Consider the following 72,089-nt stretch of genomic DNA (forward strand, 5'->3'; position numbering starts at 1 on the left):
TGTACTCTTCCGAGTACCTACTCAGCCTGGGATTCCATCATTAAGACAGCTGCAAATCTGTCAACATGTTGTAGTTGCACAGCTAAAAATGACAAAGATAAACATGTTGGCTTACCCTGTTGTTGCGCCTAAGCTCTGGATGTTGCATTATTAAGCTTCACAGTCCACGCTCCCACTTTGTTCTCGGTCTCCTTGGATTTGCATCTGATGAATAGAGTTCATTTTCTAGTTTGTCATTGTTTTCTGCATTATCGTGAAATTACATTACACGTGAAATGATTTGTCCTGTTTCCAGAACTGCAGAGAGCTCTTCAACGTAAACCAAAAAAGACATGCATCGTTAAAATGGCCAGGACGAGGAACCTATGGAAGAATATTGTCGTGCTTTGCGTCAACTCGTAAGTTCTATTTCTTCATTGTACACAGTTTGGCCTTGCGTGTCTGGAGGAGTCTCCAGGAGTATGTGAAACAGGTCTAATGCTACTGTTAACCTGCAAATTCAATACATATTGATCCATGCTTCTCACTGCTTTTTATCCCATCCATTCGACCTTTCAATAAGTGTGCCTCCCGGCCATTTTTATTCACATCTTTCTCTCCTTTGCTCTCCAGCACCGACCTCGTCTTTAGCACATACAGACGCTCTCAACAGCGTATCTTGTCCCTGACTCCTGAAGTCGCCGTAAATTTTACATGAGCGGTCCTTATGAAACTTTAGACGCACACAACAGAGAGCGGGGGGAAGGGAGAGTCGCCTTGGCCTTTGACTGTAGAACGGAGTGCGTGTGCTTGTTTGTCTACTTTGTGTGTGTGTGTGTGTTGACAACCTTCAATTTGTTCATGTTTTAAAACAAACTATCCCATAAGAAATCATATAAATGGAAATAATCTGTTCTGGGGTCACACTGACTGCATCATACAACCTCTATTAACTTTGGCAGCGGTGTTTTATGTGACATTGTTAACTGCCATGCAATTGTACAAATAAATGTGTTCGTGTCAATTTTTTTGATGTTGTATACAACCAGAAAACTACTGATTATCAAATTTGCCATATCATGCTGACCAGCCAGGACAGAGACGCGTGTCTGCTTTCATGGCTAATCTGGCTTTGACGCATTTCCAGTTGTGAAATTCAGGGGCATCCAGATTTTGAAGTTCTGCTGTGGTCTAACACAATGGTAACCAATTTTTTCACACCACCAAGTACCACCCCGAGCATATTTTTAATACCTATTTATTATTTATTTATGTCATTTTTGTGACCTACGCTTGTCATCACAGTCTAGCTTCAAGCTGGTTGTGGACTATGAGGTGAGTTAAACATTTCAGAAAAGGAAATTTAATATAATTTGAATTACATTTCAGCAAATCTCAAGTGAAATATGATTTAATTTTTATGTGTTTCTAATGTATTCAATTTTTTTTATTTTTTTAAAAAATCTGGTGTTCCTGAGTATCACAAGATGTTTCCCACATAGTGGTACTGCTACCGCAGTTATCAAATGATGCACTCACAAGTATTTGTATGTCCATATTTTGTGCAGGCTAACAGGTTATGGGATTCACCATTGCTTCGCTCGCAGCATGATGGACCCAGAAGCCCAGGAAACCACCATGTTCCACAACTTCTATGCAGACTATTACACCATGGCGGGCATCGCGGTGGCATCCTGCCTGGCACTGTGCCCAGCGGTGGGCCTGATGGGCCGGCGAGGTGGCCTCCTCTTGTTCATGATCATCACTGCGTTGGCATCATTGCTCCAGTTGGGCCTGCTCAACTGTGAGTTATCGTTTGACACATAGTGGTAATGTTTTACTTACTGGAGAGGACTAGACAGGTGTACCTAATGAAGTGGCCAGCGGATAGATGACCTTGCAAATTGAGGTGTGTCACTTTACTCATGTCGACCGTTCATAATGGTTGTTGTGGTCAATGTGTAGCAAAAACGAGAGTTCCGGCTGATCAAAAGGCGACATGCATCAGTTTATTCAGTTACAAATGAGCCTGAATTAATGTTTAACCCGTGTTAACACAAGAAGGTTACGCTCTGTAGCCATTTGACAAGCTTTATCGTGTTTGATTTTGCATTTGATTTATGGCAATGTGACATTCCTACATACTGTATGTCTCGCACTAACTCACACCCTGTCTCTTAATTTCTCTTCCAGTGCTGGGAAAGTACAGCAACCATCTCAATATAGGTAAGAACCTTTCTTGTTGTCACTTTGGACACGGTACCTGAATGTGAGAATCATGTGCTTGCAAATCCTTGGGTGACTGTGTCAGTTGCAAGGGCCCCCAGAGGCTCTATCTCAGCATGTCACATTAAACAACAATGGAAGGCATTATTATTACTATCATTTAGAGCTACAGCAATTAATAGACGAGTTCATGATTAATTGATTAGCCCAGTAATCGACAACTATTTTGGTGTTTTATTTTCATTAAAAATGTAGATATTCTCTGATTTCAGCCACTCAAATGTGAGTATTTTTTAAATTCCTTAGTCATCCATGAAAGCAGACCTATTATCTTTGTGTTTTCGGCAAAACAAGATGTTCACACACATTAGTGAATGACATTTTTGCCTCTTTTCTGATATGTTGCGGACCAAAGCACTAAATGTTTGTGGTTGGTTCATATTGATTTTGTGCGTCTAGGGCCTAACCGACGGATTACTCGATTAATCGAAACAATAAGCTTCAGATTCATTGACTAAGAAAATTATCGTTAGTTGCAGCCCTACTATCATTGTTTGTCTCCTGCTCTGTGTGCAGATAGCTCAGGCACCCTGAATAAAAACTTCTCTATTGCCTTCTCCATCATCGGGATGTTTTCCTCCCATGCCGTCAGCAACCTGAGCATCTTCTTCTGTGCTGAGATCACACCCACCGTCATCAGGTGAGTTCCTAGAAGCTCACTGACACTCGACCACCTGCTCATTTTAAACACGCTTTGACTGCTGTACTGACGATGTACGGTATATACACAATACACATATACACATGCAGTGATGTGGAAAATGTGTTTGCATGTTTGTCACACTTAAATGTGACAAACATGGCCCTGTGTGGAAAAAGTGATCCCCCCCCCCCCTCCAAGAGGTCACAAAAGACCCCACAACATCCAAAGAACTGCAGGCTTCACTTGCCTCAGTTAAGGTCAGTGTTCATGACTCCACCATAAGAAAGACACTGGACAAAAATGGCCTGCATGACAGAGTTCCACAAAAACCACTGCTGAACAAAAACAACATTAAGGCTTGTCTCAGTTTTGCTAGAAAACATCTTGATGATCCCCAAGACCTTTGGGAAAATACTCTGTGGTCTGATGAGACAAAAATTAAAATTTTTGGAAGGTGTGTGTCATACCAACAGTAAAATATGGTGGTGGTAGTGTGATGGTCTGGGGATGTTTTACTGCTTCAGGATCTGGAAGACTTGCAGTGAATGGAACCACGAATTCTGCTGTCTACCTAAAAATCCTGGAGGAGAATGTCTAACCATCTATTTGTGACGTCAAGCTGAAACCAACTTGGGTTCTTCCGCAGGACAGTGATACAAAACACCAGCAAGTGCACCTCTGAATGGCTGAAGAAAAACTAAATGAAGACTTTGGAGTGGCCTAGTCAAAGGCCTGACATGAATCCTATTGAAATGTTGTGGCATCACCTTAAAAAAGTGGTTCATGCTCATGCTGACGTTCATACAACAATTCTGCAAAGATGAGTGGGCCAAAATTCCTCCACAGCGCTGTAAGAGACTCATTGCAAGTTATCACAAACGCTTGATTGCAGTTGTTGCTGCTAAAGGTGGCCTAACCAGTTATTAGGTTTACGGGGAAATCACTTTTCACACAGGGTCATGTGGGTTTGGATTTTTTTCCCGATTAATAATAAAAAGTTTCATTTAAATACTGCATTTTGCTTTCAGTTGTGTTGTCATTGACTAATATTAACATTTTGTTTGATGATCTGAAACATTTCAGTGACAAACATGCAAAAAAAAAAAAACCCCAAAACACTGTAGATACAATAATCCCTCATTTATTGTGGTTAACTGGTTCCAGAAACAACCGTAATAAGTGAATTTCCGTGAAGTAGGACTCCTTATTTCTAAATGGAATATTTTTTTTAGTTGGAACATAGCAAACTTGTAAAATAGTTCTCATTTTTTTTGGGAAAACAATATATTGTTAATGTTACATGCATAAAAGGACTTCATTTTCAAAATATTTCAACTTCTTCTTTTGATATTACGCCATCATATTGATTAATAAGTAATAAATAAATAAACAAAGGCACAAAGAATTAAATGCACGCCGCAAAGTCACATGTATTTATTGTTAATGTGGTTTACTTCATTTCCCCTTGACACAGTTAAGAATGTAAAAATGTTACTACAAACATTTCCTGCACATTTAATAAAGGTTGTGCAATGGTTTGACCCTGGAACAGATGATTGCTATCTCCATCAGCTGAGCTATCAGCTGAGAAATATTGTGTTGCATTCCCAACAATCTGTTTCAAGAAGACTGCAATGCAATTTTAGCAAAAGCTCATCTTTTGACAATTGTTAAGTAACATTTTCCAATGCATAAAAGATGCTTTGCCAGTTTTATTGCTTAAATGTTGGTTTATGACTTAATGTTGTAACCTTAGGGCATTTGTCATTTATTTATAAGTGGCTAATCACTTCCTGAGCATCCACTTGTAGATGCACCTTGATTGGATTAGCTGCTCCACCGCCTCCACACCATTTGAAATGAGGCTTTATGAAATCATTGAACATCTGCATGAGGCTGCTTTTGTCACCAGTTAGTGTCACATGGAGTACACAGCTTGTGCAAACGCGTCAGCCAGCACCCCCCACCGCCCCCTCTGAGGCCACGGCACTTGCATGAGGCTTACAGTATCTAGGTTTACGTAAGGAGTGATGCTGTGGCGCTTGTTTGGATGGCGCCCTCTGGTGGATGGCTGGTGGTGTGTGATGTTGGAGTGGAATGTAGCGGTGCTGCAGCGCTCTCCGCTGTTTACAATGATGCATGTCATTTCTAAAGGAGAATATGCTTTTAAGAAAGCTGAGATTGAGATTGAGGTGATTTTTGTCTGCAGGGGTGGAGGTCTGGGTCTGGTCCTGGCGAGCGCTGGCTTCGGTATGCTGACTGCACCCATCATGGAGCTCCACAATCAGAAGGGCTACTTCCTGCACCACATTATCTTCGCCTGCTGCACCCTTATCTGCATCATCTGCATTCTTTTACTTCCTGAGACGCGCTACCACCCCCTGCCCGAGACGCTGGCCGACGACAGCTACACCCGCCAGTCTCTGCTGCCCCCGCGCAAGCCCGGCGAGCAGCGCCTCCTGCTGGCCCCCTCGGAGAGCGCCAGGGACTACACGCGGGTGCACGACACGCCTCTGCACGAGGCCGCCGCCACTGCCGTGTCCACCATGGACTCCACCGCCTCGTCGGCTGTGGATTTGACTGCTCTCCCCGCCCACCCTGACCTTGTGGAAGACTCTTCTTCACCTGTGGCCCCCACTGAAGACGACATCATACACGCCAGTAAAGAGCACCTGCTGTCTTCCACACCTGTGCACAAGGCCTGTGTCACAGACCCACTTTTAGAGAAACCTACAGAAATCGTCCTGGCTTCAGTGGAGCCGCTCACAGAATCTGTTATTGACGAAATAAGCGACACATGTCCGTCTCCTACACAGGGAGCACCCCCTGAAACTCCAGCAACGCAGCCCGCCTCTCTATTGATGGACCCCCCTTTAGAGTCCTCTCTGGATGACGACGTGGACCATATGTCCGAAACATCTGACCCACCTTTGCGAGAGGACACCTTAGAAGAACCTCCATCACCCGCACCCCCTCCTCCTGTTCCCATGACAGAAGAGGACACCGCCCCTGACCCCCCGCCTTCTCTTTGTGAAGAAATCAAGTTAGAAATAGTTGATGAATTCACATTAAGCCCCACCTCTGTGAATGACCTTTCATCTCCTCCCTCCCCACTTCCAGTCCCCTTTCCCACTCCTTTCCCGGACCCCGTCCCCTTGCCGCACACCACTCTCCCCATCACAGACCTGGTGCACACCCCCGCCCCAGAGACTTTGACTCTTGAACCCTTGGGGGATTCAAACGACTCCCTTGACTCCTTAGACTCTTCTTGTCCCATTCAGGATTCCGGCCCTCTAGAACCCCCTCCCTCCCTAATTGAGTGTACAGTTTCTTCTCCCATAGACTCTGGCAACCTCTCAATCAGGGACAGCGCTAGCACCGAAAACAGTGCCCTCAACGGAGTGGCGTCATCATGATGATGCCGGCTTTGCGGCTCTTTTGCAGCACTTAAAAGATGGCTGCCCCCGCTCGGAGTTGGGTGGTCTTACAGATGCCCAGCCCCCTCCCACCTCCACTCCTCCATCTCTCCCTGCACAAAAGGCTGCTTTGTGACAATGTGACAGCTTTTTGTTGTTGTTTTTTGAATGTCAGTTAAAATCACCAGCCTTGAAAGTGCATTGGATGGACAAAAACACCACTGTCTGTCATTTGAAGCAAATAATGTTGGGGGGGGGGGGAGAAAAGTCAATACAGAAGTGAACAATCAACAATTGTAAGGATTTTTCTATTGAAGCAGCACAAGAAAGTACTCCCAAAAACCAAAACGTTCAAAAAATTGTGCCAAAAATGAGTATTGTTGCATGTTTGGGGACTTGTTTTTGTAGTCCTCTGCCATAGACTGAATGATGATGGAGTGAATCAGCGTGTTAGCATTTCTCCCATACAAGGAGGCGGCTCAATGGTATCAGAATGTATGCGATGGCAGCCACTAATGTATTTTTACAAACTGACTGTGGTATGCAATGGGCGGGGGGGTGGGGGGGATATTGATATTGTCAGCAAGTGCATAATTATTTGTTAAGCTTGATTCATTTGCAAGCAAGGTTTAATATATGATTCGTTTTTTTGGCCTGCCCAAATGAAGTCATGTAAACAGCTTCAGTATTTGTCACAGCGCAGACAAAACAACTTCAAAAAAAAAAAAGAAGAATGTATGCATGACAAAGAAGTGTCACTGCTTCATTTCAATGTGTTTTTCTGATTGCATCCATGACTCGACCTTTCCATCTGTTTCCTGCAGAAATGTTTACAACAATTCTCATGAAGATGGAGCAGTCATTACTGTAAAACTTTAAAGAGCCAGCCAGACTGGGGGCTGTTTTCCTTTCCAAATGTGACTCTTTCGTATTCTGTGCAATTTGTCCAGGGTGCAACAGACTAGCACATCAACAGAAGATTCAATCTAGTGGTGCGTCCATGACAACAACATCAGGCGGGTGCTTTCCTGCACAATAACGTTCTTCCTCCGTGTCATTCAGTACGTGCATTGACGGGAATACTTTTTTTCCTTCCTGTGAATGATAGTCAGTTTGAATCAAAGTATGACAGTGTTTTTTTTTAACTCTTAATAGATGGTCAGGTTAGGAAATATTCATGCTGCTGCACACGTCAAAGCACAAATTCCCTGCAAGCATGTGATGTCGAATTTGGACGAAAGAGTAGGAACGAAGCACTGGAAAGAGCAAAAATAAGGCAAACTTTGAGAAGAATAATTTGATGACAATAAAAGTTGGAACAATGGAAAGAAAAACATGAAAGTTTTACAACAAGGAGAATAAGTCGTAATATTACAAGAAAAAAATCTCTAACTAGGAAAATGTGGGAATTTTATGACACAATAGGATTTTTTTTTTGCATTTTCTAAATAATACCTATTATGAGATTAACATAATATTGTACAAAAAAAAGCCTGAGAATAAATACAGATTTACATTTATTTCTTGTGATATTACAACTTTTTTTTTTTTGCCGCATAACTTTTTTCCTTCTATTACAGCTTTTCTCTCGCAAAAATACCACTTTCATCTCACAAGATTCACATGACCACGTACTGTCTTCACATTGGACGTTAATCTCGTCTGATTAGATTTTGTAATATTAAGATTAAGATTGTCTCAACAGTACAACATAAGATCCTTTTTCTTGTCATATCCGACTTATTGACATTATAGTCCAACATTTTTTTTCTTAACATTTCACCATTTTCTGGATAAAGATCTAAATCTCAACATTGCAGTTTTGCGACCGCCCCCCCCCCCCCCCCCCCCAAGAATCTGACTTTATTCTTGAAACATGACAGCTTTCTTTCCTCATATATTACTTTGAACTCAAAAGATTCAGTTTTTCCTCATCATATTCCAACTTTTTAATTTTTTTTTTTTTTTTTTTTTTTTTTTTTTACATGAACTTTTTTCCCCTGGAAAAAAATCCACCTAGAATCTTGTAAAATCACCAATTTGACTTGTAACATATTTTATGTTTTTTCTTCCTCTAAAAATTAGACTTAATTTCTTTTTTTTTCCCAGGTCGAGGGTGTACCCCTCTTCTCGCTGAAAAGTCAGCTGGGATAGGCTCCAGCATGTCCCTGTGACCCTAGTGAGGATTAAGCTGCATAGAAAATCAATGAACTTGTTTTTTTTTTGTTCTCATAACATCACCTTTTTTGGCAGAATGTTTGATTTTAATGTTGAAATACATTTTTTTTTTGTAATTTTTCGTTTAAAAAATTCTTTTTTTATATATATATATGTATTTTTTTCATGAAAAAAACCCAAACTAACCTCATAATCTTTATCTTAATATTTCAATTTAAATCTCGTTTTTTACCCTCAAATTAAATAAAATGACTCTTAAACGTATTGTTTCCCTTTTTAGCGTGACCCCTATGACTCTTTGGTCCGCTAGGTGGAGCGTGTCTCAAATGGAAAAATCACAAAAGGGAAGAAGGAGCAGTACTCAAAGTGGACTTTGTCTCAGTATGTTTTCAGTCTTCACATCTGCTGCAGAGACTTGCGTCCCCATGCCGCCTGTTTGCTTACCGCTTCCTCTGATTGTTCTGTCGTCCGTGTGCTTGTCGCCAAAGTCTCCCAAGCAGTGGGCCGGCGCTATAAAACCCAAGATGCTTGCAGGTACCTTTCTAAAATCTCATGCAACTTGAGCGCAGTGCTGACTGGGGCCATTGCATCATGAATACAAAATACAACATCAGTGAATATTTTAGCACCAGCCGAAACCCTGACTGGATATTGTGTGTGTGTGTGTGTGTAGACGGGTCGTGTTGACTATTAGTACTATTAGTCATGAAGTATTCCAGGTGGCTAAGTGGTCCGGCGTGTTCAGGTTTTGCTTCCTTCCTCTCTTGAAGGGAGGTTTGAATGAATGTAAAAAAAAAACAAAAAAACAACCCAAAATGAAATAAGAAAGAAAAAACATGAATTGTACCATTTCTGATTTCTGAATGTTCACTTTCATTTTGTTAGAACGTACATGAATGATGCACTTGTACATAAGCCATATCTGTTGTTAAAATAAACCACTATTTATTGATCAGCTTTTGTCTTTATTTGATATTTTTTAGTAAAAATATTAAATAACACCTGTGCAATGGAATGGAACCCAATACGAGGAGGAGGAGGAGCCGCATAGACCCCTGTTTATTGATGAGACTGAGGTGGAGAGGGTGAAAACCTTCAAGTTCCTTGGCACACACATCAGCGAGGACCTCACCTGGTCTCACAACACCCAACAAATTATGAAGAAGTCCCAAAGGAGACTGTACTTCCTGAGAAGACTGAGGAAATTTGGCATGTCCACCAAAATCCTGAGTTGCTTCTACAGATGCACCATCGAAAGTGTCCTTACCACCTCCATCACTGTTTGGTACGGTAACTGTACAACACGTGATAGGAAGGCACTCCAGCGGGTGATCAAGACCTCACAGAACATTGTTGGGGCAGCCCTCCCCTCACTGCAAGACATTTATAAATCTAGAGTCCTACGCAGAACACACAACCTCATCAAGGACAGCACACATCCACAACACTCATTATTCACACTCCTACCGTCAGGCAGACGCTACAGGAGTTTGAAGTCCAGGACCACAAGGCTGGCAAACAGCTTTTACCCACAGGCCATCAGGCTCCTCAACGAAGCACTCGCACACGCCGCACGCAACACACGCACACACTCATAGCACTTTATTTATTTATTTATTTATTTGTATTATTTACTTGTATTAATGTCTCGTCTGTTGTTGTTGCTTAATTTATTGGTATATATGTTTATGTGTTTATGTTTCTTATGTTCTTATTCTTTCATTTGTTTTCTTTCTTTTCTTGGGAGAATGAACAGAATAAGATTTTCATTGCATGGTATAACTGCTGTTTTACCATGCACATGACAATAAAACTCTCTTGAATCTTGAATCTTGAATAAAGAGGAGAAATTAATAATGGTCTTTTCTTTTTGTACTAATTGATATTTACTTTATTATTGCGGCTGGGATCATATTGACAGCTGTTTTGAATATTTTGCCCCTCTCGTGTAACTAAATAAGGTAAACTAAATATAAATGAAGAAAATACATGATATTTTCTTAATATTACATTATAAACTGATAAACATTTGTGCTCTTCCCTTTTATTAGTATATTAAGTACATGCCCCCCATCCTTCTCCAGGAAATTGTTACCGTGTTGGGAAAGTCCGGTCACCGTCTTGACAGTCACTTTCATTGTGCATTCAGTAGAGCATAAACATAATGATATTGCTTTTTGGCACTACTGTTGTGTATTTCAAAAAAGTTAAATAGGTGACGTGGACCGCTGCAGTGCGTCCACGTATGACATTTCTCTGTACGGTCGTCCCCTGCGATATCGCTGTTCGAACATTGCTCACTCGCTATATCGCAATTTTTCAGAAATTCGTTGCTTCAATGATGATGGCTGTTTCGTGGTAGACTGTAGTCTATCACTAGTCAAAACATCCTGAAATACAAGCGACATGTATGACACAAAACATCGAGACATTCCCTCAACACCGTATGAAGTCATGAAGCCAGCCATGGCATGTCTGACATGACAGAGTGAAAAAAAAGTTCTCCTCCGATTCTGTGCGGAAGTGGTAATTTTTTGGCTTCTTAAGTTTAGAAGAAATAACTTTAGGGCTAAATGGTTAGCTTGCTAGCTAGTGGCCGTCTCGAGTCCCTGCAGCATATGAGCTGCGTAATGCGGTGTAAACAATGAATAACAGGAGTGTAAAGGTGACGATAGCCATGTTATTTCATTTGGCAGGGCTGTACTAATGTTAAAAGCGTTTGTTAGCGTAATGTTATTACACCAGCTGTAGAAAGTCATAGTCTTAATTCATGTCTACTGCAACTCCTATGATTATTACTATTATTGGCACAAACTGTTTGTTTTTTCTTATTTGAATTGTACTTCAATAAGTAGAATACTATCATTGTGGTAGTATTTTGTCGTCTTTTACTTTTTATTAAAATGGAAAGAATATTTGCTTCATTTGTGGTATTTTACTGTCTTTATTTTGTGAATATATTTACATGAAAGATGATTTACAATAACTTCATATAATAAAAAATTCATTCAAGGCATAGATAGTTCTTGAATTACTATTCTGTGCAGGTGTCCCTAATATTTTGCCATGTCTGTTCCCTCGCTCCCCACGGGCGGAGCACAAAGAATGAGTGTAACAAAATCCACCAACAAGCTCTAAATCCCACGTGAACGATTTCCTTGCCTTGGACACAATGAGGTTGCCTGGCAACCACGCAACCGTCCAGGAAAGAATGCCCTCACTGTTAACGTCTTCGGCCTTTCTGCTCCGAACTATAGCAGCAGCAGCAGCACTATAACATCCTGCCTGCAGCTTTATACGTCCCATCAGCAGTCCTACTGTACAGCTGATGCTTAAAGGCACCAAAGTACAACCCAGACTTTTAAGAAGAGGAGGATTTGGACTGTGCTTGCCTTTCAGAGGACAAAGGGCAGTTTAATGAATAGCTCAGTGTAACAGTGAACTCTGTGTGGAAAACTGGACATGGAGGCCTGCTTTGAAGGACTGAGAATTCGAGAGAAGGACGCTCCCTGAAAATACTTGTTAAAAGCAATCCTTCCAAAAGTAGCATTTTCTTTCCTTTTCGGGGGTGGGGACCCAAAAAGTCCATACAACAGCACTTCTCCAGGGTGCTGATCTTGCAAAAATATTTGTAAAAATAGTCATTTTAATGTTTCCACAGCACCTCTCTGGCCCGGGAGGTCAGGGAAACCTTCCTGCTCGTCATCAGGGGTCTTGGCAGGGGCCATCATGTCCAGAAAGCAACACATTTCCAAGGTTATGATTTTTAAAATTTTTTTAAAATGCAAAATCAGTTTTTTCCTTCCTTTTTCACTGCACTTTTCCAGGGGTTCATTGAAGGTTCCGAAATGGCATATAATAACATTCATGCCACATGTGCATTGATTTTACTCAAAATGTTGTAAGGGGGATCCTGATGTCCATCCATCCATTTTCTATGCCGCTTATCCTCATTAGGGTCGCGGGGGCATGCTGGAGCCTATCCCAGCTGACTTTGGGCGAGCGGTGGGGTACACCCTGGACTGGTCGCCAGCCAATGGCAGGGCACATATAGACAAACAACCATTCACACTCACATTCATACCTATGGACAATTTAGAGTCTCCAGTTAACCTAACTTGCATGTTTTTGGATGTGGGAGGAAAGTGGAACCCACGCACACACGGGGAGAACATGCAAACGCCACACAGAGATGCCCAAACGGCGATTCGAACCCAGATCTTCCTGATCTCCTGACCAACATGTGAACCACTAGGCCACCATGCGGCGCGGATCCTGACGTCATTTAACTTAGAAAGTATAAGACATCGCTTTGTCGTAAGCCTCCCTGGCCAGAAAGGTTCCCTGTGAGCAACGTGCTGAACCAACGCCCATGGAGAAAAGCAATTTCGGGTCCAGAGAGGTTTCCCTGACCTCCTGGGCTGGAAAGCTGCCATGGAAGCAAATTGAAAAAAATAGTTTTGTGAAATTTTATGATTCTATGTCCGTAAAAGTGCAGTTTTCTGGCCTTTTTGTGTATAAATGAGTACATTTTCAACTTATTTATTTATGCATTAATTTACCTTTAAATTTCTCCACTATTGGATGGAAAACATATTTACATATGAATTCATTTATTTGCTTGTTTTTGCTCTGTGTGTTTGTGTTTATTATCATTTTATTGATTTATTCACGTTTTTGTTCATAAAGGTCTCCACTGTCACAATTTATTTGAATAATTGTTCATTTAAAAATGTACACTATGAGACGAGTAAAACATTGTCTTATTTATTCATTCATTCATGTATCAATGTGTTTTATTGATGACTCCACGGCTAGATTGATACCGTTTTTTTTATTTTGATTGTTTGTTGTATTTCAGTTAGCATCCTGCTAACCTATCAGTTAGAAATCACTTCTTTCAGTGTGTAGAATATTTATTTCAAGGCTTTATTCTGTTATCTATTTTCATTCACCCATACTGCAAAGTGCAGTGTGTATGAGTCCACGTGTATGAGCATCATTATGTTAAAGTGCCATTTATTATATTTTTAGCCAGCATCATTTTGCTGGTGAGAATGGAGAGATGATGGTGCTGCTGCTGCTGCTGATGATACAGCAATTTTTGCTCCACTGCATCACAGAGGAGCCCTCTGATTGGCTGCAGGGGATGCTGGGGATGCAGCAGCGGTGGCTGACGTCATCCTCCCGGCAGCGCATTTATCCGCGTGGCCAGCCTAGGCTCCGTCGTCGCCTGCTGGAGATGAGATGAGATGAAAGTGCTGAGTTCGAGTCACACTGCAGCGGAACTACACTGAGGACGACACGGCCATTGTTACTACAGCATCATGAGGGAGATCGTGCACATCCAGGCTGGACAATGTGGCAATCAGATTGGGGCCAAGGTATCGCTTATTTCTAAGAGCCATTTAGAATTCAATCATAGAAAAAGATCCGTAAGTTTACTAAAGTAGTTGTAAGAGTGTAAGGATGGGAAAACTATGGGTTTTGCGGCTGAAGTCAATAAACGAAGGCCTCACAAAGGGGTGTGGCTTCACCTTTTTGTCTTTTATTAACGTAAATATTCTCTCGGGTGGATTACTGCATGCTCTTCCTTTCCAAAAACACGTATGGTAATGAAGACTTTAAATTGCATGTAGCTTTGTGATTGACGGGCGATCAGTCCACCCGAGTTCGGCTAACGAGGCGGGGCTGGTCTCTCCTGCACGGTGGCATAAGAAAATGAATGCATGCTGTGTCCGTGTTCGCCCCCGCGTTACAGTTCTGGGAAGTAATCAGCGACGAGCACGGCATCGACCCATCGGGCAGTTACCAAGGCGACAGCGACCTGCAGCTGGAGAGGATCAGCGTGTACTACAACGAGGCCTCAGGTAAACGTCCATCCCACCCATTAACATGCACAAGTAGGCCAGTGAGCTAAAACGTCTCTCCGTCTCCATGTCCAACCCCCTCCCCTTGTGTCCATAGGGAGCACAGGTATCTGCAGTCTCATTGACCTCATCTCACTGCCTCCTTTGATAGAAATGTTACTCCAGTTCATACTGCATCTCAACCCCAAGATGGTGCCAGTGTAAACCATCCTCAATCATTGACGCAAACCTTCTCATTTATTATTTAAAATTCATTTACAGCCAGAAATATTGACCTCTGTTTGCATCTTCTACGTTGTTATCATCTCAGCTGACCGTTATTCGGTAAACCAGGAAAGCCAAGGTACTCTCTCCACGAACTGCATTCGTTTGGAATTGAATCAAAACGAGAATCAAGAAAAAAGAAGCAAAAATATGTTCTACTGAAGTAGCATTGTGAGAAGAAAATGTTCGCAAAAAAAGTTGTCCTTGGCCACTTTGCGCTTCAAATTTCACTGTTTCACTGCATCATGATTTTTCAGATACAGAATATATTCATTTTTTTTCCAGATATATATTTCTTACTAAATCATGCTTTTTTGTGTTTGAATACAGCCCATCATTCGTAAAAACCTATGCCTATTTAAGCTAGTGTTATGTATTTTTTGCCTAAATTAAGCATTTTCGAGCATAAAAATGACTAAATGAACTAAAATACAAATATGAGGCATTCAAAAGACACATTCAAAGTCGATAAAATGTAGCATTCTACACTGCTCGCTAGGTGTCAGTAGTGCTACTGTAATGAGACACACGAGGATCAGACTTGAACAACAGGCTGTTATTGCATATTTGAATTATCTCACAAAATTGTCTCACGGGCTCCTGGTGCGGCCATTACCCACATAAAATTGCAACTCAACTCTGAACTCCTGATGTCACTTCCTGTCCACTTCTTTCAGGTCCCCTAGGGAACACATTTATAGTAAGACATACGAGCATGAGTCTTATTTATGTCTTAAATGGCTTATTTACTCTTATTATGTTTACTATATTGGGTACCACGAGTGTAAAGGTGATGACGGGGTGTTATTTCATGTCTAGAGGGGTTTAATAACGTTAACAAACGTATTTAGAAAGTCGTAAACAGGTTTTCTATGTTCTAACTATGACAATATTACAATTAAGCCAATTAATTAATCGCGGTAAACAGGTTATTACTGTATTATGAGATTTTTTATAATAATATGAGGAAAAAGGTTGGACTGCGACTCTAACCCAAACCCAAACCTAACTCAAACCCCAACCCCCAAACCTAGCCCTTACCCAAACCATAACAATGCCCTAAAACCCAAACCCTAACCCCCCAAGTCCCTAACCCAAGCCCTAACTCGGCCCTGTAACATTAACTGTCATACAAGTGTAAAAACAAGTTAACCACTGATAATGGTAATACACAAAGAACAATAAATGAACTATGATGTGGAATTACATTTTTGCTCGGGTGTTGAGTCTTTTCACATGAAGACTAAACACAACTATGTTCCTTTTCTAGAAATTATAGGCTTACAGTATTGTTGACTTAGCCGTATTGTACTGAGCAGCCAGGACTGAGATGTGTATACCATGTTCTGATGTCACCACGTTTTCACGCAGGTCGTCTAAAACTGTTCTATGTTGGGTTTTTGTGTGCCTTCAGAGGTGCAGATTTGTCAAAAATGACGGTGGATGCATAAATTGTTCACCTTTCGAGGCTCCACTGTTGTAGAATTAAGAGAGAAGCCATAAAAAACCCAGGGGGAAGGTCATTGTGCAGAGATAAGAGTCGAAAGCAACATGCAGTTTTTGGGAGGGTCCTTGCTTGAATGGACTGTGCAGACCTCAGCACTTTAAAAGGCCCATTGGTCTAGAATAAGGACTGCATTATGCTGGAGGAGTTGGCTCCCAAGTGGAGTGCAGAGTGCAGAAAATAAAAAAACAACTGCAAGAACAAGCTTCAAAAAACAGCAGTGCATTTCATATGTAAGAGTCAGAGAGAGACTCGGACATGTATTCATTCATTGTGGAATGACACAATCTCCCTTGTCATCCCAAAGACAGCAAATTTGTCCCCCGTGCCATTCTGGTGGACCTGGAACCGGGGACCATGGATTCAGTTCGCTCCGGCCCATTTGGACAGCTCTTCAGGCCTGACAACTTTGTCTTTGGTGAGGAGAATTGTGACGTGTCCTACTGTGTCCTGAGTGCACCCAGCAGATTCCAGTACAGCCTCTCAGCATTGTGTCAGTGGACTGATGCATTCTCAGCATGGTGATATGTGACATGTTGTCAGCGCTTCTGGTGGTCTCACTAAAATAAAAACCCCACAAGCTAAGGGAAGGGCTGCTACCGCACCCATCGACAAGGCCAAAGACATGTATTATTCATCAACAGGACGCAGGCAAAAAGCTTTATACGCCGTATTCCCTGGAGCGCAATAATTAGCTCTATTAGGTGGTGAGCCATTGGTAGTGTGTTGGTTCTCATAGCTGACTTTTGTGGAGCTGCTTCTACTCAATGGCGGAATATTATGAGGAAAAAGTCATATTTCCAAGGAAAACAAGTCGTAATATTGAGAAAACTCGTCTGTTTGAGGGGAAAAAAGTTGTGATTTTGTGTTTAGGCGGGGCTATAATTTTTTAATATTACAAAAAATAAGAAAGTAATTATGTTATAAAGATATAATATAACAAGAGCAACGTTAGAATTTTTGAAAGAAAAAAATATTTTCAAAAGTCACATTTTAACAGTACAAAGAAAAAAAGTCGTTTTTATTTTTTTTCTGCGATAATAATAGGGTCGTGCAAACATTTGATAAATATTTTTGTGAGCAAAACAGAAAAAAGTGGCAATGTGAGGTCAATAAAGTTGTTACGGTCAGAGGAAAAAGCGTTTATTAGCTTTTTTTGAAGAAAAAAGGGGATTTATTTTCTGAGCTAGCTAAGCTAATGGTGTAGCTTGTGTTTAGTTTTAGTGAGGACTACAGAGCTGAGCTGAGTAGGTAGCAAGCAGAGGAAAGGGAGCATTGGTGTCGACGTTCTGAAACTACTACTATTAACTACTTTGGATGCGTCACACAGGCCAGAGTGGAGCAGGGAACAACTGGGCCAAAGGTCACTACACGGAAGGAGCAGAGCTTGTGGACGCCGTTCTGGACGTGGTGAGGAAGGAGTCTGAGAACTGCGACTGCCTCCAAGGCTTCCAGCTCACTCACTCCCTGGGCGGAGGCACCGGTTCCGGCATGGGCACCTTGCTGATCAGCAAGATCCGCGAGGAGTACCCGGACCGCATCATGAACACTTTCAGCGTCATGCCCTCGCCCAAAGTGTCCGACACGGTGGTGGAGCCCTACAACGCCACCCTGTCTGTGCACCAGTTGGTGGAGAACACCGACGAGTCCTTCAGCATTGACAACGAGGCTCTGTATGACATCTGCTTTCGCACCTTGAAGCTGACCACGCCCACCTACGGAGACCTCAACCACCTGGTGTCGGCCACCATGAGCGGCGTCACTACCTGTCTCCGCTTCCCAGGACAACTCAACGCCGACCTCCGTAAGCTGGCCGTCAACATGGTACCCTTCCCTCGCTTGCACTTCTTCATGCCGGGCTTTGCCCCACTCACCAGCAGGGGGAGCCAGCAATACCGCGCCCTCTCCGTCCCCGAGCTCACCCAGCAAATGTTTGATGCCAAGAACATGATGGCGGCCTGCGACCCGCGACACGGCCGCTACCTCACCGTGGCGGCCATCTTCCGCGGGCGCATGTCCATGAAGGAGGTGGATGAGCAGATGCTGAGCGTGCAGAACAAGAACAGCAGCTACTTCGTGGAGTGGATCCCCAACAATGTCAAGACGGCTGTTTGCGACATCCCGCCACGAGGCCTCAAGATGTCGGCCACCTTCATCGGCAACAGCACGGCCATCCAGGAGATCTTCAGAAGGATCTCGGAGCAGTTCACCGCCATGTTCCGCCGGAAGGCCTTCCTCCACTGGTACACAGGTGAAGGTATGGACGAGATGGAGTTCACCGAAGCCGAGAGCAACATGAACGACCTGGTGTCAGAGTACCAGCAGTACCAGGACGCAACCGCTGATGAGATGGGCGAGTACGAAGAGGATGAAATGGATGATGAGGAGGACGTCCGCCATTAAGGAAACACTGCCTCTCGAACTAGAAGCCAATCAGTGCAGCATAGATAAATGACGACAAGAAGACGTCACCTTAATGTCTCATCCAAACAATAAATCATTATCTAATGTTCAGCAGCAAGAAATCTCCAATAAAGTTTCAATCAAGCAGCATATGAACTTTGTAGTATTTTTTTGTATATAAACATGTAACAAACATTATACCCAAAAGGGCAATAAAAATAAAATAAAGTAAAACTAAAAAATGACATTGTCACAAGGGGGCTTAAATCAAAAGTGCTGGCTATAAAATAAACAAAATAAACAAAACATACAATAAAATGCAATGTAAATAATCAAATACAAATCAAATCAAATATAAATTGACAGAAATTGGGTTTCATATCAAAAGTGCTGCATAAGTATATATAAAGTATAATAAAATATTTTAATAAACACTGACAGACGGCCTTTAAATCAGAACAGGTGCATACTAAACAAAATAATGCACTGAAATAAATAAAGCAAAAAAAAAAAAATAAATAAAAATACATATCAAATGAAATGAAATACAACATTTCAAAAAGGATACTGCCTATAATAATAATACATTTTAAAAAATTAATTAAAAAAATAATTAAAAAAAATAAAATAAATAAAAATACATATCAAATGAAATAAAATACAACATTTCAAAAAGGATACTGCCTATAATAATAATAAATTTTAAAAAATTAATTAAAAAAATAATTTAAAAAATTAAATAAATAAAAATACATATCAAATGAAATAAAATACAACATTTCAAAAAGGATACTGCCTATAATAATAATACATTTAAAAAAATAAATTAAAAAAATAAATTAAAAAAACTAAATAAATAAAAATACATATAAAATGAAATAAAATACAACATTTCAAAAAGGATACTGTCAGAGGGCCTATAATAAAAACAATACATTTTATTTGTTGGCGCCTTTCAAAACACCCGAGGTCACCTTACACGCAATAAAATAATCACAACAGAGCATCCAATAAAAATAATAATACAAAGGAGGAATAGCCAGCGATTCAATACTAAAAATCCAAGGCCAAGAGGGATAAGCAGTTTTGAACAAGTGTGTTTCAAGTTGTTATTTCAAAATGTTGAGTCCAGATGGATGAGCAGCTGAAAGCCTGAACACCGAATGTAGTCATCTTGAAACGAGTAGTCGTGAGCAGGGCAGTGGATGATGAGCGGAGTGAGCGGGGCGGGATGCGGGGGGAGATCAAGCCATGCAAGTACGGGGGCGCCTGGCTACCGAGTGCTTTGAAGGTTATGAGGAGGAGTTTATATTGAATGCGTTGTTGGACAGGACGCCACTGGAGCTTAGAGAGTGGTGTGATGTGATCAGCGTATTTAGTGTTGGTAATTCGTCTGGTTTTGAATAAGCTGAAGTTGATGGGTGAGGGAGTTGCGAAGATGGGAAAACGCTGTGCATGAAATCTTATTAATGTGGGATTTGATGATGGTGTGCTGTCAAGGATGACTCCAGGCTCTTAACTTGAGAAACAGTTGGAAATAAACAGCGATCGATTTCAATATTGAGGGAACGGGCCTTGGAGAGCGTTGACTTAGAGCCTACGAGAAGAACTTCACTTTTATTGCTGTTGAGTTTTAGGATATTGGTGGACATCCAGATAGTGATGGCCTGGAGGCAGTCTGGTCTGTAAGGACAGTAGGTGGTGATGTTGAGGAGGACTTGGTTTCAAGATACTGTAGATTTGAGTGTCATCAGCGCAACAATAAAAAGGGGAAGAAGATATTGTAAAAAGTAGGAGACCGAGGACTGAACCTTGGGGTACACCGTGAATGATTGGTGACCATGAAGATTGGATATGTAAGAAGTGAACCACTGTAGAGCTGTGCCAGAGACCCCAATGCATAATGCATAAGAGGTGACTAATAACAAATAATATGGTAAAACAGAATAAAAATCGAATAAGATAAATAATAAAAAAAATACATAAATAATAATCATTACAATTAAATAAATACAGTAAATAATAAAATAATACAATAATAAATAATACAAGTAAATACACATAGACACTCTCAGGGGGGTTTAAAAGTGACATACATGAAATAAAATATAATACAAATAAAGTAAAAAATATATAACCTCAAAATTAATACTAGAGGCCCTTTAAATCAAAAGTAGTGAAGTAAAATAGAACAAAATTGAATATAATAAAAAATAAAATAAAAATTAAGCACTGCATATACAGTAAAATTGAATTGAATGTAATACAAATATTCTATAAATACATTATATAATAAATACAGTTATGCTATAATAAAACAATCAAATCAAATACAATACAAAATTATAAAATCAGCGGGGTTTTAGGTAAAAAAATCCCACATATACCTAAATACGATAGTGAAACATATTGATACTCTCAGAAAGTTTTGTTGCACTCAGAGTGTCTCATTGTAAATTATATTTCATTTTTAAGCTTGCAAATTTACTTAAGTTTGAAATAAAAAAAACAAAAAACCGAAACCAACTGATATTATACTATACTGTTTGTAGATTTTGAAAATAAATGTAATTCACAATGAGCGTTGAATCATTTGTATCGATTCATATTGCGAGTAACAAGGACGTTTAGTGAGGTGCAACAGTAGACAATCCAGCTGAAAAAAGCATCATGAAGTCATGAATCACTGTTCTCTGGGAGTATCTGCTGCCATGATGACACAGACCTGATCCGTCTAACAATGACTGCAGACTGTTTAAGTGTATGAGGCCACACCTCAGGTCTGGCAGGAATACCTCATTATGGAAACATCTGCATGGACGTGACATGACAGATAACCTCACACAAACACACACACACACACACACACACATACAACATTACAATTAGCGGTGAAGCTGGAGGGGGAAGGACTCATGTAACAAGCTTTTTTAGGTAATGAGGCTAAAGATAAAATGATCTTGTTAGTGGTTGTTTCCACCATCCATCTTCTATGCCGCTTATCCTCACTAGGGTTGCAGGGGTATGCTGGTATTTACTGGGAATCGGTTGCTTAGATTACACAGCACTAATAAAAAAAACGAGTAACAAAAGGAGACAGAAGAGGCTTACATCAGCATGTAAGTAACTGACGTGCGCATATTTGTATATTTGAGCAACAGTTTGGCAAGAATGATATTTGAATTTCAGTGGAAGCTGGAAAGCGGAATTGTTTTCGACAGTTTTATGAGTCACGGCGACGGGTCAATGAATACGTCAGTGTAAGTGAGACAACAGCAGTGCGGAGGGGGTTGTGTGTTTCTCAGCAATGATAAGAAAACAGAAACACGACGTCAGTCAGGAGGTCAAGCTTGCAGCGAGGTTGGACAATTTGGGAATTTGACTTATGTTCTTCTAAAGTTGCTCAGAACTTCAGTAAGGAGTGCCATCATCAGCGTACCTCATGTGCAATACTTATTTACTAATACTCTCCGAAAGGAGAAGGCGCAGTCTCAACACTTGCTATTATATATAGCATATATAGCGGTTAGCATGTTTTAAAGGAAATGCTTAAAGGAAAACTGCATTTTTGGGGAATTTTGTCTCACATAATCCTTATGTGAGACATGAACACATGTCTTCCTCTTTTCTGTGCATTCTAAAGGTATAAAAACAGCTAAAAAGAAGAAGGAAATAATGTATGTAATGGAATACACCTATGCCGCCTACAATGCTCACTATTAAAACACCTCCAAAAACCTCCAACCAGGTTTTATGGTTTTATGTACATGCTGTGAGAATGTCGTAACAGGTACATTCATGATAACATGTAGTACTTACAGTATTTTGGTGTATTTTTGTCCTTAAGCACTTCCTTCCCGGGCGCTTTGATTTCACATAGCAGCATAGAAATGAACGCCTACACCTAGCATTAACTTTTAGAAACTCAAAAACAAAAACACAGCAACAGTAGCGGCAGCTCCAATATGTAGCGTTACCTTTTGGTAGTGGCCTGAGGCATTGAGTGTGTGGTGAAGCTAGTTGCTAGCCGGCTAGTCGCTAGCCGGCTAGTCGCTAGCCGGCTAGTCGCTAGCCGGCTAGTCGCTAGCCGGCTAGTCGCTAGCCGGCTAGTCGCTAGCCGGCGTGGTGTGGCAAGTTGTCAATATGCCAGTAACGTAGTTTGATCGGTGTAACGCGTAATGCTAATAATAATAACAATGTCGCTGTAGCTTAGTTAATATGCACGTCACATTATATGTAAATGGACCATTATTGGAGCTTTTAGTTTTTTTCAGAAGACTTTCTTTATAAGCGGAATAAGTGTTTGCCATTATAGCCCAGTACATTATTTACTGCGTTTATTTGAGCTGTTTTTATATCCTTAGAACGCACAGAAAAGAGAAAGACATATGTGTTCATGCCTCACATAAGGATTATGGATGATGGGCAAAATTGCCAAAAATGTGCAGTTTTCCTTTAAGATTTAAAATTTACACCAAAATTAGCATGCATTTTCAGATTAGCGTACAGTATGGCACGCGTTATTAATACATTGTGTGAGTCCACTTGTGTTCTTAATGTATTTTTATCACAAATGTCCTTTTTAGCATCCTGCGCTTGCTAACAAAATGGCAACCACAATCGGAAGCCAGCTGTGTCTATGATGTCATTAGCGGCTGAATCTCAAAAATGTTTAAACAAAACAGTTTTTATAGTTTTGTAATTATAGTTTTACATGCATAAAACAATTCTAAATGCATAAATATGACGAATGAAAGGGATAAAAGAACATTTAAGGTTACGTTCTCAAAGAGGTGGGAATCACTACCAAATCCAAGAAATAACAATACAGGAAAGTGGTGTTGAAGAGGAACGTGTTGATCTCACTGCCACATTGTGTCTTTGGGAACATTCACATCTTCAATGAAGGTAAAAGTAACCTTAAATGTACATCTATCCCTTTCATTCGACATTTCATGTGTATTTATATGCATTTTTAAATGTTTTCTGCATGTCAAACTGTACTTGTAAAACTGTGAAAACGTTTTTGTGTTAAAAAATTGACTTTCTGGAATGGATTATTTGGATTTAAATTAAATTGGTTAGTGTTAACGGCTTTGGTTAGAGTCAGACCTTCTTGAATGAATTGACGCTAGCCTATATAACCATATATATACTGTATCTATATACAGTCAAACTTGTCTATAGCGGCCACTAGAGGAAGTCTGCAAAAGTGGCCGCTATAGACAGGTGGCCTTTATAGACAGGTTGGCGTCCAGTTTGAATGTTGACCAGTAGAGGAAAAAAAAGAAAAAAAAGGGAAAAAATAATAATAATAATGTTGACCAGTAGAGGGCACTGCGGACTGCTGATAAAAGTTGTACAGCACTACTAGGCTTGTTATTATCATGGTTCATGGTTTTAATCCTGAACATGCATGAGTCAAACAGTAGCACATCACATAGTACAATTCACAATTTTGCATGTCCAAAAAGGAGTAGGAAGAAGCAAAGCTTATTTAATCCTACCCCTTATCAGTTTCACATCAGATGCAATACATTTATTCACCTCTTGTTCTTCCAAGTGTACTTTGTAGGTCTACATGACAATGTAGTGCAATCATAGCCAAGGTTTTTACTTACTAAAAGGAAGCTAGAGGCTTAATAATAACTGATAACTGATAAAATACTTCAGTTAAGTACAACCAAACTCAGTTTTGCTCCCGCTGCCGCATGCATGCTAGCATATGTTTGTTTTTTATTGTAGTGTCGCTGGGAGCACGTCCTGTTCCCAGCCTACTTTGCGGTAATGTTTTGGTGCAAATGTTCTTAAAGTTACATGTTTGACCAGGAAATAGCAAGCTCAAAAAAAGATGCCTTTTTTATGTGGAACAACTGACAGTTTGTGTGGATCTTGTGAATGATTGTGACTGAGCTAGGACTCAGTAATTAAAGTCTCCACATGACGCCTTCATTGATTGAAAAACAAAACTTTTTCGTGCATGAAGCTTCTACTTGAGTTGGTAATTTGGCTGCTATATGCAGTCAGATATTGACCAAGGGAGACAAAATGGGTGGCTGCTGGCTGCGTTGGACAGGTGACTGCTATACACAGGGTCTATAACATGTAAATTTGCTGGGGGGGATTTTTCAGTGGCTGCTATAGGCAGGTGGCCCTTCTATAAAGGTGGCCGCTAAGACAGGTTTGACTGTACATATACAGTATATGTATATATATATACTGTATATATATGTGTAAATACATATACATATACAGTACATTTATACATGTATATGCATGCAAGTGACTTTTTTGGTTAAAAAAATGGCAGAAATGAACAACAAGGTAAAAACTAGCTGTATTGAGCCATTTAAATGATTCCCATTGTGTTGGTTTATTGCTACCTAATGTTGTATGACGGTTAAGAATATTACGTGTCACTTTAAAAAAAAAAAAAAGATCTGTCAAGTTACTGGTGTTGATGGTGACTGATGAAACAACAGTCGTGTCCTGTATTTATTAACTCTTGAATAGAAACAATGCAAACAGTGTAAGTTGTGGCTTGTTGATGTTGATGAAGGTGTCTTTCCACAGGTCAAATTTCATTTCAAGCAGTTCTTAGGCTCTTTGCAAACCACTAAGCTGTGAGGGGAACCCGATTTGCCATTTTCTGTCTTCTGTTTTAGAACTTTACAACACACATAAGCACAGTGGTTACAAATAGGGTGAAGACGACAGTGTGCGGTCTATTTCATTTTATTACAGCAGCAAAATAATGCAATACATGTGATACATTCACAAGGTTAGAACTTTTTACATGGGAAATATCAGTGTATCAAAAGCAAAGCCCGGAAAAAATACTCAACCACACACAACTCTTGTACAGCAGTTTTGACGACTACAAACACCACATCAGAAAATGGCAGGTCTTGCAGGGTTAAAACGGTGCTTTTGCTTGTTACAATACAGTAGATTTCACAGGAAGCAGCAGCACTTCCTGATTAGTTGCACTGTAACTAAAGCTCAAGACTTTCAAGGTCAACTTTTCCTGGCATCCCATAAGTTCAAATATTTCAACAGACAAACTGCTCATTTGTCACAATAACATGAAAAACAGAAACTTTGTTCTAAAAATAAACTAACTTTTGCTTTTTAAGCTGACACTGTAAAGCTGAAGCTTGGACTGCAGGTCTAATTACAGTATTGTTTTAGTAAACACAGTAAAAACATCAACAATGTCCATACACCAAAAAAACAGTATTACTCTTTATTGATCATCCAGCAAGCATGCAAGCTTGTAGTAGTACATTCTTGTCTTTTATGTACTGCATTGACCCAAATATAAGACAAAAAGACTCCGAAGAAGACGCCCTGGACTGTATTTGTGGGTCTACACATTTATATATGCAAACCAACAGGTGCTAAACAATTTTTCCCAAGTGAGTCAGAGCTTTTCTCCCGGTCACTCACACACACCAGTGTGAAGAGAAGGGTCGCCTTATGTCCGAGTCAATACTACATTTTAACATTAGTTTATGTACAGTATATGTCAATGGTATGTGGTATTCTTTCATTACCACCTGTTTTAAATCCACTTTCAATCCTCCAAGTCATATCCCAAACTTTTTGAAGTGATTTTTCAGTTTGGTTTTATCGAAATTCTAATTCAGCACTTTTTACTGCGTGCTAAATTGTAACTACGAATTATGTCCTGTCTTCAACTTTGTAATGTGATTCTGTAAAACATCTATGAGTACTTTCAAAAGCTTGGGTCTTGAGCTGAAAAGGTTGGGGAGCAACTAATGTTTATTTTCCTTTTTTTCTTGGGAGAAATTTTTTTTTTAATTTGACATAATACACCATATTTGTATGGTAAAATTGTGAAAGAAAAGTGTACTCGTGTATTTACATACAGTATCTCTTTTTGTGCATGTTTAATGCAAGAAGACTAACAGCAGGTTTTTCTTCAGCTATATATCAAGCTGGCTTTCTTGCTGCATTGTAGGATTATGTTATTTTTGTCAGAATATCTTAATAATGCGAGTTCATCTTTGATTCCCACCCCAAGCAAATTTCCCTCTGAATATGTAAAATGCTCAATCAATACAATGCCTTTCTTAATCGGTATCTCCAGCTCTAAGAACTTGACTTGGTGATCACCACAACCACCAATATAAAAGTTGGGACAGCATCAAAGGTGGTGGTGATGTCCATAGGATAATTGTACAAGTGTGTACTTGTATACGCCCTTTTGGGACAGTAAAGGATTCTTGTTTGTGTAATTATCTTCTTGCATGGAAAAAGAGATATACTATACAGTATATATACTGTACATATACTGCATATATGCATATATGTACATATACTGCATATATATATATATATATATATATATATATATATATATATATACACACACACACCCACCCACACACCCACCCACACACACACACACACACATATGTTTCAAATGTTCCCTCTAAGCTCTAGAACTAGATTCTATATTCCTCTCTGTGACTGAGACCTTTTTGCGTTGAACAACAACTCTCTGGCTGCCTTGGGACTTGGGTGTGGCTTTTAGCACAAAGTCCTCCTTTGACCCTCTGGAATCTTGAGAAGCCAGTGAAAAACTCTTGGCCTGCACACTTTGACCCCTGACCTCCAATCCTTGCTGACTAGATACCTGACCTGTCTGGACAATGGCCACCTGTGTACCTTCACCTGAAGACCCGCTCTCTACCAGCAGGACTTGTCTAGGTAAGGTTCCTTGTGCCACCTGCCCTGCTTGCCCATCGACCAGCACCATACCTTGAGACCCTTGCAGGCCACTAACTTGAACCAGGCTTTGTGTTAGTCCAACCTGACCAGCTTGACCTATTCCCTGCTGTCCTGCAACAAGTACCATTTGGGGCTTGGGCTCCACAACATACATGGGTGTGGCAGCATAGTACAATGCAGGCTGTTGCATCACGAGGGGTTGATTGGGTATAAAAATGTTGTCCTGGACGTGCACCCTAGAGAGTGTGGCTGACCCCTGGCCTGTACTGGACATCTGCCCCTCTTGGACAAGGGTGGACATTCCAGATGTTACATTGGATGTGCTGATGCCGTCAATGTGAACACGATCTCTGCCCTTAATGGTTTCAGTGTGAGTATGGACATGGGTGTCAAGAGAGGGCCTGACAGGAGATACTGGCCTGGCAGGTGGTGGAAAGACAGCATCTTTTCCACACTCCACCATCACGGTGGACCCCTGGCAAATCTCAGCGAGCGTTTTAAATTTAGGCCCAAGGTCATCGAGGAATGAGAGGTCGTTATCGTTCTCCAAGAGGCTGCAGCAGCCTACAGAACCTGCCAGAGACTCCTTGCCCTCGTAGTCGTAGACCAGCACGGCGTCCTTTTGTTGGGACTGCTGGGCAGCATAGCTGGCTTTCTGCAAGGAATTACAGCCATCATTTATTCATCGATTGAACTTTAACTGCTGGACTGTGAAACTATTGATGTTCTACTGTGGAACCGCCCCTGAAGAAGTTTGGAGTTCAACTCAAATTTTGTACAAAGGTAATTCTCAAAAGTGAAATCAAAGAGTTCACACCATCAAGAGCTCAATGGGCATTTAAGGCATGTGGGTCCAAAGGTTGTACAGTCAAGCCTCGCTACATCGCGGTTGCCCCCTCACTCGTTTTTTCAAAAATGTATTAATTATTAACTAACTAACTAACTGTTTCGTGGTTGAGTATGAACTATTATTAGTGAAAAAAAATTGAAAAACAAGTTATATGTAGTATTCTGGCCACTAGGCGTAAGTAATGTTACATGACAGTAGATTAAATTACCTTCAAACTTCATGTAGTCAGCCATGGAATATTGGACAAGACAGAGTTCTCCTCCTAGTTTTCCCCCCATTCCGTGCGGGAGTAGTAAGGTTTTGGCTGCTTATTTTGTCCGTCTTCCGCAATCCATTTGAAAAACTTTCTTAAGTGTAGAATAACTAAATTGGAGAGGCTAACCAGTTAGCTCGGTAGCCTGCAGTGATCCCGTAGCCTGAGCATTACAGTTGAGCAGTTACAGTTCTCTTTATGTGAGTATAACCATTAAGATTGTGAATTTGTTATGTGTTGCAATAAAGGTTTTTATGATAATAATCAATAAATTGGTTTATTTCCCATGGGAATAATTGTTTTGAAATGAGAAGAGTTTATAAGTTAAATACTCACACTTGAATAGTATTCCTCCAAGAAGTGATCAGACAGAGCCAAGCCATCATAGGGGCCACCTCGGTACTGTTCTTGTCCAGTCATCATCCCCCCGTCTATGTAGCCCATCCTTGCTTGCCCATTAGATTGGCTGTATTCGTTGTACTGGTGCACATTCTCACTTGTTAAAAATGAATTATTATGGGCATTCAGGGCTACTGCACCGCCTGCAGCCCCTCCCAATTCTGCCAGTCCCCCAAGGTATCCTTTTCCTTCGTAGGTGTTGATGTCTTTAGTGATAGTCACTGTTCCACCATCTGGTGTATGGATAAGAGGAACGTCCTGTTAGAGAAAAGCAAGCACCTGTCAGACATTAAACTTTTTAAAAATTGGATATTTGGCTATATAACAGGTCAATTCAAATACCCTATCTTCTCCTTGGCCCTCAGTGTGGTAGGATATGAGCTGCTGTTTTGTATCAAAAGGAATGGCTTTGAAGTCTCCTCCAGCTCCTCCACACAGGCAGAACATCAGCAGGAGAGGCACCACTGAAAAAAAACAACGTCTTTAAGGACAACAAAAAAAATCCTCTAGGTTAAAAGCAAAATAAGTTAAAGTACTCACACAGCAGCAGCAGTAAGCCCAGCAGCAAAAGAAGAATTCCTGCGACACTAAAACTGGAATGCTTTGTGCTGCGGTCCAGGCAGGTTTTAGTGCTTTCATGGCATGTGCACACGGTGATGTCGAGCATCTGAATGTCGGCACATGACTTTCCCTGCTGGTCCTTGACCTCTACGGCCACTTGGTAAAACCCTGGCCACAGGAAGGCTTGGTCTCGCAGAAGGGCTGTTGTGCCTGACGAAAGATCATGAGCACATTTTAAAAGAGACTTTATGCTTTTTTCACAGATTAAAACAGTTCCTAGTTGTTGCCAATGATCAAGAATTACAGCGTTAGGAATGTTAGGAATATTTTCCACTTTGTTCTGGATGGGTATTGCAACATGTACTGTATGTGCTTATGTACAGCAGAGAGATAACGTTTCATTATGAGTCAGCCTTCTGTCTCCTGGCTGAGACGCCCAGCCACCTAGCCAAGATAGGTTGAAACCACATCAGACCAATACTCCAACAAACAGTTAATGGGAAGTTTCCTTATCACTGGGACTGCCTCCACAGCAGGTATATGAGGAAGAGGAGCTCAGTTTCACTTTAGAGATTGTTTGGACCCCGGACATTGGCTGACCGTTTTCTCCAGCGCTGGCATTGCAATTGCCTGTATTTATTCCAAATGGGAAAAATTGTTAAACCGACTTCTTGACTCAGATACTGGATTGATGCTTGTTGAAGGAATTAAAGAACCCCCGCTCTGCCAAAAGGGCTGAGCAGAACAACAGCACACTTAAAATTGCCTCTTTACAACCCTGTTCAGAGCAGAAGGTTCACATGCAAATGAAACACTGCTTACCCCGCCTCCCACTACTGCAGTAGCAGTCAGGCAGGCCCTTTAAGGGACAAGCGAACCGTGAGTGAACATGCCAAGTCTTATTGCTACATCGAGGGAAAGAAGAAGATTAGCCCTGAAATCAAGACATTAGAGCAGGGATGCTCTGATCAGGGTTTTATGCTGCCGATTCCGATACCAATCATCCGTGAGTGAAATCAGCTGATACCAATCCTGTAACTGTAAATTTTAAAATGTATTTATGATAGATGCTATCGGCCAGGTGTGCCGTATATGGGGGGAAAGTTAGGACAATTCCAAGGTCACTGACTGCCCAAAAATAGCTAATTATTCAAAAAATAAAAAGGGTGGGCCAAAGTGATTTTTGTTTTTCATGGGGCCCAGAATTTCTGGCTGCACCCCTGCTCTTGGCTATATGAGATAAAAAAGGAACCATAAAATCACCTTAATTAAGACAAAAACATATTTTAGTTACTTCTTCATGCAAACATATATATATATCACTGGTGAAACAGAGGATGATACGACTTCTTTAAGGAGGCTTTGGGTGTAAGAGTACATTGGTGGAGCTGTAGCAGGATTTCCAGAAGCAAGTGAGAGAGCAGTTGGCAAAACTAGTGTCGTCCACCACTAAGAAAGCCTGATCATCTAGTCCTATTAATGCAATTATTTTTCGGGTTATCTGTTGAGTGTACAGCATTGGTTGTGTTAGCTGCCGTTTGACTGATGCTGCACCGTGAGCCTCAAAAACTCACCATACTCCGTCAAGTGTTGGTTCTTGAAATGCCGTATTAAATTAAAGCTTTTTAACGTGCTGCCCCTGCAAGATATTTTTCGTGGCATTTTTCGTTTTTCATTTTATATCACTCTCACAAATGGCAGGTAATGGAAAATGGCAGGTCTGCGCTGCTCCCTGCCCGAGTGCCTGGCCCCGCCCACTCACACAAAAGCACACGCAGCTGTACCTGTCTATTCTCTCAGCTGCAGCAGAGGCGACGAGAGGAACCGCAAAACAAACTACATTTTTTACACCATGGTAAGCTTTGACTTTGTAAAACAATATAACACTACACTTTAGTGCCATGCTGTCAGGGTCCGTCAAGGAGAACATTCTAGCGTTTTTCAGGCAAGTGTATTAGTCTTTTAACGTTAGTCGTTAATCGGTTAATCGTGTAAGTTGCATCTCTGTGGATAAACAAAGACAGACAATTGTTAATCCACATGTCCACCATTATCTAATATAAGACTATTACGCAGCTTTTTAAAGTGAAATATGCACATACTGTATACACAGTCCCAATTCACTTCATACTTCCATGCAAGATTGGCAGGGGCCCATACATTCACAAGTTAATGTCTTCATTGCAATCATTTTGAAAATATTTTAAAAAAGTAATGTATTGTAATTTTAGTTGTAGGTGTAATTTTATGTATTACATGTTTTATCTACATTGTTGCATAAAATGTAGTTTAGTCCCTTGTGTTAAGTCTAGTAATGTGATGCATGTTTTGATAATTTCTTATTTTGTTTGTGGTCAACTTTTTTATTTTTTTTATTTTTAATGTTTGCTTCAGCATTTGCGATCTCCTCTCAGTCCAAAATGGTATTGACTTTCACAGAGCCAGTTGAGGGGTCAATCCAGAATCTGTTTCTGAGCTTCTCCAGAGATCCAAATATGTGTATACAAGCAAAAGGTTTTCTATAATATGTCCCCTTTAAAACAAGCAAAAGGTTTTCTATAATATGTCCCCTTTAAAACGCACACCGTCTTACCATTAAGATGCTCCACTGTCCACCTCCCTTTGCCGTTCCCGGAAATCACAGTGAACTCAAACGGGGACGAATTGGGGAATTCGTCTTTGTCCACGGCGGTGACATAGATGACATTATCACCGTAGCACATGGTGTGACTTGTCGCTGTCACTTTTGGGCAGTGGTCGTTGTAGTCCTCCACCTGAATAGCAATGGTCCCTGTAGCAGTCTTTGAATGAAGCTCTAAAAGCCAATAAAACACAAACAGTACGGTCAACACAATACACAGGGGCAAAAACACATGATCTCCTACTCACCATTACTAATGCATATAATTTTGGCATAATATGTTCCATTGATCAAGAACTTGGACTCTCGATCAGGTAGTTTATTCAGCCTAATTTCAGCTGTTTTTTCGTCAATGATCAACCAGTTGTCATCATCACGGATTTTAGCATACCTAAAAAAAATACAAAATTCCTTTTTTAAAGCCTCCCCACAATAAGCAGGTATAAATCTAAAAGGACATCTGATGGTCAGCCATACCTTACGTTGGTCGCAATCTGTAGTGTGTCACTGTCAATGGCGGCATAGGTGGTGATGACTTTGTTTATATGAATAGATGTGTGATCCTCGGACAGAGTCACCACTTTGACAGTGGGCTGGAAACGAGGACCCTCCTTCTGATTGACCACATTGATCTTCACGGGGTAGGATTTTACAGTTATGGAACCTGTGCTTGTGCTTCCAAAATTATACTTTGCTTTGTTGGAAACGACGACTTCCAAATTGAGCGTCTTAATTTCCTCATAGTCCAGCTCCTGTGAAAGTGAAAGACAATTCAAAGTGAAGATTTGCAGTTTCTCGCTTGAATAATCCTTCAATCCTTGCTTACCCTCAGAATCATGACACGTCCCTCGTTGGTCTTGGGGTCCGTAGTGATGGTAAAATAGCCTCCTTCGTTTCCTGAGATGATTTCAAAAACAGCCAGCCAGTTGTCAGTGTAAATCAAATCCAAGTCCACCGCCTTTATCCGCATGACTTCTACGTTGATGGTGTTCTCCTCCACGCTGCCCTCATACTGCACACAACAGCAACATAACCTCCAATACAGAGAGGGAACCATTTCAAAACCAACAGAAACCTTGACATACCGATTCTTTTTCCAGAGTGGGAACATTGTCATTTATGTCCAGGATTTTGATCTCAATTGCTCCGGTTCCTGTATTTCCTCTAGGTTGTCCATTTAAGTCAGACGCACTTATAATCACCTTGTATGTATCTTTTGCCTAAAAGGACAAAGCAGATACATGGATTGACATTATGAACGCCATTTTTCCGCGTTTTGTCGGTGTTGCTGTCCTGTATGAACGGCATGGACTTGGAATGGTGGAATGAAGTCAACCTGGAAATTTTCGGGCATGAAGCATAATACCTGGTACTCACTTCTCCCATTGTGTTGTGTTGAAAGCAGTTATTGTCACACAACCACTGTATTGACCTGAATATGGTCACCAATGTCTTAAACTGACAGGAAGAAACGCTCTGACTGGCTTAGGGAGAAGTTATTAGTGCCTCACCTCCCTATCGAGGGTGTTCCGTTGAACCGAGACCTCTCCACTTTGAGAGTTGATGGAAAACATGCCGGCGCTGCTTCTTGTCTCCACAATCCTGTAGGCAATCTTGGAGTTGATCGAGTTCTCGTCATCAGCGTCGGTTGCAATCACCTTCATGACCACCGTGCCTGTAAAACACCCCATGTGGAGTAAATTCATACTGTACATGCACAGGAAGGGTGTTTGAAATGCAGACTTCTTCCATTACCGATGGCACTAGATTCATTGACAGATCCCACTTGGGCTGCTTTAATTACAGGTATGCAGTCATTTTCATCCAGAACAGCAATTCTTAGGTCTAAATCCTTCTCAGCAGTCGTGCCATCCATTAATTTTGCCATTCCTTTTAACTAAAACAAAAAGAGAAGACGACAAGAGTTGAAAAATTTTACTGGTTTGGCTTTAAAGTAGTAATCTTACATCATAAAAGGCGATCTCCTCTCGGTCCAAAATGGTATTGACTTTCACAGAGCCAGTTGCGGGGTCAATCCAAAATCTGTTTACAGGGGGCATGTCCACACCAGGCCCACTGAGCGAATAGATGATCTTTGTGAAGTTCTCTTTATCTGAACGAATCTGAAACACAAACACAGAATAATTTGTCTGACATGAAAACACAACAGATTTAATACAACTGAATATTTGGTGGTGTGTGCTAATGCTAACACATTCCAAAATGTGTCCAGGCTGGTCCGCCAAATATCACCATCACTAAAGAAGGTAATAAAGTGTTATTATGGCTCATTATTCTCCTATATGACCAAAATATGTCATGGTTATGGAACACTTATTACATTTGGTGGCTTTAAAAATTATTCAATGTATACTGTCAAAAAGATCAGAACCATCCAGATCAAATTTCTGTACCCTTTTCTGGGGGGGGGGTTCACAATGCCGAACAGTAGCACAAGCACTAACACTAGCATTAAAACCAGACCAAGTTGTGTCCAGACTGGGCCACCTATGTTCCTTATCACAAAAGCAAATAATTAAGGGTTACAACGCTCACAACTCTCCTTTACATGAGGAAAATATAACATTTAATGTGGTTATAGTACGGTACACGTATTACATATGGTGGCTTTAAGATGATTCAATGTTTCACTGTACTATGTCTACCATGCAAAACCCCAAATTAAAGTCCTGTACACTTTTTCTGGGTTCGTAACGCTGAACAACCTGAACAGTTGTGTCCAGGCTGGTCCCCCAAAATTCCTTATCACTAAAGTTGGTAATTTAAGGTTAGCTTGGCAGTCACTGTTCTCGTTGATAAGTTTAAGGTACAACTATTGTCACAATAGCACCAATGCTAATGCTAACACAACCCAGCGCTAGTCCACCAATAATGCTTATATGTAAAGTGTTACGATATAGCCTTATAGTTAAGGTACTTAGTGTTACCATGGCAATTATAGACTCTATTCCCTTGATGTGAAAATATATAATAACATGATTTTAAATGCATAGTTTAAGGTACAGTTAATAAGATGATTCAGCGTTTTAATGTAAACTACCAGATCCAGCAGATCTAATTGTGTGCCAGAAGTGTTGTTTGTCATCCTCTGAACTGACTCATGATGGAATTGAAAGTGTGCAAACATGTGTGTTGCTCTCATTCCACACATCTGTTTAGTTGCGATCCAAAAACAATGCAGAATTTCACGCTATAGGTCTACTTCAAGATATCACCAGATAAGACTGTGTTTGTGCTTGTCGTTTGCTATTTCTTAGTGAGTTTGTGTCACAAATAAGGATACTGTCCATACTCTAGCAATTTCAATTCCGGTGTAGTCATTATTCTCCTTCAAAGGCCTCGGATACCGGATCCAGTCTCTCTTCTGCCTGTGCAGCTCATTTCCTTCTGCCTGCACTGGCTCAAGCTGCAGATAAACACCAGAAAAAAGGGGAACATTATTTGTATGTCATCGTGTGTATCAATTTGTGTTAGTGTGCTATTTAAACTGAACAAAAATATAAATAAGGGGTTAATCAGTAGTTAACATTGTCTTGTCCAAACTTTACTCTCAAAAGAGCCATTTTGCCCTCCTTTCCACTACAGAAAAATAGACTGGCGCCACAATACATTACCCAGCTTGTAAACTTTGAAAAGTTGTAATCCTTTTTTTTTTATTCTACCAGAATACAACACACAGAGGTATGTTGGCTGCTTCCCAATGCCTGGGCGCTTCCTGTATTTGTGTTAAATTAAAATAAAATGCAGCCCTCTTTGATATAAAAAAACAGATCTGAATTTTTAACCTAAAAATGGGAATAAATTTTGACAAGTCCATTTCAGTGTGCTCTCATCCTCTTCGGGTTTCTTTCTTAGTCACAACCAATATTACTTTAATGGAAATAAATTGAAACATGATTAGAATAATATGATATGAAGTGGTGTGAATACACCCTTAAAAATTGAAATAAAGGAATTTCAAAAAAATTAAATATGAGTTTCAAAAAAATCTAAATCTCTGCTGTGCTCCACAGAGACTAGAGCACGAATAATTTGTGAGCTCCGTGAATAATGAAAAACAGCCAGATGCAGAGCAGCTGTGCACAATGCAAACCACAACAACCACTGCAATACTAATTGATCATTGTTATCGTTCCAAAGACCCAATTTTGGACCATATCAGATTGTGTTATTTACGATGAAGTTCGTCACTCGGTTGAGTTTTGCCCTTTAGTTGGGCAGTTAAAAAAACCCCGCGATCATAAATAAACAAGGGAACGATTCCAAAGGGATTCGCTCCACTTGGATATAACTGACGCGTTAGCGTTCCTCAACATGGAAGCCTCAGAAGTCTGGAGCCACACCTGAGGAAGGTCCGTTACTCGCCACAAGAACAACTTTTAGCGCTCTCATACGTACCGTAAAGCAGAACGCCAGCAGAGCAAAAAGAGTGTATCCCAGCAACGGAGCCATTGTCTTGAAAGAGACAACAAAAAACAGACTTCAGATTGCTAATCCTTTCTATTGGATTTCTTGACGCTACTTTCTGTATATTGTTGGTTGCAAACTTTGACCCTTCGCAGGGCTCGGAGGAAGAACATGTAGTGCAACGGGCGGTCCCTCCCTCTGATGGCTCGCTGTTGCTGCTGCTGATAACAGGCGAGAAAGGAGGAGATTATTTGCATGCTACACTCGGCAGGACATTTTTAGCTGGATGAAGAGGAAGACAAAAAATGATAATTGAAACAATACAGGTTGATGGGAACCCCATTAGGGAGATATTTCCAGTGTAGACAGCCTGGTTTTCTCATGATTCCGAGTAGTGTTTTTTCGCCCTGTAAGATTATCATAAACAGTAAACAGAACCAATGCTACTTAATGACTGTAAAAGTGTAAAAAGAAGTTATCGGCTTACACATTGAAACATTAACATGTGCTCAATCAAGTCGTGTCCATTTATTGCCGATGTATTGTTGAGTTAGGATGTACTGACACTAGGCCAATAGCCGATATGCTTCCCCTCTTTTGGCACGATTATTCCATGCACAGACCACCACACACGCACGCATGTATGCAATGTAGCAGTCATAGAATGACTGTAATGCGACCGCTCCTCGAAGATTCTTCATGAGAACCAGAACAATTCATTATATATCTGAAATAGAAGGACTAAAAAGTGAAACCACGCACGCAACTACAAGTACATACATGTGCGTAATAGAGGCGTGCCATTTCATTCATGCAGTCGTTACTCTTGTGAAATCTTGGCACAAAATATATAATTACAAAATCTCCAAATAAAACTGGAACAATTTCACAATGTCAGAATAGAAGTGATGGAACAAGCAAATGGACCGTGGCACAAATGCGCAAGTTCAGCAACAGTTTTCAACAGTTTCCAGCAAGCAAACCGACCTCTCGACAGTCTCGTCAGTTCATATTTCTGTTCCACAGTGGCCCTTAAACCTGTGACCTTCCAGTCTCGAAGCAAACCCTTTTTTTTCTCCATTAACCACTCCCGAATTTTGGTCCATTTCTTTTAACTTTAACCTGCAAACAGTTCCGAACAAAGCTCTTATATTAAAACATGCACTACTATTTTATTCAAATACAGTACTGTATTACAAAGTTGAACAGTGTAAAAAGTGTGCTACAGACATGCCAGAAGGCCTTAAAAATACTGAGCTACTCTATCAAAAGGATGCAAAACAACTGTCAACACTTGACAGAAGTGTGACTTGAATCCAGATCAGTATATTAATAGTAAACTGTTTACATTTTGGGAAAAAAAAACAGTGTCAGTACACTACAATAAACTAATGTATTGTACGACAAATCACGCATATTTAAAATATGTATACTGTATATTGGACTTGCTTTAGACTGATGTGTTCTCGCTTAACTGTAAAACTTGCCCCATGACTGTGACATTCCCTGGGGAGTGCACCTTTTGGCATGCAGTAGCGTTCACCGTGAGGTTTTTTCTGCGCATGTAGGTGTGTTTGTACAGTTACCGAGAGGGAGGTTCTGGGGTTAATAGATTTTTTCAAAAAGTGCTGGTGGACAATTGGTGCAAAGTGCAGTCAGAGGTGTGCCACAAGAGGAAGTTAAGCCAGTGACTTTTTGCAAATGTTGTCAAAGCCTATCCCAGAAACAAAGCAGTGTGTCATTTGCACTATGACTCCTCAGAGTGATTCACGGAGGTACTGGTGGTTTTGGTGATAAAAAAGAAATGACACCTACGTGCTAAAAATCCTTCCATCGACAAATCCTCAGACTGTTGAGAGGGCGTGCTTCCTGGTATCGAAATGACGATTTCCACATGAAAATCTTTGTATTGCCACAGTGAAAGTGAATCACTTTGTCTTTGTTTATATGGACGTGTCAAGTTGCGTGTCTGGCCAGTTTAGTGACCTTATGAGAGATGTATTTACAGTAAGAGTAACCCCGTTGATAGTCGTTAATTAATCGAGTCTTGAAGCAATTGAGGCAAAATGGAGTGCAATACATTGTTGCATCTAGCAGAGGTGCGGCTGACTGAGTGAGTTTACCAGGCTAGAAAAGTTGGTGTGCCAAGAATGCAGTAAAGTCGTACCTCACTGCATCGTGGCACGAACATTGCTCCCTCACACTATCACGGTTTTTCAAACATTAATTAATTAATACATGATCTTTCATGGTTGTATACAGCCTATTGGTAAAAAAAATATTCACATTTAAGGAAATTGCATGTATTTTGCCCAAATTAAACACTTTCAAGCATAAAAATGTCTAAATGAACTAAAATACAAATACAGTATCAGCCATTAAGACCAAAACTTGTGAATGTAGTATTATATATTATATTATAATCCAAAAATATTTAAAAATAAAAATTAATTGAATGAGACAATACATGTAAATGCAAGGACATATTTACATGCCAGTTACCATTTTGATTAAACACTTACTCTATGCAATACTGTTATGTTTTTATTGCTATCTACCAGACTGGAGTGGAACCAAAGATTACTTGTTGATAAGATTTTGGATAGCGAAAGGAGCAATTTTTTTTTTTTTGTAACTGGCTCCCATTTACTGGCTCCAGTTAATGCTAACGGTAATGGTTTCATTTATTTGAACATGCATACAAGTTACATTGGCATACATCACAAATCATAACTCACAGTTCCACATGTCCAAAAGGAGTAGGAAGAAGCAAAGCATATTTAATCGTACCCCCATTCGTTTTACATCAATTCCAATACATTTGTTCACTTCCTGTATTCAAATACACTATATTCTAGTTGAAAACATTGACAATTTATGAGATAATGTAATAATGTGATAAATAGTACAAAAAAATAGCAGTCAACTTCCAAATTTTGTCAGATTTCTTATTATCTTAACTACTTGATTTGACTATCCTAGTAAATAATATGAAATAGACATAGCAAAACATAGTTTCATAATAGGTGAGTAATAAGCATGGCTTCCAATGAAGTAATAAACATGGCTTTGTTATAAATGTTTATTGTGCGTGGGTTTTATTGGGACATAGGCTCGACTGTCCTTCCTTGTACAGTTTTGTTTTTTTTAAATGGAATTTTTGTCAAATAAAAAAATAATAACTACATCAAATCAAATAATAAGGGTCATTTAATAGGATATCTTGCTTTTCTTTACATTTTATGTTTAATTAATTATTTAAACAGATCACAATTAATTAAATAATAAATCACATTTCAAAATAGAAAGCCTGAGACAGTACATGTAAGTGCATGTGCATATCTGCATGCCATTTACTATTTTGATTAAACATTTACAGTATGTGCAACGCAAGGTTATGTTTTCATTGCCATCTACCGCGCTGGAGTGAAACAAAAATAACTTATTGATAAGGTTTTGGATAGATAGGATTTTTTTGGTCACTGGCTCCCAGTAGAGTTAAGTGTAATTGACTTTCAAGTTATAGTAATAAACATGGCTTTGTTATTTTATTGGATTGTTATTTTTTTTTTCTTGTCCCGTCCAGCCAGTGACGGTGTTACTCATACTCCAAATATTACATAATGTTGCTTTAAGAGTGAAACTTATTTTAACTTTTTGCGTTTTTTTTTTTTTTTTTTTAGAACCAGCGATGTAGTCCAGGAGTGCCCATTACATTGATCGCGAGCTACCGGGTGATGGCGAAGGTAGTTTGGGTCGATCTCATAAACGTGACTTTGTAGATGTCATATGACATCAGTAAGCCGACACTGACTGATTGTCATGTGTGACAGTATGACAGTGACAGTATGTAGAGTATGTACAGTATGTAGAAAAAAAAGTGAATTTTTGATGGCTTTGCTGCGCGTCCTGAACTTCAATATAGAAACGCGTGTTTTCTGCTTTTCTGTTTCTGAAACTGTAATTTCATGATTAATTGGAAAATGCTGAAACCATTTTTATCTGTTGCCTCGACTTTGGCTGCATTGTCTTTTGTATAATCATTTTCATTTTTTGTGTATTTGTAAAGTTTGATAGCAAATGCTAATACATGAACTGCGTGTCTAATATACACTATGTAGCTATTTTGACTGACATACATCATATCAACTACTTTGATTACCTGTAAACTGTGAAACTGTGAATGTGAAATTTTCTATATTTATAGTAGGAGGCAGATCTTTCGGACTTGGTCAATTTAAAAGTAGCTTGCAGGCTATAAAAGTGTGAGCACCCCTGACGTAGTCTAAAATAATCCATAAACAGGCACACCTTAGTCAAAGTTCTGCAGCCAAAAATGTTATTGCATTATCACAAAGATGAAACCTGCAGTAGATTAATGACTAATATGATGGGTATGTGGTCTGGCAACGTGTCTCGCCCAAAATACTACCAGCTCGCACGTGATGCGCACTTTTTAGCCGCCACTTCTTTGACGCCACTTCTTTGGCGCACAAACACAGCCGGAGGAAGTGGCGCGAAGGGTGGAGCCATGTGGTTGCATAAGGTGCACTCAAATCTTATGTATAACTCCAAGGTTTACAATCCATTCAGGATACACGTGTTCCATTTGGTGACCTTTGCAAATGTGACTAGATTAGGCGCGCATTTGTTTGGCCAAGTGTCGACTGTTTGGGTTGAGGTATTGGTGCGATTATAAACGTGATGTTCCTTAATGTAACTTAATGTTAAAAAAAATCCAACCATGATAACAGTGGTCCCAAACGCTGATCTCTCATAGCTGGCAATGACGGACAGGGACACTTAAACTGGAGGGGCGAACTCTGATTTTTTTTATGTATCACCATTAATACTCATGGTTACTACTGCATTTTTAAATGTTTTAAAACAGGGTTGTATGCCCAGGGGCAATTTGTGGCCTGCAGCTGTTTTGTCATTGGCAAACAAAATAACAAATAAAGTTGTAATTTTTGAAAAATTTCGTTGTGGAAAAAGTTATAATATTATGAGAATAAATTACAAATATTATGGGAATAAAGACATAATAATAAAAAAGTAAATTTACAAGTTGAAATAGTTGGAAAATGTGGGAAACAAACAACAGCAGAAATGGAAAAAAACAGCCGTAATTTTACAAGACCAAAGTCAAAATATTAAGAAAAAATGTTAAATAGAAAATAGAAAAAAATCATAATACTATCTATAAAAAAATCAAATTTTAGTAGTATAGAGTTCAAATATTAAAGAAAAAAAAGTTTTATGTAAAGGAATATCAATTTTGGAAATATGGGCCATTATTTTATTCAAAAAAATAATATACAGTTAGAAATCCCGCATTTTTGCATGTTTAATAAAAGCTTTTGACTTTGTTCGATGGTCGCTGAACACACCATCTAACTTTCTCCCATGCTGCACAGATAGACTACTATACTGTATTTTCCCCGTTTTTCTTTCACCTCATATTTTGTCCGAAATGCTGATACTATGTCGGAATGCATAAAGGTAAGATTTGATTACCTTATTGGGTGCTAATATGCATATTTGTGCAGAGCACCTCTCTGAAAAAAAACCAACTCCAGGCTCATACTAGTGGATGATGGGTCTGTGTTCATTTAATGCTTTTCATTTGATGTTGTTCCTCTCAAAAATACCAGAATTGCTCCAGTACCTTGAGTTCTGTCTGGCAGTGGACAAACTCCGTGACAACTCTGTTAACTTTGACAACCCTACAATAAAGCCATAATATTACGTACACATTTTTACGAAGATTATTTAAGAAGAAAGTTGAAATATTTGAAAAATTAAAAACAAATGGGGAAAAGAAGCAAAAAAGAGAAAAGTATACTAAGAGTAAAGTATACTAAAAATACATACTAATAATACGCTATTTCACCTGTATCACAAAGCTGAGATACAGTTTTTTCTTGAAATATACATATTAGCATATCTACTTGTGTTGGTTTACAAATATCAAATTGGCCCTTGCATCCTTTCATTTTTCAGTATGTGGGCCTCCATGGAAAAAGTTTGGACATGTGTTTTCAAAGAAGACTAAAGATGGTTGCTTCACAGAGCCTCCTTCGGCTGATATTCCTCATAACTTCTAAACTTTCTGAGAAGTTTAATCACTTCCGCTGTGATACAAGTACAAAGAAATGGTTGTTTACAAAACACAAAATTCAGGGTTAAAGTGACTAATTTTTGTGTATCAAGTGCAGCGTTCATGACTGGTTAGAGAGAAGGGGGCGGTCAGTACTGTACTGTAATGTGTGGTTACACACGTCGCAGCTTGTAATTCACTTTCATTGTGGGAGTGACGGGAGTATTTGCTGAGTCTGGTTTGCGTTTACTGTTATGGCTCCCAGCCCTGGGCGGTTTCCTCGTGTCCACACCTATGACTCACTACAATCATCCTGACATTTTTCTCACCTTTCCTGTATGTGTAGCTCGCGCAAAGTCTCTACGCATTTTCACGCCTTCTCTTTCTCAGGACAGTTCATGCTGAAGGAGAATGACCCTCAGTGTAGTCAAACACTTGAACTTTTTTTCGTTTGTGCAAGCATTTTTTTCCCAGATAGTGAGTGAGAGCAGAGCCTCCCCCTCACCAGGCTTCATTTAGTGCACATTCCTGCGGTGCTAAGTGAGGAGCCTAGCTGTGTTCCTGCTGCAAGAGGGAGAGGAGGGGCATACAGAGGTCATTCATCTGTGCAGACCTGGGAAAGCTTCCCCAGACCGGATACACTAGAAAAACAAGTAGACAAACAATTATGTCATGGCGACTAAACACACAGGGCACAGATGTTTAAACTCTCCCTCAGAGGCATGCATAACTTTTAACAGCATCATTAGCAATACATTTGCTTTCAGGCACTAGTTTGCTTTTGGTGGCTATAAACCTTTATGAGCCATGTTTGGTGTCTCTTCTTAAGTCTATCGATGAATAAAGTACAAATTAAACAACATTTTTAAAAAGGTTTTGGGGAAACGGCTCCTCCTGCTGGCTGGAAGTAAAAGAACTTGTCAAAGTTTAGTGACATTTTGTTGCACAGGTCCTCCTCCCTGCTGTAGAGCCTGCTGGGGAGGCTTGGGTGGGGCGTTCAAGGTGTGTCGGGATTATTGACAGACAGACAGCCAGCCAGCAGCGAGGGAGCAAGTGTGAGCAAAAGGTGCTTATGGACGCGTAGGAGAAACAGCAGGACTCTTTTCGCCAAACTGTTCAACTCCTAATCACCACCTGGACGCTTCCTTTTATTTTTGTGTGGTGGAGGTCTGCCCTTTGCTTTGCGTCAAGTGGACAGTGCATTTTCTTAAAAAAAAGATGGCGAATGCAATCATTTTCGTCGCATGTGTGACGCTGGTGAGTACAAATGTGTTTTATTAACATTTGAAGGAAAGAGGAAACAGGTTGTGATATTTGAGACTAACCCTGTAACTTTAGATCCTAGCCGGAGTCGAGTCGTGCGTTGTCCCGAGCTTGCTTTATGTCCCAGTGCCTCAAACTATCCCAACTGGATACGAGATAACTAGAGGTATTTATTTAATAATAATTTATTCGCCAAAAAGTTATGTTTCGAAGCAAAACTCACCCAATGTTCTGTCTGTTGTAGTCAACGTCGCGGACTGTGACGGCGTCGTTTCCAGCAACCGCAATTTCGCGGTTTTGTCCAACGGGTCAGTGGCGGCTATAACACCCGTCACTGTTCCGTCCGACGGCCAGGTTTTTTACGTCCAGGTCCAGGGCAGCAATGGACTACAGCTGCGAATGGACGTCTTCCTTATCCTCAAGCCCACGTTCAACAGACAGGTACAAAGCAATGCTTTACAGTCTCTATTTGACTTGGGTGTGAAAACTAATGCCATTTATTTTAACGTTGGATTATTATTATACAGCCCAACGGTGTACTAAAACGGTACAAAAGACGCTGGAGTCCCCCACCCTTCCACATCTTGGAGAACGAGCAAGGTCCAAGGGACATTGACAGGGTAATGTTTTGAAATTCAGCAATATTGCTATTTAGAATGCTGTCAACGGGTGTCCTCTTCTGCTACATTGCTTACAATATTAGGTACACTTCACTGACACAATATAAAGCAGCGGTTTTTAAAGAATATAATTCCATTGATGCCTGCCCTATGCAGTACTCCCCAAAAAACTGATTTTCTGGAGCATATTTTGTAGCGTTTTCTACTCACTTTGGACTATGTTTACTCGCCCACTGTAATTCCATTTAATTTAGTCTATAACATAAGTAGAGTTATCTTAACTGGTTTGAAATATGTTTTTCTTTATTTTTCCCAAGATGCTGCACCTCTCACTTTGAAACGGCTTGATGTAAAGATTTCCAATACAAGAGATTTGAGATAATGTATTGTGTTTACAATGGTGGTTGTAGCGGCGTCTAATATTATTTACTAAAATATTACTAACATAGATGTAAAAAAAAATCAAAAGGTAAATTGGACATTCTTCAAATTTAATATTTTTTAATATGGGTTTTATCCTGGATCTTTTTAGATCCATGTGCATGTGTACTTAATGTGATTGCTGCTAAGTGTACTGAATGTTGAGGATCATTAGTTTTCAAACTCCTCAAAAGTATTATGCTTTGCAAGTAACACACTTACCATCATGGTGTAGCATCAAATATGTGGCTTGTGGAAAATGAAGTGTTAAACATGAATAATTCTACAAAGGAACGTGTAATTTGAATTCAATTTCAGTGACTCTTTAGTCATGAAATTTGTGTATGCACATTATTTCTGTTGTATATGTCTCAATATCATTTTATTTTTGTTAAAAAATATATGTGGTGTTCGTGGGTACCACTGGATGGAACCTGTGTACCGCCAGAGGTACTTATACCACAGTTTGAGGACCAATGATTGTGTTATTTCCAGTACAAGAGACAACTACCATAACAATCAATGCTCATATTGTTTTCAATGCATTTTTTGCTTATTATTGATTTGCGTGTGTACCAAATTTTGTGGCTGTAAATTATTAAGATGAAAAGTACTGGACTGGCAAACGGTAACGTTTGAAAACACCTTCTTGAAGTACTTGTTTACAGTATGACAACACACATTATTCTATTTGTTACGAATTAGATAAAGGGCTGTATATATACAGTGACTTTTCCCTGCTCCTTGTGGCTATTCGGGGCAATTACTTTGACAGCAAGTGACTCATACACACCCTCACAGACTCTTTTAAGTGAAAAACTTCTTGTATTTCGTACTGCTATTAATAAATAATACTGTATGCAAAAGTAGAGATTGTGTGGGGTCAGGGGTAAACATACAGTATTAACAGCATTGCCTGTAAAGTTATTGCCGGATAAACAGCAAGAAGCATTATACGCACCGTATAAACAGTAACACATGAAAACATTAAGTATCCGTTAATATACTGCTGTGTGTGTGTGTGTGCCAACAACTGTAAAATAAAAGATGAAAAAAGATTGTCCCAACAGCCATGTGATTAAAAAGGGAAGCGCTATTTGGACTTTAGACACTACACAGTCGGTTACATAACAGAGAAATAAATATGTTGTAATTATGATATAGTCAATATGTTGTAATGACGTGAGAAGTCCATTGTTCATTCAAGTTCTAGTAATGAGCAGACAACAGGTTACACAATTACAACAGCACATGACTACAAAATACTGTGGACGCTGGACGAGTGGTTAGCCTGTTGGCCACACAGTCAGGAGTTTGCATGTTCTCCCCATGCGTGGGTTTTCTCTGGGCACTCCGGTTTCCTCCCACATTCCAAAAACACATCATTTTGTGTGTCTGTAGCTTTAATGCTAATGAGGTTCCTTTGTCCATGCCGGACAGAGTGTGTGGCTCCAAGAAGCGCGATTGTTCACTTTATCCACTTTTTACATATACACCGTAACTCTGCACCTGTCCAACGTAATAGATGCCATTTGTCACGTACAACAACGTAACATTCAAGAGTGGAACAGTAGAACAAGACATTAGCTGCTAACATTAAATCACATTTTAATAGCAACATCATGCTAGGTTGTCCCACAGATAGCTGGCAGAGGTTCAGGCTTTAATTTGATTAAGACGTGAATTTTTATTTATTTTTATTTTTTTTTACAAAGTTGTCCTCTGGGAAGTGGGTGTTTCGTTAGGTTGTATCAGAGGTATGATATCCATGAGACAGGAGATCTTTCCTTCATGATGTCATGAAAACATGTAAATTTAAAAGTGACCGTTTGAGTACCTCTTCTCTTAAAAGTGGAGCAAACGAGTGAGGGTGATGATAGATTTTTCTCACCGTTGGTGGTCATAAATAGGCCCTAGGGACACAAAATCATTAAAGGTTAATTTTCCCCAATAGGGGACTTTTAAGCCAATAGTTAATGGCTAAACTAATTTATACCTTTGTTTCTGTTGCAGCTCGTGTCCGACTCTGAAGCCAGACATCAGGTATACTACAACCTCACGGGCCCTGGTTTCGACAAGCACCCAGTGGGAGTGTTCAAGTTTGACAGCTTGTCTGGAATGTTGACTCTGCTTAAGGCGGTTGACCGTGAGGAGTATCCGCAGTTTATTGTAAGTGGGCAGTTTGGAGTTTTCTTACAGATTGCTCCATTTTTACATTGAACCCCTTTTCTTTGCAGTTAACAGCCAGAGTTTTTGACAGAACAACGCACATGCAAACTGATTTACCTTTACCTATCACCATCCACGTAGATGACGTAAACGACAATGCGCCGCAGTTTCAAGGCTCAATGCAGTTTACTGTGCTCGAACAGAGCAAAGCAAGTGAGGGACATGAACTATGCAGTGTTTCTTTCACATAGTTATTTGTTTCTTTTCTGTTAAATAATCTTGTTTTACACAACAGGGACATCACTCGGGAAGATTAACACTACCGACAGAGACCAAGAAGGCACCGACCATGTGAAGATCCGCTACTCCCTTTTGACTGGATTAGACAAATTTGCCATCAACCCTGAGACGGGTGACCTCACAGTGGTTACCAATGCATTGGACAGAGAGGTGAGTGCTGGTTTACTGTAAGTCTTGAGAAACAATTCAGTTCTATGATGTATCAAATGTACGGAATCGCCCCCTACCAGACTCAAGACAAGTATAGCGTGAGAGTGCAGATTAAGGATCGGGACGGCAAAGACTCTGGTTTGATCACTACAGGCACGGCGACCATCATTGTTGGAGACATCAACGACAACCCGCCGACCTTCACAAAGTCATCGGTAAATGCATTTTTTTATGTAAGATAAAATTGAAAAACATACGACACAGACGAGAGGGCCACAGGGCGGACAATCTTTGATCTAGTTCATCCCAAGGGTGTTTGAATACGCTCATAGGTCAGGGCAGTCTTCCACAAAAGTTAGAAGATTAGCTTAGAATAGTTGGAATTGTCAGAAATAGCAGCATAGAAAATGGATGGATGGAATTGTCCAAAATGTCTTAGAAGAATTAAGATTCAGGCGGAATCAAGAGGTTTAGGCCAACCTCTGATTTGTCAGATTTGCTGATTAAGAGGTGTTCCTTAAATGATATAGTTGAAGTGTACTGTAGAATATGGTTGGAACACTAATGCGCTGTTTTTGCATCCTGCAGTTTCAAGGCACAGTCAATGAGAATGAATTTGACAAACTTATCCTTCGAATTCCTGTTGAAGATAAGGATTTAAAAGACTCACCCAACTGGAAGTCCAAATTTGTGATCACTAAGGGAAATGAAAATAACAATTTCCGTATGGCTACAGACGCCAAAACAAACGAGGGGCTTCTTTACGTCGCAAAGGTGAGCTGGTTTTCACTTTGGGGTTGCTGCTGTGAGGAGTTGACGTGTTCGTACGAAAAAAAATCATGGGGTCTTTCCAGCCATTAGATTACGAGAAGACCAAAAATGTGAGGCTCGACATCCAGGCCCGCAACGAAGTCGATCTGACCGGCACTACGGACCAGTGGAGGTCTGTCCCCGTGGACCTGACAGTCACTAATGCCGATGAAGGCCCAGAATTCACAGGGCCTACCATCCGCTTCATCGTGAAAGAAAACACACCAAATGGCACAACAATTGGAACTTACAAAGCCGTAGATCCCGAAACCAAGAGCAGTGATGGAATCAAGTAAGCGGTACCTTCCTTCCGACACTTGACGTTGCTTGCTAAAGAACATGAGACTGACAAACAAAGACTTTCTCCCAGGTATTACAAGGTCACAGACCCCGCTGCCTGGGTCAACGTGGATAGGAACACTGGAGAGCTGAGAGTTGCAAACACTATCGACAGAGAATCTCATTTTGTCAAGGATGGACTTTACAACATAACCATGAGAGCAATCGATGCAAGTATGTAGCTATCAATTATCAAATAGTACGATGTTTTAACCCATCCATCCAACATGTGTCAAGGTTGAGTTGAGCTTTGCAATCACAGTCAGCGTGTGTGGGAATCTGGCCTAATTGGCTCTGTTTACACTCAGCAGTATGGTTTAGTTCAATTCGGTATGTTGGGGGTACTCACACTAGACAATCATGCTGTTCTTGAGCACATTTGACACCCAGCACCTGGTTCATTGGAGTGGTCATCTATATCAAGGACAGGACACTTTCCTGGCCACTGCACGCTTTGAAGAGGTGGGACTGGGCACATTTGCTCATTAATCCATGCTTTTGCTACCACCTTGCATTACTGTATAGAAACAAATCAAAGCCAAAGTATGCTTGCTCAAGCATAAGCACTTGTAACGTTGATGTCATATAATTATTGCGATTGCTTCTCTGCCAGTTATTAATGATAACCGCTACCTTGCTCGATATAATTAAACAGAATGACTTGAAATAATCCACAAAGTCATGGTAGTTACAATAGCATTGTGTCATCAAGTAATGGCGCACAAACAGGCCAAAGCCTGAATGCTGTAAAGCAGTGTGAGTGCTGACCAGCGGGAGACACGGTAGGGAGGGTTTAAATGGCCTTGTGTGATTAAATGATCTTTTTGAATGGTGTTTCAGTTTCAGTGGCGCGATACCTAATGCTTACTGATTAGGAAATGAGACGAGAGGGCTTTTGACCGCAAGAGAAAGGCTGTAGTCGTTTGAGATTTGGGTACGTTTTGTGAGTTTATGGAAATCTGGCACTGTGTCACATATCATGAAAGTTTGAACTCAAACAATTGACATTTTTGGACAAACTCCAAATTGCACACGACAGAGCACTAATGAAACATCTATTGTTTGCCTCAGTCAATTGCTTCCCGTTGGGTTTGGAAAATATTATTAATATTATATTATCTGCGTGCCAAGTCATTGCAAATGACGTTTCTCCTCTGCTCTGTTCGGTTGTTTTGTTTTTGACCCAGGTTGTTAAGAGCACCAATTGTCCCATCGGCAGTATCTGTCTGTGCTAAACCCGCCCTCGGTTCGTCTGACCTGATTTACAGTAACTATAACGGGTGGAATGAAAACCTGGCTCTGAGCCAAGATGTTTGTCAGAAATGGAGATTTGCAGTCAAATGACGATGTTTGGTCCAACGTTCATACCCATGGAATTTGTTTCAGGTTCCAAGACTGGCACAGGGACGGTGATACTCCAAGTGGAAGATGTGAATGACAACATACCAATTGTGCCACCTAGCGAGAGAGTGCTGTGTGAAAAGGAAGGAGAACTTGGCTCGGTGCTGGTTGTGGCTGAAGACTTGGACAGGTCTCCATTTTCGGCACCCTTCACCTTTAGTATGCCCGCCGACCATGATGGAAAATGGTCTGTGACCAGGTTTAATGGTAGGTGCTTGTCAGCTATTTCTATTCATATGCATTTTTATTTTCTATTTTGTCCCCTTAATGCTCATGTTAAAAAGCATTGCACAAATGCTGGCATGAGAACTGCCAAGTGTATTTAAATATAAATGTGAAAGATGCTTACTTTTCAAAACATAGTAACGATTCAGTTTTACAGTAGTAACAAAAGCTTGTAAAGCAAATTTTAGGCTCAGACGATCTGACTATCTTGAGGCTATAATTATGTTCCGTCTTTGTGTGACTCCTGCGCAGACACAGCAGCTACGTTGCAGCAGCTCAAAGAACTTCCTATGAAGGTGCACAAAGTTCCTGTGATAATTAAAGACCTGCAGGGCAACGGAAAAACGCAGATAGTGAATGTTAGGATCTGCCAATGCAGGAATGGGGCTTGCTTGACCAAGCCGTGGTCGGCCTCACTCGGCCCGCTGGGTTGGCTGGCATTGCTGCTGCCTCTGTTGCTCCTTCTGCTGCTAGGTCAGTTCCTCTCTTACTTATAATGATCATTTTACAACACAATTATAATGCACAGACCACACGGAGCATTGTTTTATTCACCAACATCTACCACACTTGTTTTGCCGTTGCAGTGTTGTTGCTCATCTTTTTCTGTAAGACAAGGGCAGAAAATATTCAGCTGGAGGACACAGCTGACAGTGGTGGAATCCTGATCAAATCAAACACGGAGGCGCCAGGGGAAGAAGTGGTAAGGAAACAAATGTTATTTCCTTGCATTCGTCATGTAGAGGAACCTCATTTTAAAACTATTTACTCAACAGGATTCAAGTCTCATCAAAGTCCCCATATCTGGCCCTGACATCAAGGGCTCGGTGTTGAATCAGGATTGGCAGGTGAAGAACTCCAACACACTTGGACGCCAAGACGTTGGCTTGTACAAGGGCGGCATTGTTACCACTGACATGCAAGAGTTCTACTCCGGACAGTACGACAGCCAGTATGGTACTCAACAGCTCAACTATGACGCAAACTTTCTCAGCAATTGGCAAACAAATGGACGCTATTTGCACCAGGTAATTTCACTGCCTACAAGTTTATGTATCTTGGGTAGTTTGCTAGTTGGGAGGATCAAGCAAAAGATTAACACATTTCAAACACTTTTGGTGCTTAAAAATTGCCAATCCACATTTTTTTATGTGGACATTGCGAGACTGACATCTTTCCATAATTTCTCAATGACTAATGCATAATTATTATTGACAAAATTCCAGTGTTTGCAGCAGATGTATGCTATTTGGTTGTAATTAGTTTGAACTGGGAGTTAAAATACAGTATAAGCAATGAAGTTGGGTTCAAGCTTTAACTAACTGTTGTGGTGGTGCCATACGTCCTTTTAAAACGCACAGTTTGCACTGAAATATAGTTTTAATTTTAAAAAATCGAATGAAAAATATATAGTCAAAAATATATAATTATTAATTAATTAATAAAAAAATTAAATCAATGCTGTTGTGACAAATGCGAACATAGAAGCTATGTTGATAATGACTGACGGCTTTGATGAAAAGCTAAAGTATTAGATGGTATGACGTCGACACACTGTCTTCAGATGGAAATAATGATTTTTACATTGGCCAAGACATATGGAGACACTGATACGTCTATTAAAGGAAGTTTTTTTAACCTGCAAAATATGCTACATGGTTGTTTTATGTAAATAGTTCATCATGATTTGCACACAGAGCACATTTCATTAGGCACACATTGTTATCTGTGAGAGTATCCTCTGAAAACTGAAGATTTTGGACTGTGTAGGGAGAGGTTTACCAACTTTGTGGTCACATTCGTTTGCCTTGCAGAAACTCAGCTATTTCGGAGGGGAGGAGGATGGTCGATATGCGGATGATATCGTCCACCACTACGGCTATGAGGGGGTGGGCTCGGCGGCCGGCTCGGTGGGCTGCTGCAGCGACGACGGCGACAACGAAAACCTTGATTTTTTAAACACACTTGGACCGAAGTTCAAACCCCTTGCAGGCATCTGCAAGAAGACATGAACAGTGACAACGGAAAGTAACAGTGTTTCGCTTTTTTTGGTTCCCAGGATGCAATAGGGCCTCCTCCCATGCCACCTGAACAGAAATGGAAGGAAAGAGAGAGTTGTGTGTGTTTCCCTGCTGCTTTTTCCTTAGTCCTGAGCACTGATAACCTTTTCGACACTGTCAAATGTACATACCAGTTCATACGCTGTGTGTGCTCTTTGCATTCTTGGTTTTGCAGGTTGCTGCTAGCTGATGCAATCAATGTAGTGGCTGGCTTTGGGTATTTTTATAATTTAGTAACAACTTCAGGTATTTTGGGTTTTACTAATTCCATGTGTCTATGGTAAATGACGTAAGTTGTGCAGAGTGTGGTTGGCTATTTTTGAAACTGTGCCCCCAATTTTTTAAGAATTTTGATAATGTTCTAATATTAATAAATATGAACTAATATTATTATACAGTCAACTTAGGCTGTGTTTATACTTGTTGTGTGGTACACTGGTTCCAACCAAAAATAAAAAAATACTTGGTGCGCACTTTGGTGCAGTTCGCTTACCGTGCCACTTTGGTATTTTTAACGTAGAGCATATTTTCAAAATTAAGGATGTGATTGGGCAGCTTCCGTGACATATTACATCAGGGGTCACCAACGTTTTTCCTTGTGAGAGCTACTTTTACAAAATGAAAATGGCCAAGAGCTATTCATTTTTGTAACATTTATTTTCAGAGCTTATTTTAAACCCAAACAAAGTGAATATGCTTGTTTTACCAGAACATTAACAAAATGCTGGTGTCCACAACTCACATTTGGTATTTCAGAATGCATTTCTTTCTACTGTTCTTTCAATATTAACTGAAAATCTGAATGAAAAGCAGGCTTGGGGGCACCTCATGTGGTCGTGGGGGGCTACCTGGTCCCCGCAGGCACCACGTTGGTGACCCCTGTATTACATGCTATAACTCAAATATTCCAAACCAAAATGCTGTCTGCCAAGTTGATTACGTAGTTTATTTTTATATTCTGCCATATTTACCAGCTTAGATTTCACCAAAAGCTTCTAAAATATACTTTTAAAGAGCGTGATTGTCACTTTGAATGCATTTTCTCTAACATATTTGTCATTCCTGTATTCTGGTAACATTGGTCTATGTCTGTGGTCAGTGGAGCGTTCACATTTGAGCTCAAGTGAACCGACCTGCCCGACTTGAGCAAGAACCATCTCTCAAGTGATGCTTAACACTGCACAGTGCATAATTGGTGCACACGAAGGTTCGGATGATGATGTTCACAGTTGACCAAATGAACTGCGCTAGCAAAAAGCAAAAAGTTAGTTCAACTGAACCAAACATGCCAAGAGGGAACGCCCTTAGAGACATTTGACAGGAAAATACTTCTTTAGATTTAATCTAATTCAAACTGCAGTCTTTAACAAAAGACTATAATCTTGTATGTTTCTTCCAAACTGTACAAGATTTGTGGCACATGCGTTCCAGCCGTGGTCACGATTAATGAATGTTGAACGGGTGTGGTTGCAGCAGCCATCAGCAGTTATTGCAACATTCTGCTAAACATGTGAAAGTCGGCACAAAGGTGTCAACCCTAAAAGTGAGGCATGACTGACACAGGACTGACAAGATGACAGAAGATGATTGGTTTCACAGAAATCACAGGAAATCTGGCATTTACAGTACACATACATTTGCAATTGTCCATGAATGTGCTAATCTAGCTTGAATATGCACAGGTAGTGTAGATGTGGCTTAATTTATTGCACATTTGACTCCAACAGGCTGAATGCTGTTTACCTCATGTAGTGCTTTGGAGGATTGTCCTTGCAGCTGTAAAATAAATTATAAAAAAGGCTCTCTTGCACGAGTTGCACTGTTTTCTCTGGGAAAAGGAATGCTGCGCGTTGTGCTGGCAGTGTGAATGATTTACTGGGTGTGGCAGCCTGGGCTTGCACAACTCCCAAGCATGCAGTGGAACACCTTCTGCCACGAAAGCCCAACCTTTTTGCCTCCCTGTTGGATCAAGTTCCAGCACATCGCCGAGCACAGCATGAGTCTGAGCTCAACACTGACCCAATTTTTGTTACACAGCTGCACATAGCCCTCAACAGGCTGTAAATGAATGTGAAATAAGACCTCCTTTGGCTTTTGGGAGTGTTTTATTATACAGTGGAACCTTGGTTAGCAGTCATCAATTTGTTCAAGAAGGTCTGACTCCAACTGAAATGGACGCCTTTTTTAACAATGTAAATCCAGTTAATCTGTTCCAGAAAGTTTAAAAAATGTTAACACAAACCACCTTTTTAATAGTTTTACAAATATAGTTTAACATGCGGACAACAATTTGAAATGCATATAAATACATATAAATGCTGACTGAAAGATATAAATGAACAGATGACGTCATTGTCTAATTTGCATATTATTTGCATATGATGTAACAGATGCTGTAGAAAAAAACAAACTCGTAGAAGAGACAAAAAAGTGAGTAAATAATTATGTTTATAACTACAAATGAACTTGATTGGTTGTTAATTTCAAATTGGCCATCGCTTTTGAACCCTGCGGCTTATACAGCGGTGCGGCTAATTCATGGACAAGTTCTGATCTTGTGACATCTCCTTTACAGAAGTACTACTAATCGTTTAAATACTGTGCCGCTCGCAAGTCAGTCAGTCAGGAAACGGTCGCTCTTTCTTTGGCAGGAGCCATTCACGAGCTATAAGGGAACTCATGATGAGCTTGTCAACCCATCGGAAATCGCAGGAGGTCATTACTCAATGTAACAGTCTGACTCACAGTGTCATCTCAGAAAGAGCGCTTAAATCATCACACAGCAACTTAACACCCAAAAAGCAGGTAAGAAATACTGTTTTAACGGCTTCCCGCCATGCATTTCTTCCCAGCAAAGCATTTCATTGGCCATGGCCATGGCGCTGCAATGACTCATTCAGCTGCCTCTGTCCACCAGGGGGAGCCTCCCTCTGGTGGACACATTGGAAAGGAAGGCTTTTTTATGACGTAGACATGTGCGACTTAAAGTCCGGTACGGTTATATGTACAAATCTGTTTTTCTGTCTAAATTTAGTAGGTGCGGTTTAAACACTGTTGCGTCTTATACAGCGAAAATTACAGTAACTACATCAGGTCTCGACTCCAGCCTCCACCTTTTATCTTGCAGTTAGGACAACTTGTTTCATTTTTCACACAACTTGCTTCCATCACACGTTCTGGCACACTGACAGTGATCGAGACCGAATGAGGCTTAAGTGGAATGATTAGGAATTGAATAAAGATTAATAAACATTTATGTTTTAGATCTCTCTCTGTAAAACGGCACGATCCACCCCGGTAGCATCACACCTCGCGCGTGTGTGATTCATGGATGCGTAGAGCTCCACTATGCTTTCAGTGTGCCATTGGAGATGACTGCGCACTGACGGCTTGTGACTGTTTTGGGGCGGGGCGGACCTCTCAGCAGCACTCGCTGCTTCTCAGTGAGAACACAAACTGCAGATCAATAAGTGTTTTCAAATTTAAGTCCCCAGAGACCAGAAAACTCTCCAGCGACGTCAGAAAAACACGCTAGATTTGTCGCTAGTCGCTTTTGAGAAAATAGGCTCCAGCATACCCGCGCGACCCTAATGAGGGTTTCCGACAGGAGAACTGTTTTTAAATCAGAACAACTTGAAAGTCAAACGGTGTCAAGGGATTGTGTTCAATTTTGGAGGTTCCACCGTTTTTACAGTGGAGCGTGCAATTAACATTCCTTTAAATGCATTATTCACAATATATTTTTGAAATGGTAAGATTCTGTAGATAACAGGCTTATCTGCATTATGCACAAAGCTCTATAAATAAGTGATGCGCCATGAAAAATGAATTAAAAACCAAACTGAAATTTGCCATAAATGAAGACACTTATACAGGCATGGGGATTATTATTAATTCATAAATGGCATGCGTGTGCAGTAAACAATCCACCGACTATTGTTCGGAAAGCACGCATCAGTGTGATAAATAGCCAAGGTGAAGCTGGAAATACCATTGTAAGGGCTTAAAAAGGACAAACTGTCATGCAGTGGTGGAGATGGCCATCAGACATGACAGGAAGAGAAAAGGGGAGGTAAATAAGGGAGGATGAGGGTGACTGAATCCTACATTAAAACTAGTCTCAGGCCTGGATCAAACAGTGGGATCTTGTTAAAAAAAATACAACAATATCATCAGCGCGGATTATAAAAATACTGTCAGGAGTGTGCGAGCATGTGGTTGAAATGTAAACATCAAGACTCTTTGCTCTAAACCCCACCGGGGCCAATTAGGGGAGTCTTGAAAAGTCAAAACAATGGAAATATGCAGTCAATCTAAATATATAATGAAGGCTCTCAAAGCAAAGCATGACTGCTGCCTTTACTAGCCACATTTGACTTTATTTTTTATACATTTTGATTTTCAACCCTCAGTACATTGACTTCACTGGCTGTTACCTGCATTGAAATGCTGCAGTTATTGTAAACAAAAAGTATCGCATTGCTGAAAATCAAAGTAAATAGTAGACTCGATTGGAGGAGTGGCGCATAAGCCTAGAAAGAACCTACTACATTTTGGTGCTAACAAAACACTCATTTAAAATTTGCAAAATACTATACATAGTCCACGCTTATTAATTAACACTCGGCCTCTTTCTACTTGTCATTTTTGTCTCTCTTGGGTTTAGAGTAAAGCTACAGCTAGGTTTTAGCATCACAGAGCATAAAAAACAAACAGCCAAATAGAGCAGGAGGAAGGGCGGGAAAAACGTAGCAAATAGTGAAATATGACACCCCCTGTAAAAAGCAGGCAGTCAATTTGACTGCTGTGGTCATTGGAGGTAGTAATACTCAGATCTCTTTTCTGTTTTGAAATTTTAATGATAAAACAATGTTAGAATAAAATATACACACATTTAGGAAAAGTCAGGGTCCTATGGGTACATCGTTTTTTTTTAACCAAGTTATGACATTGCAAATTTTGAAAACAGTCCAAATGACTGCCTTGGGAGTTGGAGTGTTAAACGCTCACCATTCAACTGGTGTGAAATGTAGCGATGATGTCGCACGGGCTGACTCAAATACTTCTACAGCAATTAGAGCAACTAAAAAATATATTCTCAAGTGCAGCGAGTTAAGGCTGATTGATTAAACACAAACAGGTGCATCATTTAATAGACAACCTTTGTGTCCAGCCTTATTAGAACAGCTTGAGCCTTCACTCCAAGCCACTTCTGCTAAGGTGCAATTGATTCTAAAGCAGTAGCGTGAAATGAAATGTATTGCTTGTTAATGAGCACAGTGTGAAAACAATCCATACTGATACAATGCTCCCCCCCCCCTTCATTTACGGACGTTGACTGATTCCTATCGGCTGCCGAAAGTGCAGATTTCTCAGCGTTTTATCGTTTGAATTTGACATATTCTGGTTGCTATCAATTCACACAATGGTGTGCCATGGGAAACTAACTGGGTCATGCATATATTGAATTTAAGTGGGAACAGGACATTCCAAACAATGAGGCATGTTCTTCATGTTGTTGAAATGTGGGATTCTCTAGCACTCTCTTCAGACTACAAGACTGTGAGGAGTATGTGCTGTTATTTCAGCTACGGACACTAGGTGGCAGGCTTTACCTCTCATCTGAGTTAAACGCCTGCTTGCAGCTTGAAGGGAATATTTCAAAAGGAGAACGTCTGACTTTAAAGGCTGCCACATAAACGCCCAATCAAAATTATAAGACCAGTTGAAAAATTGCAAGAATTTACATTTTGCACTGTGGGATCTTAAGGAGGTTCTACATAGAGATTCAAAATGCAAAAAGAAGTAATGGGAGTGAGACAAAAAATGTCCAACCATTAAACTGAAATGGGCTGTTCTTCAACTAAAGGATTAATTAAAAGCTGTGTCATTCTCACCTTAAAAATTGGTTTGGGTATGCTTGATGCCAGTGTTTTCAGAAGGCTAATGGGAATGTTGCTCCAGGTGATGGCGTCACTGAGGGCATCCACTGTCTGGAGCTGATGTCCATTTTTGTAAACTTCCCTTGCCATCCATCCTCAAATGTTCTTAATTGAATTTGGATCTGGAAGAAGTCCTTTGTCAGACAGGCATTGTGAACTGCAACGTTGTCCTGTTCAAAAACCCAGTTATTACCCCACATATGAGGGTCTTGAGTCACGAGAGATACCCCCCTGCAACATCTCCACATAGCCAGCTGCCGTTTGATGCCCCAGCACAACCCGAAGCTCTGTTGCTCCATTGAAGGAAAAAGCCCCCCTCCAGAAACAAGGGTGGTCTAATCATTTTTTTCATTTTCATTCAAACATGCATGCAGGTTACATTGGAATACTTCATGTTTCAATTCACAATTCCACATGTCTGAAAAGGAGTAGGAAGAAGTAGAAGTTATTTAATCCTACCCACTCTCTGTTTCACATCAATTACTAATACATTTGTTCCTGTATTCGTAACATGTACCATTTACCAAATCTGAAGTAACGTAACTTCCCTCCACACTTTATTGTTACTGTTCATGTAGTTCACTTCATATCCTTCTGGCTCAAAATTCAAATATTGCTTGATGTTATTGGAATCCATCGTTGTAGTAAAATGATGATGACGGACGGGTGTGGCGTTGTTTCTGCCATACATCTACATCCACCTCATTTGATTGTAAAAAACTGACAATTAGTTGCTCAGTTGAAGCAACATCCATTGCATCTGATTCTCTGTTCTCAACTGTCCTGGCATTTGTCCTGGTTGTAATTCAGAGCCCCGTCAGGATCCCATCATTCATTTGTGCATTCTGATCCGTCTTATCTTCTTTCAGAGCAGCATGCAAGGCAGCATTATCATCTTGTAGTACCTTGGTATCATTTCGCAGTGCTTTATTTTCTTCCCTAAGGTTCTTGACCTCGTCACGGATCTCAGAAAAGTTCCCCTTGTGGCTGTCAGTCTGGGTTTTTAGATCTTGCTGTGTCTCCTGTTGTTCAGACAAGCTCTTCTTGAGGCTGTCAATCTGCAATCTTAGACCAGTGTTAGTGCTACATGATCTTGTGATCCCGACGTGTGGTCTGGAAAGTGGCAAAATAGTTCCAAACTCGAGTAGCGACAGCAGAGATATTGCCATGAACGTCCTTTCTGGTCAACAACAGAAAAAAAAAAAAACTCTTCACGCTGGTATTTTTATGGCACAAAGTAAGGACGTGGATGGGCAGCTTTCTTGACTTATTACATGACGTAGCTCAGATGTTCCAAACCAAAATGCCGTCTTCTGGGTTGAATATGTTGGCCAGCTCAGATTTCACAAAAAGCTTCAAAAACATACTTTTAAAGAGCACAGAAAAGGGCGAGAGAGGATCACAGAGAAATATTTTCTCTTATATTACATTGCTATAACCCGAAAATAAGACAGGAAATAGGGAAATAATACCTTAGAGTTATACAAAACCTGTAGTAAATGTGAATAATTTCACACCATGCATTACAGTTTGTGGGTGTACTTCCTGTTGTGGTCTCAAAGTTTGGCCTGATTGACAGCCGTCAATCATCCAGGGATGGCAACTGTCAAGTTCTGTGTTGTCGCTTTGCTGCCGCCTGTATGCCAAGTGTTGCAGTGCACGCTGTCCTGCCAAGGCGGAGATGCCGGCACACACCTGCAGCCAATTAGTCCATGGCCATCTTAAGCCGTTTGACGGCACCTGCTCAGTGCCAGATTGTTCACCGTTCCTCGCCAAGCTACTTGTGCTTCTTGCCTTGTATATTTATTGTGCGTACTTAGCCCTCCGGCCATCCTGCCTCACCTTCTTGACAGTATTTGTTCCTGCTCGGGTTATTCCAGGAACATCATGATTTTTGCACTCCTGCTAAGGTTAACTTCCTGCCTGGTGTTCGGCAGCATCTTTTGTTTTTCCCTGCAGTATTTTGCTAGTAGAGTTTTTTGTTCTCTTTTTCTCTGCGGCGTAGCCCTGTTTTCCTGTTGTTTGGACTATTGCATTGATTTGTACTTTGGATGCCGTTTCCCTCTACGGAGGTCACTTTTTGTATTAAGCCTTTTTGCTACTATTCTTTGTGTGTGCTTCTCTGCATCTTGGGGTCCAAACACCGCACACTCCAGTTCGTGACAGCAACGACAGAAAATTATTTTCGACAATTATGTTTAAACTCGTTTACTTTCACAAATTTTGTCCCCACAGTGGTACGCAATTTTGCGTGCTTATGGTTATGGTTATGGTTTAATTTATTTGGAACATGCATACAGTATACATTGAATCATGTTACAAGTCACAGTTCCACATGTCTGAAATGGAGAAGGAAGAAGCAGAGCTTATTTAATCCTACCCCTTATTCGTATCACATCAACTGCTAATGCATACATACTGTATGTATACATACAAGCACAAACATACATGTATATACACATGCACGCACATACACATATAAATACATATATATATACATATACACACACACGTACAAACACATACTTACACACATATACAGTATACAGGTACACACATTGAAATATAAATATATATATATATATATTTTTTTTCTCTTTTTCCCTCTTCCTTTTCTTTATTTTTATCCTTTCTTTTCTCACCTGTTGATATCCACATCCTCCGTCTTTGGTGTTGCACTGTGAGTGTCATTGAATGTAGATACATGAGTTCCTCATTTTATTTCTTTGTTGAGGTGACCCTTGCAACAATTATACCAAGGTCATTGTTATTGAATGTAGTCCCTCTAGCTGCATGGTTCTTTCTTGTAGGTTATATCCTCCATGATCCTTATTGTCATAGTAATATGATCTTTATGTATCCAGATCACTGATATCTTTGACAACAAGCACTCTTGCTTCTTCCTGGGCCTCCATTTAGTTTGAAGATTTTACCGTTGGTGCTCCAAGTGCTTTGTATCTTTCCTTGCTTCCTCAAGTCTCGTGCTTTCTTGGCGATGTCGGCAGTGCGTTTTGTCAAAGTGTTATTATTAGTGTTATTAGTGATATTTTCCTTTGCTTCTTTCTCTTCCTCAAGGGTGGCGCTAAAAGCCGGATTATTTTTCAATAGTGCCTTGATATCATCCTGTAGAATGTTGATATCATTGCATAATGCTCTATTTTCTTCTAGGGTCTTTAACCTCCTTAAGAGCAGCACGCAAGGCTGCTTCCATAGGGTTTATAGCCTCCTTAAGAGCAGCGCGCAAGGCAGCGTTGTCTTCAAATAATACCCTGATACTATCCTGCAGAACCCTAACATCCTTACATAATTCAGTATTTTCTTTAGGCTTTTTAGCTTCCTTTAGAGGAGCGCAAAAGGCAGCATTGTCTTTCAAGAATACCTTAATATCGTCCTGTAGCGCCTTGATATCTTCTATAGGGTTTTTAACCTCCTTAAGAGCAGCGCTCAAGTCCGCATTTTCATCTTGCAGCTCTTTGACTTCTTTTCTTAGTGCTTTGATAGCCTTGTTCAGTGCTCTGTTTTCTTCCATAATGTTTGTGACACCATTATGGACATCCATGATCATTTCATCGAGGCTGCTGTATTTAAAATAAATTTCTGCTTTCAGAAGCGATATATCCATCCTTATATTTGCAGAATTTTGCACTGGAGATTCTCGATTCCTTACATTATTTGTAATAGAGTAATCTCTGGTGTCTTCTTCTGTAGAAAATCTTTGAATCCTGGATTTTTTTTTATCAGAGTCTGCGTCCTATGGAGTGCCAATGAGTAAATTGGTCGTAATCAGGTGTGAAGTATGTGTAAACTGTGCAGGGCTTTATGTCAGCGTGCAAAGAAAATTTTGTAATGTTCAAAATTTATGACACGCATAATTTCCATGAACTAGTCCTGAGTGCACCGCGAACGCACCACAAACACACCGCAGCCTATGCCTAAATAATGTGAGCGGTGCATATCAAAGCATGTCTCATTCACGACGCGGGACACACCGGGATCAAATAATGCGACGACTGCTTCACGGATGCGGGAAGCAGGGGCGACAAGCCATACCCAGGCAGGAACAATGCGTGTCACGTGCTAGTGTCGTGCACTGGACGTAAACAGCACTTGACAAGGTGTAAATCTGTCATGTTTCAGTCACCAATTGCGTGCCATGTGCGTAATCTATGCATAAACAGAATGCAAACAGTGTGCAAACTAGTCCTCACACTTTTCAGGCGTGATATAAAAATAAATAAATGACACACATTGCCACTGCAAATTGCGGGACAATGCAGAGGTGAAATGCGTGCAAGTGTAAACACTTTAGATTTCGTCTTGTATTTGCTTTTGATGTGTAAGTGAGAGATCGTTTTTATTCCTTCTATTCTCAAATGTGAATTTTACTGGACCTTAACACTGCCAGGAAGTTACAGAGTGGGCGGTAGCTGTATGACTAACTCATAAATAAAAAGTAATACAGTGTGAAATAAGAGACAACCTATGTAAGTGATTTTTTTTGTATTGACCTCCTTTCTGTCCAAACAACAAATGGCAGAAAAGTGAGCTTGTGGGATCAAAGCACAACTTTCATCTTGGTTCTCCTAATGAGACTCGAACATGGATCAAAACTACACAGTAAAAGCCACACATGAATTATTTGTGTGTGGTGTAGGTGTAAAGGCCTAAGGTCTCCACGGTTACACCCCTCGGCCAATCAAAAGTCAGTGTTTTAAGGCCATTCTTCCTGTTAAAAAACTCAAGTGCAACAGTGGGAACTTCCCACTCATTACTGTTCACCAAGTATCTAGTTCACTCTTCACATCCCACTCTTACAGCTTGGAGCCCATGTTCTGTGAAAAATGATCAAAGTTCAATTTAGCAGGTTTGAGGAAAAATTTGTAGGGCACCAAACACTTAGACTACAGGAAACTACACTAATTTCTCAGACTGTCTTCAGTGTCTTTGGCTACCCATACAAGTGGTGCACAATCATTAGGCAAGTGAGTATTTTGAGCATATGATAATTTTTATCCATATTTTTCAACTCCAAACCATATAGACTTATTGGATTTAACCATATCTGGTGATGTTTATTTGTGTAATGAGGGAGGATGTGGCCAACAGCCTATAACAAGGTGTTCATGATTATTAGGTAGCTTCTTTTCCATAGAAGACATTTAAAGGTCCCATACTATGGTAAATTCCGGTGTATACCCACTAAATTTAGAGGAAAAAAGAGATTTGTACATATATAAGCCTCACCAGTGTATAAGCCGCACATATCCATGCCATAAAATGGTATATTGTGGCGTGCATGAGTCCGTGAGGACCGGGTAGCTCTTTATTTGACAGGAGCCAATCATAAGCTATGAAAAAAAACTCACAACGAGCTTGTCAACCCATTGGAAATTACAGGAGGTCATTACTCATGGTGCCATCTTACAAAGAACACTAAACATCACATAGAAAGTTAACACTCAAAATGTGTACCTAATAAATATATAGACATATACCAATACGAGTTTAGAAATTAAAAAAAACAAGTAAAAAAAAAGTTTTCCCATAATGCATTTTGTCTGAGCAAAGCATTTCATTGGAGGACAATCAGCATAGAAAATGGATGGCGCTGCAATGCTGCCTCGGTCCACCAGAGGGAGCCAGAGGAGCCCAGAGGGACGCTGATGTCATTGCAAAGCCCCAATGAATGTGTTGCTCAGGTGCCATGTATTATGGGAAAACTTTAAAAAGAGTTGTTTTTTTCATTTTAACTCGTATTGGTATATGTTTGTATATTTCTCAGGTAAACTTTTTGAGTGTCAAGTTGCTGTGTGATGAGTTTAGTGTCCTTTGTAAGATGACACTGTGAGTCAGACTGTCAAATTGTTATACTGTTGTATAGTATATAATGACCTCTTGTGATTTACAGTGGGTTGACAAGCTCGTTGTGAGTGCACGGATAGCTTGTGATTGGCTCCTGCCAAAGAAAAAGCTACCGTTTCCTCACTGGCTTGACAGTGGCACAGTATTTAAACAATTAGTAGTAGTTCTGAAGTAAAGGAGATGTCACAGAACGCCATAAATTAGCTGCACCGCTGTATAAACCACAGGGTTCAAAGTTTAGAAAAAAGTAGTGACTTATAGACTGGAATTTACTGTATACTATATATTTTAAATAAGTCTCAGATATCCCACAAGAGTGTATTGGAAGTCTGTTAAGTCCAAAATGTAGCCTTGATGCTAGAAGTGCTTTTAGTAAACCTTACTAGGAACACTTTTTTGTGGGTGTCTGTAGCTTTAATGCTAATAAGCTGATACTGTGTCTCAAATTAAATACAGTGGAACCTTGGTTTGTGTCATTAATTCTTCAGGGAGGTCCAACTAACTGAAACGGACTCTAATCAATCAATTTTTCCCCTAAGAAAGAATGTAAATTCAATTAATACGTTCCAGAAAGCCAAAAATGTTAACACAAAACACGTTTTTAGACTTTTACAATTATAGCTTTGCATGCAGAACACAATTCAAAATGCATACAAAAACATATAAGAATGAATGATAGGGATAAATCAACATTTAAGGTTACTTTTACCTTCATTGATTGTTAATGTGACTGTTCCCAAAAGACATGATGTGGCAGCAAGATCAACACTACCTTTCTGTTATGCCATGAGTTATTTCTTGAATTCAATAGTGTTCCTTACCTCAGCAACCAAAAATGGAGCCAAAGAAAGTTGCAAGTGCCTGCATTTTGATACGGAAGGTGACAGTAACCGAAAAGGTTCATTTATCCCTTTAATTTATTAATTTCATTCCTTATATTCATTTAGAATTCCTTTATGCATGTAAAATTATACTTGTACAACTATAAAAATGTGTTTTGTGTTAACATTTTTGAGTCAGCTGCTGATGATATAATAAAGGGGGTTCCTGTATCCATTTAGGGGCAGTGAACCAGTGAATGTACGCAAACGGAGGCAAAATTTTACAATAGTTAAAAGTGATTTTTTAACTTTTTTTGCTTGTGTGTACCCCATGCTTCAAATGAGGCTGAAACTTTATCAATTTTTTACATTTTTTAGACACTGTACCTCTACACTTGTCCAACGTAATAGATGCCATATACCACATGCTACAAGGTAACATAGCGCTAGCATGGGTATGTGTGCTACAGCATTAACATTACACTCATAATTTAACCGCAACATCATGCTACGTTAGCCGAGGAAATGAAGAAAAACAAAATGATCAGACTTACAGCTCTCACGTCTGTAGCTGACTGATGCATAGTTGGTAAAGCTCCAGGCTTTATTTTTAGATGCGTAGCGGAGCCTGGTTGTTTTTTTTTGGTTTCTAGGGCTGTCAAAAATAGGGTGTTCACGGCGGTCACTAATTTATTTTGTCAATTACGTGAACATTTGTTGTGTAATTATCACATGCGCATCATGTCAAGCCACATCTGTCTGTTATGACGGCAGACTGAGCCACAATAGCGTCCCCACGGAGTCACACAGAGTCTGCCGCTCTTTAATAACTTTATTCTGACCTGAACACATCGACGACAGTGCAATTCCAACACCATATATGTACCCCCAACCCACAAACACGTATCTAGTCAGCTCGTCCTGGGAATGACACTTCCTCATTGTCACTAGATGACAGCGAGGTGGATTCACTGACATTCGTCTAAAATGGCCAGTAGTGAAATAGATTTTCAGACATGTTTGCTTTCTTTTAGCCTGATGTTAATTTTTAGTTCATTTGGAGCTGTAAATACATACAAATACTCTCTATATATAATCCTGTCCTGTCATTTATCTTTCTGTTCATAAAATCCAGCAAAATGGGCCTATTTCACACATAGTGACAAATTGTGATCAATCATGATTAATTAATTTGAAAACTGTGATTAAATTGATCAAAATCATTTGACAGCACTATTTGTTCCACAGAGCTATCCTCCATGCAGCGGTGGGCATATAAATGGGCCGTGATCATCTAGCCTGGGTTGGTTCAGAGGTGGTATGAAGGTTTTTCCTTCATGACGTCATGAAAAGCTGCAACTTCAAAAGCGACTGTTGTCGCCTCTCTGAAAACTGGAGCAAACGCGTGAGGGACATAATAGATTTTTCTGACGCTTGGTGCTTATAAACAGGCTCTCGCGACATATATTAACTCATATGACCTTTAATTTAAGAAAATGTCACATTTCTTTGAGAGGGATGCATTACTCTTCAGTTTGATATCAGCATATGCCAGTCACGTCTACTACGCTGTTTGAACGACAAACTAGGACACAGGACTTGCAAGAACAGGAACTTTCTCCATAACAACAACCAAAAACTGCTGCTGACACAAAGATTAGTGACAGAAGAGTGTTGAGAGAAGACTAAACACCCCACAGAGTGCCTTGTCAACCTTAGACCATGTTCATCTGACAGAAAAAGGAGACCAAGTATCTTCAACCTGCTGAACAAGGAGTGTGTGTGTGTGTGTGTGTGTGTGTATGTTTGTGCACGCTTGTCAGCTGATTCCATGAGCTTAAGGCCTCAGTGTGCGTAACCCCTGCCGTGAGGATCTATAGACCACCTTCTGTGTAAGCTTGACTCTTTGGCTTATCTGGCAGCACATTGAAGCTGAGAGATGACAAAATATAGCCTCATGCAGGAGTCGTGGCCTTGATAACCACCACACTGCCTTGGTGTGGAATTTAATTGGCGGGTTAAAAAGGTTTTTCCCACTCCGTAGGGGGTGAAATAAGGTAAGAGCAGAGACAAAAACACCTTGGCCTTGGCTACAATAACAGAAAATGTGGAAAAACAACTAACATGGAAACAGATGCCGTGTTTCACTGAGGGCTCGTTTTTGTGTTTGTGATCCAAATGAATTTGAGAAAGGGCTGATAAAAACTGACTGAAAAAGGGCACCTGAGAGGTGATTGGACGAACAATCTGTCCGTCACATCCATCGCAGGACAATCAGATTCCCAATTAGAAGAGTAAACGACAAAACAGCCAGTGTGAAAGAGTGAAAACACCCCTTACTTTGAACATGTATGTTTGTCTTGTTCTGATAAAAACGCTGCTATGGTGAAAATAACAGGTTCTGCCCCAATCTTAGGGGAAGTCAATAAGTCAGTTTTATGAAAGCGAAGCTTGGAATACATATTTACTGTAAATGCATGATATAAGAAAGGTACTAAGACAGTCAATCAGTTCATCCGTTGATCAGTAATAAGACGAGAAACCTTATTTTGAACACAGCCTACTAGTCACAAAATATGCATAGTGAAGCAAATTTTACGTATTTCTTGACAAAATTAAGATTTTTCAAGGCATTATGTAAGGCATTCAGAAGTCGCATTCACTGTGAATGATGTGTAGTACTCTACACTGGTCACTAGGTGTCAGTAATGTTACTGCAATGTTTGGTGAGACACATAAACGCCAGACTTGATCGCAACAGGCACAATAATCCCTCATAAAATCCCTAAAAAAACACGGACCACTGTTGCTGCAGTAACCCATGCCAAGCTAAAACTCAACTCTGAAACCTCTATATCTCGTTCTATCCGCCCGCCACTCATCCACCCTAGGGATCCCATTTATAGCAACACACACGAGCACAGGTCTTATTTATATCTTAAATAGCCTATTTACTATTATTATGTCTACTATATTTGGGTAATGTGAGTGTAAAGGTGACTATGGGGTGTTATTTCTTGTCTGGAGGTTTCTAATAATGTTTTAAAAAAACGTATTTAGAAGGTTGTAAACAGGTTTTCTAGGCTCTAACTATGAAAATATTGTATTTAGCAGTAAAGAATCCTACTTCGACTTTATCACGGTCAGATCTGGAACCAAACAGCAATAAACGAGGGATTACGTTACTTATCTGTTATACAGTGTTTTGGTTAATTTTTACTTCTTCCTTTATTCTAGTTCTTTTTTTTGTTCTTCTTTGACTAAATAAAGTACAAACAAACAAACAAACTCTATTAACCCCACTATGATACTTTCCTATTCTTTACTTTCCCTATTAGAAGATGGCAACAAGTTAAACACAGAAAGTAAACAGAATGTCAGTCACTGCTAAGACATGAAGAATAAAAAACTCTGCTTCTTCGTACTCCTTCTTTGAAATGTGGAACTGTGCAAGTCTAAACATAATACTCTTTCATTTTAATCTGTTCAACAAAAACCATTACCATTACCATTGTGGGAATTGTGGTCTTTACAATCCACATTATTATCCAACAACATGGGAAAAGAACAGGCTTGACTCCAAATTGCATGCTTGCAAATCTCCAACAAAGACCTATGACCACATTGTTGTTCACATTCGACAGTACAAACTCGTTTACACGCTTCCTTTCATGTTCTAAGACTTGAGCTTTGGCTTCACCAACACTGATGCTCAGGGAAATACAATTTATCGATTTGCTGCCAGCCTTGGCTCAACACTCACGTATCAGGAGGCTGACAACGCCTCACAATGCAGCCCAGCAGAACACACAAATAGACAAAATTACAAAAACAGAAGAATTTGACCCTCGTCCTGTAATGTCACGCAGCTGGCACCAAAAAAAAGCAAATCTGACAAGCTCCAGCGAGCTCGCCTAGATCGCATTTTCCAAATATTGGCAGCAGAGTGATAGATGCCAGTGGGAGTCTGATATAACTGAGTGGCTGTATTGAATTATGAACAGGAAACAAACAACTTGTGTAGCGGAGGTGCAGGACCCACCCTGTATCCATTAAAATGATGATCACTCTTACTTATCAATGAATATTTTGAGCCTCCTTAGGATGTGCAACGATTCCGATAAGAATTTATAGGAAGTTCATTATAGTTAGATTTTACATTGTTTACAACCAGAATGTGAAGCATTATGTAATGACTTTAAGGACAAGAGTTTGAATGATGAAGTTACAGATTATATTTTGCTTTGGTATAGTGACCTCTACTGTTGTTGTTGCGTGTACTAATGTTATTTTTTTTTCTGTAAGCATCAAGCAAACAACCGGTCAGTTGTCTCTCACGACTGTACCGTAAGACGACTGAATACGGCATTGCTCCCTCGTAATCACAAATGTCTCTTTGTGATTTGACGATTTGTCATATTTGCACCGTTTTGGCTTCTTGTCCAGGGAGTTTAGAATACAGCTGTCCCTCGTTTATTGGCAATGTTCAAATCCAGGCTGAAAGCACTTCTATTCAACCGTGCATATGACAACTGGAACAATTTTATCTGCACTCTTCATTTTTAATCTTTTTTGGTTTTATGGAATGATTTATGGAATGTTATTTAATGATTTTAGAATGATGTTAGGTTTTTATGAAGTGATTTTACCCGTCTTTTCTGTAAAGCACTTTGAATTACCTTGTGTATGAATTGTGCTCTACACATAAACTTGCCTTGCCTTGCCTAATCGCAGTTAATTGGTTACAGATAAATTAGTTTCCACAAAGTATAAATCAAATATTTTCAGTTAGAACATAGAAAACCTGTTTACAACCTTTTGAATGCCCTTTTTAATATTATTAGAGCTGTCTAGACATACGATAATGCCCCTATAGTCACCTTTACACTCATATTACCCAATATAGTAGATATAATCAGAGAAAATAAGTCATTTAAGACATAAATAAGACTCGTGCTTGTGTGTGTTTCAATAAATGTTTTCTGGACGTGTGGACAGGAAGTGAGGTAGGGATTTAGAGTTGAGTTTTAGCTGGAGTACGGCCACGACAGCACCCCGTGTTGTTATTATTTATATAATGACGATGATGTTTGTTATTGTTATTAGTGTGCCTGTTGTGAGATAACTCAAACCAGCAATTAGGCCTGTCACGATCATCAATAAATCAATTAACCCCACAATAAATAAAACCATACTGGATAATTTTGACCAAGGACAATAGAGTCGCAAATGAATGAAACAAATTAGTACGCTATGGAGCAGAAAGTCCGCCATAATGGTGAGCATGAGAGGTGGGCGGGGCTAGGTAGACAACAGTGTACAATGTATTAACTTGCTCTGAGCTGAGTATAAAATAACCTTATACGCTGTGCGTACACTTTGATAAAATGAATGAATGTTATTTACTGAACACAGTTAATTTCTAAGTATATATATATACTGTATATATATATATATATATACATATATATATATATATATATATACAGTATAAATGTGTAAAAATCCATTATACTGCAGAAATATGACCCACATGTAGATGTCAATACAAACCTGAGCAACAGTAAGAAAGAAGCTTTTTCCTTCTTTATTTAACTTTTTTCCTTCCTTATGGTGTTACCAATGCTTAACAATCCACCCATCCATTTTCTATGCCGCTTATCCTCACCAGGGTTGCTGTATACCCGCTTAGTTTAGAACAGCATGCTAGTGCAGCTGTGTGTGTGCGACTCAGGCTCTACTAGTGTGTTAACACCGCGTTGCCTTGTACTGCTTGTTAATGCAAGCAAGCGTTTTACGATGCCCACAGACGTTGTGCAAGTTTTCAGAGAAATAAGGCGAGAGGCATGTTTATTCTTCTTCCCAGCTCGTCTTAACAAGCAATACACTTCCAGCCTTCAAAATAAGAGTACCACATGCTGGCTAATTGTGCCAACAAAATAAGGGTGTCATAAAAAATACGTTACTTTACAAGTGGAATTGCATTGGTGACTACGTCTTCCTTAACCACAAGCACGGGCATTGCAATTTGTTGAGGATTTTGTTTGCAATGGCTGACATCCACTCCATTTTTGGTCAATATTCAGACAGTATGATTAAATTAATGAAAATAATTATAATGAAAATAATAATAGTCTCAAAATAATGTTGACAATAATATTGTTTATCGGCAATAATCTGCAGGGCAATTATTGTCTGGCAAAGTTTGTTATCGTGACAGGCCTACCTGCAATAATTGTCGTCGACAGCGATCAAGTCTGGTCCGTGTGTTACTAGTGACCCCTAGTGGCCAGTGTGTAGACTACAGTTCACCAACATCCTATAATCCCTTAAACTGTATTTGTATTTTAGTTCATTTAATAATTGTTATGCTTGGAAATGCTTAATTTAGGCCAACAATATGTAAAATTTGCTTAATATGCATATTTTTGACCCATAATAGGCCGTAGTCAACTATGAAACCGTGATCATTAATTAATTAATTGTTGAAAACCCACGATAGAATGAGGGTGCCATGTTCGAACCGCAATGTAGAGAGGGACGACTGTATTTTCATATTTATTAGCTCCTCACTGGGCTTGTGCACCCCTTCCTCTGTTTCTGGGGACTCATCTGCATCCTTGGATTCTTCCACTGGGCCTGTTGGTTCTTGTGGTTTACTTTTTGCTGCATGGCATCGCGTTGCAAGGCAATCGCTTTGAACTTTGGTGGTTAGCATTAGCTAGCTTGGCTTGCTAGCGGTGATGGTAAGGCGTTCATTTAAACAAGTCTGTACCTCACGCTAGATCTGGTTCAAGCTGAAGGTGGCAGACAGCAGTCCTGTTCCTGTGGTCAAGATGTGTGGTCAGGAAAGCTCCAAATTAGTCCAGAACTCCGGTGACTAATGGAGAGCTGGCAGCGATAAGCATCCGCTCCGATCAGCAGAATCTTTCTCAGACAGGTTTGTAGGAGTAAAAAAAAAAAAAAGTTTTATTCAATTCCCATTCCATTCAATTTTCTTCCGCTTATCTGGGTCGCAGGGGCAGCAGTCTCAGCAGGGAAGGCCAGTTCCACCGGGAGTATCCCAAGGCGTTCCCAGGCCAGCTGCGAGACATAATCCCTCCGTATCGTTTTATATTCTGGTCAATACAGTATTTTGTATGTTTTTTGCAGTTGTTTATTTAAATATTTCATTA

The 72,089-nt window shown here is 40.1% G+C and overlaps 4 protein-coding genes across 6 annotated transcripts in view; 3 read left to right on the plus strand and 1 right to left on the minus strand.

Moving 5' to 3' along the window:
* The window catches only part of LOC129173216 (solute carrier family 22 member 23-like), a 47,150-nt gene extending 39,306 nt beyond the window's left edge, over positions 1-7,844 (plus strand). The window contains exons 6-10 of one of the 2 annotated variants that reach the window (XM_054763927.1): positions 296-398; positions 1,548-1,783; positions 2,173-2,205; positions 2,782-2,905; positions 3,433-5,074. In XM_054763927.1, the coding sequence (XP_054619902.1) occupies positions 296-398; positions 1,548-1,783; positions 2,173-2,205; positions 2,782-2,905; positions 3,433-3,520 (584 nt within the window). In that variant the 3' untranslated portion in view covers positions 3,521-5,074. Of the gene's footprint in view, positions 1-295; positions 399-1,547; positions 1,784-2,172; positions 2,206-2,781; positions 2,906-3,432; positions 5,075-5,117 lie in introns of those variants that run through there. The other variant, XM_054763916.1, reaches the window with a different exon arrangement.
* Positions 7,845-13,692: 5,848 nt separating this feature from the next.
* LOC129177317 (tubulin beta chain-like) lies at positions 13,693-19,134 on the plus strand. Of its 2 annotated transcripts, XM_054768294.1 has the most exons (4): positions 13,693-13,886; positions 14,264-14,372; positions 16,448-16,558; positions 17,471-19,130. In XM_054768294.1, the coding sequence occupies exons 1-4, from the start codon at positions 13,830-13,832 to the stop codon at positions 18,541-18,543; spliced, it is 1,350 nt and encodes a 449-aa protein (XP_054624269.1). In that variant the 5' UTR covers positions 13,693-13,829; the 3' UTR covers positions 18,544-19,130. The 2 variants fall into 2 exon arrangements, with proteins under 2 accessions (XP_054624269.1, XP_054624271.1); XM_054768296.1 differs by lacking the exon at positions 13,693-13,886 and having other exon boundaries at positions 14,265-14,372; positions 14,470-16,558; positions 17,471-19,134.
* A 7,802-nt stretch (positions 19,135-26,936) lies between these two features.
* Positions 26,937-44,158, minus strand: dsg2l (desmoglein 2 like). Its single transcript, XM_054767925.1, has 16 exons — positions 44,019-44,158; positions 42,862-43,173; positions 36,424-36,653; positions 35,318-35,431; positions 33,972-34,127; positions 33,760-33,901; positions 33,516-33,679; positions 33,090-33,224; positions 32,831-33,016; positions 32,482-32,756; positions 32,253-32,395; positions 31,957-32,178; positions 29,343-29,573; positions 29,145-29,266; positions 28,740-29,060; positions 26,937-27,955 (listed from the first exon to the last, which is right to left on the minus strand). The coding sequence occupies exons 3-16, from the start codon at positions 36,475-36,477 to the stop codon at positions 27,002-27,004; spliced, it is 3,219 nt and encodes a 1,072-aa protein (XP_054623900.1). The 5' UTR covers positions 36,478-36,653; positions 42,862-43,173; positions 44,019-44,158; the 3' UTR covers positions 26,937-27,001.
* Positions 43,503-54,084, plus strand: dsc2l (desmocollin 2 like). The gene is made up of 16 exons (XM_054767926.1): positions 43,503-43,789; positions 43,871-43,961; positions 44,040-44,236; positions 44,323-44,415; positions 46,849-47,004; positions 47,073-47,217; positions 47,300-47,454; positions 47,535-47,669; positions 48,043-48,228; positions 48,309-48,556; positions 48,635-48,777; positions 49,990-50,211; positions 50,482-50,703; positions 50,817-50,932; positions 51,006-51,257; positions 52,044-54,084. The coding sequence occupies exons 1-16, from the start codon at positions 43,751-43,753 to the stop codon at positions 52,239-52,241; spliced, it is 2,598 nt and encodes an 865-aa protein (XP_054623901.1). The 5' UTR covers positions 43,503-43,750; the 3' UTR covers positions 52,242-54,084.
* Positions 54,085-72,089: the final 18,005 nt, after the last annotated feature.

The sequence above is a fragment of the Dunckerocampus dactyliophorus genome, chromosome 2 (genome assembly GCF_027744805.1).
Source record: "Dunckerocampus dactyliophorus isolate RoL2022-P2 chromosome 2, RoL_Ddac_1.1, whole genome shotgun sequence".
Lineage (NCBI taxonomy): Eukaryota > Metazoa > Chordata > Actinopteri > Syngnathiformes > Syngnathidae > Dunckerocampus > Dunckerocampus dactyliophorus.

Coding starts and splice junctions, on each gene's coding strand:
- dsc2l (XM_054767926.1), top strand. CDS start 43,751: ATGGCGAATGCAATCATTTTCGTCGCATGTGTGACGCTG. Junction 47,005..47,072: donor AGGAGTATCCGCAGTTTATT/GTAAGTGGGCAG, acceptor TTTTCTTTGCAG/TTAACAGCCAGAGTTTTTGA. Junction 50,933..51,005: donor AGGCGCCAGGGGAAGAAGTG/GTAAGGAAACAA, acceptor TTTACTCAACAG/GATTCAAGTCTCATCAAAGT.
- dsg2l (XM_054767925.1), bottom strand. CDS start 36,477: ATGGCTCCGTTGCTGGGATACACTCTTTTTGCTCTGCTGGCGTTCTGC. Junction 33,225..33,515: donor GGAACACCCTCGATAGGGAG/GTGAGGCACTAA, acceptor TTGTCCTTTTAG/GCAAAAGATACATACAAGGT. Junction 29,574..31,956: donor GACAGTGGAGCATCTTAATG/GTAAGACGGTGT, acceptor ATCTTTCGTCAG/GCACAACAGCCCTTCTGCGA.
- LOC129177317 (XM_054768294.1), top strand. CDS start 13,830: ATGAGGGAGATCGTGCACATCCAGGCTGGACAATGTGGCAATCAGATT. Junction 13,887..14,263: donor GCAATCAGATTGGGGCCAAG/GTATCGCTTATT, acceptor CCCGCGTTACAG/TTCTGGGAAGTAATCAGCGA. Junction 16,559..17,470: donor GCCTGACAACTTTGTCTTTG/GTGAGGAGAATT, acceptor TGCGTCACACAG/GCCAGAGTGGAGCAGGGAAC.